The sequence below is a fragment of the Triticum aestivum genome, chromosome 2A (assembly GCF_018294505.1).
Source record: "Triticum aestivum cultivar Chinese Spring chromosome 2A, IWGSC CS RefSeq v2.1, whole genome shotgun sequence".
In the NCBI taxonomy this organism is placed as follows: Eukaryota; Viridiplantae; Streptophyta; class Magnoliopsida; order Poales; family Poaceae; genus Triticum; species Triticum aestivum.
The window spans coordinates 36726201-36798289 of NC_057797.1; the positions used below are offsets into that span (position 1 = coordinate 36726201).

The window sequence follows — 72089 nt, forward strand, 5'->3', positions numbered from 1 at the left end:
AATACAATTCTAGTATGAATAATAACTTTATCATGATATAAGAAAATATAAACAACAACTTTATTATTGACTCTAGGGCATATTTCCTTCTGTGTGATTGGGAGGGGGGGGGGGGATGGGGGGTCTAGATCGTTAAATATGTGGTCACATTTTATCTTGATTATTCACAATGAAAACCGTATATGATGTAAGCATGAGTGGTATATTCTAATATACCTTTTTTGCGGGTGTATGTTCTAATATACCACTCATGAAAAGTGTTGGCTCCATCAACATACTCCCTCCGTTCGGAATTACTTGTCTCGGAAATGAATGTATCTAGATGTATTTTAGTTCTAGATACATTCATTTCCGAGACAAGTAATTCCGAACGGAGGGAGTATGAACTATCTATTGAAAAGCGATTTGATTGTTTGTATCCTCAATGTCTGGACTAGTTCTTGATACCAAGTGGTTGCAGAAACCGAAACCGGGTGTACTTGATATTGTTATGATATTATCTTTGTCTGAAAAAATTACATTGTTGCAACTTCTTTTCATAGTTGAATTGAATAAAACCCAACTTTGTACATCATTATACAATCTTTGGCATATCACTGAATCACTCAGAAGGTGCAGAAATACAGAGGTGCTCTGTTTGCATGAACACAAAAGGAAAGCATTCCTGCATGCAGAAATGCAGAGGTCGTCTAACCGAGGTCCATTTACAATCTACGGCGACGACGACGGACGGCGAGTTTCATGGAGCTTCCACTACGTACTCCAAGTTTACAACTTCAGATCTGCTGAAATGTGGTGAGCTCTGCTAGGAAAGCGTCGGCGTGCTCCGGCCTGACACAGAGCGACATGACGCTGACCCCGTCCTTGCCACCGTCCTTGCCCGGCGGGCACAACACGCAGCCCGGCACCACCGTCTCCGCCCCGTGCCACGTCACCCTCGCCGGCCTCCCGCCGCCGAAGTCCGTCGCCTCGAACCCCAGGTTCCTCCAGCACGACAGCACCAGCGTGCTGTACGGTAGCGCCATCGCCCCCTGCTCCGCTGCTGTGCCGCCGCTGGGGGCTAGCAGATCCGGGATCCCCTCCTTGGCGCGCCGGATCATCCTCGCCACGTCCGCCACGGCGCCGTTCGCCACCTCGCCGCGTGTCGAGGTCACCGACTGCATCACCACGCAGTTGCCGTAGTACCCGGGCCTGGCGCCCACGAGCCGGCGCACGTTGGCCGCGAACGACAGCGCCACGGGGGCCTCGTCCGACACGGAGACGACGGCCGCGCGGGTCCGGCACTGCCACAGCACCGCCGCGACGGCCTCGAACACCGTGCAGGGCTGCTTCCCCTTCCCGTCGTCGAGGCCCGCGGCGTCGAACTCGGCTCTGACGCGGCCGATCAGGCCGGCGGGGACGGTGACGTCGAGGAGCACGAAGTCCCTGTTGAACGTGCAGCTGAGTGTCTGCTTCTGCGCCGCGACCATCGACTGCGGGAGGCGCGGGAGCGAGCCGTCGTCGGCCCGGAGCGGCCGCACGGACGGCGCCGGCGACGCCCCGTGCGCGAGCTCGCCGACGGCCCCCAGGAACTGCGCAATGCCCTCTCCGTCGGTCAGCACGTGGTTCCACGTCGCGGCCACGGCGAACCCGCCACAGGCGAACTCGGTGACCTGCACCAGGAGCAGCGGGTCGCCGTGGCGGCAGAGCCCGGCCGGGTACCACGGGGCGAGGCCGCCGAGCATCGGCTCCGCGACGTCCGCCAGCGCGCAGCGCGCCGACGCGGCGATAAAGGGCACGCCGGCCGCGCCCTCGATGCGCAGGAGCTCGCCATCGTCGGCGGCGAGGCGGCCGGCAACGGGACGGTAGTGGGCCAGCGCCTCGGAGAGCGCCGTCCTGATGGTCTCCGCCGGCTGGGGGATCGGCCGGTCGAAGAGGAGCAGGACCGTGACCCTGAAAGGCACGACGGACCTGTCCAAGGAGGAGGTGAGATGGACGACGGCGTCGTCCCCGCCGGGTGGGCCGACGACAAGCACCGGCGACGACTTGGTCACCACGGCGGCGCTCATCGTTGGATAGCGTAGAGTAGAGATGGGCCGATGGAACTGAACTGCCATTGCCGGCCGGCGACGGGGCTGTATATAACCTGGTCCTTCCTTATTGCATGTGGCGCCAAAGTGCAGCGCTAGCTTGTGAGAAAGAGAATCCTAGTGCAATGTCAACTTGTAAAGATTCGCCTGCCTCTACACGTCTACAACAGCTACTACATGCTTACTAAACTTGTCAACTTGGGCGCACCTAACGAGGCTAACATGTTCCTGGTGGAACTGGTCCAAATTCCTCCATGTATACGATCAATTTTTAGTTCACGGGCTTCTTTGGATTGCTGGAATTTGAAAATGTATAAGTTAGGAAAATGTAGAATTCAGCTTCCACGTATGATGACTGGAGACAAATTCAGCGTCATTCATTTCTTTTTCACGAATACAACAGGGTGCATATCTTTTCATTGATAGGTAGGGAGAGTACAAGTATAGGAGAGGGGGGGGGGGGGGGGGTGTCTCACTAGGAGATGAGCCCCTTGACCGCTTGCCGTCGGCTGCCTCCTCAAACGACCTCTTAATGGTGCCCGTGACCGCTTATAAAAGCTCGGCGCCCTCCCCTCTCTCCCTTATCCAGTACCCTCTTTGGCGCCATTACACAATCCCCTCCCCCCCCCCCCCACCCCCCTCCCGCCACCTGATGAGTAAATAGGCAATTTCTCAATTAAATTAATCCACGAGTAAATCACTAGCACGACATTGACACAAATAAACACATACTGATATTCAGTCAAGCTAGCACATACTACGCTAATTGCAGAAAGACCTACGTATAACGCTAGCATGGCTAAAACAGAAAACAGTAGGAGCGGGATAAACGAGTTATACCCTCCAGTAGGCCATGCAGAGGCCGCGGCTTTGGTGGCGGCATCGGCGTCCTCGGCGGCCTTCTTGTCGGCTTCAGCTTTCTCGGCGGCGGCACGTTCGGCGTCGGTGGACATGATGATGATGAAGGCGACGCGGACGTAGAGGAAGTAGACGATCGGAAGCGAGCAGTCGCGTAATCGCTGCCCAAAAACCTATTCGCCCCTCACCCCGTACAGGAACCAGAAGGGCGTGGTTTCGGAGACCTGCTCTCCCGTCGACCGTGTACGCGGCGGACGGGATGGAGTCACCGGCGGCAGCAGCAGCAAGGGGACGACGGTGGGCGTGCGCGTGGAGCAAATGTGATCTATTCGTGGCGGCTGGGGTTAGGAGACACCGCACACTTATATAGACGCAGCCGCGTGGAGAGACGTGGGCTCGACCCACGTCCGAGTCCGTGACAGCCCATGATCTGACGTCTCAGATCGTGACCCAGCTGTCAGAGAACTCTCCGTTAGTGTTTGGCAAAAATAAGCGCGTAGGTGTGAGCTCGGCTCGGCTCAATCCCGCGGCGCGGCACGGCGCGTCGTGACGAGGCGTGGCGTGGCGTGGCGAGGCGGGCGACGGAGGAGGAGTGCGCGAGGGCCTCTTCTCTTCTCAAGCTCCAATAGCATGTAGAAGAGAAACCCTTATAAACCACTCCAACTCTCCTTCCACTAGCGGGGTGGGACTAAACTTCCCACTACACCTAGTGCCATATAACCCACATGGGCCCTTAGAGATTTTTCAGAGATTGCTATATGGGCCTGGAGCTCATCTCAAATTTCAGCAATCCCCCACCAGATCTCGAGGGCCCATTGTGTCCTCCGTTCCAATTGCTGTTTCGATATACCACTGTGTCAGTGAAGACCTGTTAAGGTTGAACTTCACCTAGAGTAGGTAGCTACACTCCTTCACAACTGAACAACGGACTATGCCTTGAATTGTCAGTTTGGCGTAAAGAAGTTTCACTACATGTCGAAGGCTGACCCCTCGGGTGGAGCATATAAGTCACACTCCTGGCCTATTCATGAGCTTACTAGAGATCACCCCAATCTCATAGACTGTGACCAGCAGTCGGGCTCACATAGGTGTGTTCCTCCAAAGATCGCTCTGTAGGATAGCATCTTGCTTACATAAGCTTTGGAACACATTAAGACAATAGTCATCCTACCATACAGTATCGAGAGTATTGCATCTCTAACGGAGTGGGTTAGTATAGTTACTCTCCTCAGTTCACCACTGGCTTGTTTTTCCAGATCCTAATTCACGGGATCTCCGATCACATAGGTTGGGTTACTACCATGGCAATTCATGTGGGTCTCATACCCATCTCCCTCGATGCATTATCTATCACAACACGTGATAGCCCTTTCGTAAAGGGATCTGCCAGATTCTTAGCCATATGGACATAGTCCAACGCTATCATTCCGAAGTTTCTTAATTTTCTGACAGCTTTCAATCTCATTCTTATGTGTTTGGTGGACTTCATGTTGTCCTTTGAACTCTTCACCTTGGTGATGACAGTCTGATTGTCACAGTTCATAAGGATAGCCGGAACCGGTTTATCAACCAATGGCAAGTCCATCAAAAGATCTCGAAGCCATCTCGCTTCAACACCAGATGTGTCTAATGTTGTTAATTCTGCTTCCATTGTCGATCTCATTAAGATCGTTTGCTTGCAAGACTTCCAGGAAACAGCGCCACCTCCAAGAGTAAACATATACCCAGTTGTGGCCTTCATCTCATCAGCATCAGAGATCCAATTCGCATCACTATACCCTTCAAGTATCGACGGGTATCCGGTATAGTGCAGTCCATAGTTCATAGTACCTTTCAGATAGCGCATAACTCTCTCAACAGCATGCCAATGTACATCACCCAGTTTGGAAACAAACCGGCTCAGTTTGCTCACAGCAAACGCGATGTCAGGCCTCGTTGTGCTTGCTAGGTACATCAGTGAACCAATGATTTGAGAGTATCTCAATTGATCTTTAGCCATGCGTTTGGACTTCCGAATCAACACGCTAGGATCATATGGTGTTTGAGATGGCGTGCAGTCCGAATATCCAAAACGACTCAACACCTTCTCAACATAGTGGGATTGCAGAAGTGTAATTCCACCCTCATTATCTCTCAATAGCTTGATGTTCAAGATAACATCAGCCACACCAAGGTCTTTCATCTCAAAGTTCTAAGATAGAAACGATTTGACCTCCTCAATGACTTTGAGGTTTGTTCCGGATATCAGTATGTCATCAACATACAAGCACAATATAACTCCTTCGCCCCCACCATGGCGATAGTATACACATTTGTCAGCCTCATTAACAACAAAACCAACAGATGTCAGAGTTGTATTAAACTTATCATGCCATTGCTTAGGTGCTTGTTTCAGGCCATATAAAGATTTTATCAACCTACACACCTTTCTTTCCTGACCATCTATCACAAAGCCATCAGGCTGTTGCATGTAGATCTCCTCCTTTAGCTCTCCATTTAGAAAAGCCGTCTTAACATCCACTTACACCCCAGTGGTTTGCAACCATAGGGACGATCAGTGATCTCCCATGTCCCGTTAGCCATGATGGAATCCATCTCGCTACGGACCGCATCCTTCCAGTAGTCAGCTTCTGGAGAGGCATACGCTTCTGAAATAGAAGTGGGAGTATCATCCACGAGGTACACAAAGAAATCATCACCAAAGGTCTTTGCAGTCCTTTGTCTCTTGCCCCTACCAAGGGTTTCCTCGTCATCCTCCTCAGGATTTTCATAATGTGTTTGTTCATAATATTCCATAGGAATGGCAGGTTCAGGAGTCTCCTCAGATTCCTGTTTAGAAGTGCTTTGCATATCTCTCATAGGAAAAATATCCTCGAAGAATGTAGCATCCTTAGACTCCATAATTGTACCGACCTTCTGGTCAAGTACCTCAGATATCACTACTAGAAATCTATAGCCAACACTGTTCTTAGCGTAACCCAAATTAATGCAGTCCACAGTCTTTGACCCAAGCTTACACTTTTTGGGGATCGGCACATTGACTTTCGCCAAACAGCCCCAAGTACGCAAGTACGAGAATGTTGTCCTTCTCTTTTCCCATTTCTCATAGGGAGTGATCTCATTATCCTTTGTCGGAACTTTATTCAGGACATGACATGCCGTCAATATAGCCTCCCCCCACCATGCCTTGGATAAACCCGATGTATCTAACATCGCGTTAACCAAATCAGTTAGAGTACGATTTTTTCCGCTCGGCAACCCCGTTTGGCTGGGGTGAATAGGGAGGCGTCCTCTCATGAATAATGCCATGTTCCGCACAGAAAGAATCAAACTCACTCAAGAAGTACTCTCCACCACGATCTGACCGGACTCGTTTAATTTTCTTTTCGAGTTGTTTCTCAACTTCTGCCTTATAGATTTTAAACTAGTGTAGAGCCTCATCTTTAGTGTTTACCAGATACACATAGCAATATCTAGTGGAGTCATCTATCAATGTCATGAAGTATTTCTTTCCACCTTTAGTCAACACACCATTCATCTCACAAAGATCAGAATGTATGAGTTCTAATGGTGCCAAGTGTCTCTCCTCCGCGGCCTTGTGAGGCTTGCGAGGTTGCTTAGCTTGCACACATGAAAGGCACTTAGAACCTTTGGCTAAGGTGAAACTCGGGGTTAAATCCAACTTGGCTAGCCGCGTCATAACACCGAAACTAATGTGACAAAGACGTGAATGCCAAACTTCAGATTCATTAACATTCAAATGAATATGGTTCACGACTTTATTACAAAAATCTGCGAGGGAAAGGCGGAACATCCCTCTGCTCTCATAACCTTTTCCAACAAAGAGTCCATATTCGTAACAACTAATTTATTAGACTCGAAAACCAACTTAAACCCTTCTCTACATAGAAGGGAGCCACTAACGAGGTTCTTCTTGATGGCGGGGACATGCTGCACGATCCTTCCTGAAGTAAACTTCAGATCGACCATGCCAACACCATGAACAGAAGCACTCGCGCCACTCCCCATCAATACGGACCCGTGACCTGTGACCTGGTAAGAAGTGAACAATGAAATGTCAGCACACACATGAACACCTACACCTGTGTCCACCCACCAATCGTTGGGTTGAAACACTGAAAAACAGTAAATAAATTACCGTACCCAGATGCACCATTCTCATTGTTGCCCACAATCATGTTGACAGACTTGGAGTCTTGTCCTGACTTCTTGTACTTGTTTGGGCACTTATTGGCCCAATGTTCAACCGAACCACAAGTAAAGCAGCCCTCATCCTTCTTGTTCTTCTTGAAGGTCTTCTTACCCTTCTTCTTAAAGTCGGTATTCTGTTGGACACCGTTCTTTCCCTTGGGCTTGTGGGAGTTATGGTTCCTCTGGTTCACCATGTTGGCGACAGAAATCCCTTCGGTCCCTTTTCCATGCGAGTCTTTTGCCCTTGAATTATGCTCAACACTCAGATGGCCAATGACATCCTCCACAAAGAATTCACGCCTTTGATGTTTCAGAGTGGTGGCAAAGTTCCTCCAGGAATTAGGGAGCTTAGCGATTATGCAGCCCGCGACAAACTTGACCGGTAACTCGCACTTAAGAAGTTCAAGCTCCTTAACAATGCATATTATCTCATGAGCCTGCTCCAATACAGGACGGTTTTCAACCATCTTGTAATCATGGAACTGCTCTATAATATACATCTCGCTCCCTGCATCGGCGGCCTTGAATTTAGATTCGAGCGCCTCCCACAAGTCCTTGGCGACATGCACATGTAAATATGCATCGACCAGTTTATCTCCGATCACGCTACACTAGTAGAAAACAGGGCTTTGGTCCAGGCCGGCTCAGCCCATTAGTCCCGGTTCAGTCCAAAACCGGGACCAATGTGGGCATTGGTCCCGGTTCGTGAGCCCAGGGGGCCGGCCGGGCCACGTGGGCTATTGGTCCCGGTTCATCTGGACCTTTTGGTCCCGGTTGGTGGGATGAACCGGGACCAATGGGCCTCACTCCTGGCCCACCACCATTGGTCCCGGTTGGTGGCTTGAACCGGGACCAAAGGCTCCCCTTTAGTCCCGGCTCATGCCACCAACCGGGACCAATGAGGTGCCTATATATACCTCTCGCTCGCGAGCAGAGCACCCTAGTGCTTTGTTTTTCTCTGGCCGAGGGGGAGAGGGCTTGGTGGTGCTCTAGCTCACCTCCTATGCACACAAGGTGTTCGATGGAATGCCCGAGCCACACTACTTAAGCTTTCTCCTCTCCAAGCTCGATCTCCAAGCTCCATTTTCCATAATATTTGTCTAGGTTTAGCGGTCCGTCACGCCCCGTCCCCGTCTTCACCGTCGTCGATCACCCGCGCCGAGCTCATCGCTGGCACCACCGTGGTGAGCCTCTTGTTTTATCTTCTTTCTGAAAGGAAAAATATTCTTACTTGCATGTTTACATAGATACTTGTATTATTTTCTTACTTTTATTATTGCATCTTATATAGTGCGATGGTTTTGGTATCCGCCCCAGTCGGCCCTCGTCCTGTCTATGATTCGGATGTGGTATATATATTATCTTTATAACTATTGGTTCATTTATTGTTTATGAAAATTATGCCGAACAACATGACATAGATATTATTTATGTAGGATGTATGTGAATCGGAAATGCCAACCGACCCTATTGTCGAGAGGTTAAATTTAGTTGAAGAAGAAAACAATTTGTTGAAGGAAAAATAAAAAAATTGAGGAGGAGAAGATGATATTGGAGTTGCATGTTGCGGATGTCGTCGATGATCACAAGATCAAGATGGATGCAATGCGCTTGAGGATTAGAAAGATTAGAAAATATGCCATTGATATCGAGGCTTGGTATCATTATGCTGTTGGATCAATTGTTACCTTGGTTGCGATTATGATCGCATTTGTTTTCGCATTGAAATGTTTTACATAGTTTCAATGTATGGTTTAATTAATTAGATGCTCTGGAGAGCTATATGTTGTTAGATGAGAACTATGTATGCACTTTGGTTTTAATGTGATGATGAACTTCTATTAATTTGGACACTTAATTATATATAATGCACGCAGATGAACCGGCAATGGATGTACGGTGACAGACACACCCGCGAGTACATTAAGGGCGTGCATGAGTTTCTCGAAGCGGCTGAGGCAAACAAGCAGAATGGTTTTATGTGTTGTCCATGCACTGAATGTGGGAATACGAGGTCTTACTCTAACCGGAAAATCCTTCACTCCCACCTGCTTTACAAGGGTTTCATGCCACACTATAATGTTTGGACGAGGCACGGAGAAATAGGGGTTATGATGGAAGACGGCGAAGAAGAAGAGTACGATGACAACTATGTGCCCCCTGAATACGGTGATGCTGCAACGGGGGGAGCTGGTGAAGATCAAGAGGAACCAGACGATGTGCCCAATGATGCTGCAACGGGTGAAGCTGCTGAAGATCAAGAGGAACCAGACGATGTGCACGATGATTGTGATCTCCGTCGGGTCATTGTCGATGCAAGGATGCAATGCGAAAGTGAAAAGGAGAAGCTGAAGTTCGATCGCATGTTAGAGGATCACAAAAAAGGGTTGTACCCCAATTGCGAAGATGGCAACACAAAGCTCGGTACCGTACTGCAATTGCTGCAGTGGAAGGCAGAGAATGCTGTGGCTGACAAAGGATTTGAGAAGCTACTGAAAATATTGAAGAAGAAGCTTCCAAAGGATAACGAATTGCCCGGCAGTACATACGCAGCAAAGAAGGTCGTATGCCCTCTAGGATTGGAGGTGGAGAAGATACATGCATGCCCTAATGACTGCATCCTCTACCGCGGTGCATACAAGGATCTGAACGCATGACCGGTATGCGGTGCATTGCGGTATAAGATCAGACGAGATGACCCTGGTGATGTTGACGGCGAGCCCCCCAGGAAGAGGGTTCCTGCGAAGGTGATGTGGTATGCTCCTATAATACCACGGTTGAAACGTCTGTTCAGAAACGAAGAGCATGCCAAGTTGATGCGATTGCACATTGAGAACCGAAAGAAAGATGGGAAGTTGAGAGCACCCGCTGATGGGTCGCAGTGGAGAAAAATCGAGAGAAAGTACTGGGATGAGTTTGCAAAGGACCCAAGGAATGTATGGTTTGCTTTAAGCGCAGATGGCATTAATCCTTTCGGGGAGCAGAGCAGCAATCACATCACCTGGCCCGTGACTCTATGTATGTATAACCTTCCTCCTTGGATGTGCATGAAGCAGAAGTTCATTATGATGCCAGTTCTCATCCAAGGCCCTAAGCAACCCGGCAACGAAATTGATGTGTACCTAAGGCCATTAGTTGAAGAACTTTTACAGTTGTGGAATGGAAATGTTGTACGTACGTGGGATGAGCACAAACATGAGGAATTTAACCTTAAGGCGTTGCTGTTCATGACCATCAACGATTGGCCCGCTCTCAGTAACCTTTCAGGACAGACAAACAAAGGATACCACGCATGCACACACTGTTTAGATGACACTGAAAGTATATACCTGGACAAATGCAGGAAGAATGTGTACCTGGGCCATCGTCAATTTCTTCCGACCAACCATCAATGTCGAAAGAAAGGCAAGCATTTCAAAGGCGAGGCAGATCACCGGAAGAAGCCCGCCATGCGCACCGGTGATCACGTGCTTGTCAATGATTTACACTACGTAATCTTTGGAAAGGGTCCCGGTGGACTAGCTATTCCGAATGATGCTGAGGGACACGCACCCATGTGGAAGAAGAAATCTAAATTTTGGGACCTACCCTACTGGAAAGACCTAGAGGTCCGCTCCTCAATCGACGTGATGCACGTGACGAAGAACCTTTGCGTGAACCTGCTAGGCTTCTTGGGCATGTATGGGAAGACAAAAGATACACCTGAGGCACGGGAGGACCTGCAACGTTTGCACAAAAAAGACGGCATTGCCTCCGAAGCAGTATAAAGGTCCTGCCAGCTATGCTCTTACGAAAGAAGAGAAAGACATCTTCTTTGAATGCCTGCTCAGTATGAAGGTCACGACTGGCTTCTCGTCGAATATAATGGGAATAATAAATATGCCAGAGAAAAAGTTTCAGAACCTAAAGTCTCATGACTGCCACGTGATTATGAGGGTGCTTGGATACAAGGGACTATTTTTAGTCTGACTAAAAATAGTCTTTTTTAGAGGCTAAAGTTCCAAGCACCCTTGACTAAAGAGAGGCTAGGACTAGTCTTGAGGCTAAAATCTTTTAGTCATGAGAAACCTACTAAAATATGTATTAGCTCTCTCTCTCCTCATTTAATTCCTCTCCTTAGTTCTGGATTGGAGGGTTTGGAGGGTAATAAATGCTCAATAACTAGATTTTAGTCTCTTTAGCATTTGGATCCAAGCATGGGTGAGACTAGCAAGTTTTAGTCCCACTACTTTTAGTCATGGGACTAAAACGTATCCAAGCATGCTCTATGATGCAACTGCTTCCGGTTGCATTGAGGGGGCTTCTACCGGAAAACGTCCGATTAGCCATTGTGAAGCTATGTGCATTCCTCAATGCAATCTCTCAAAAGGTGATCGATCCAGAAATTGTACCAAGGCTAAGGAGTGATGTGGCGCAATGTCTTGTCAGTTTCGAGCTGGTGTTCCCACCATCCTTCTTCAATATCATGACGCGCGTCCTAGTTCATCTAGTCGACGAGATTGTCATCCTGGGGCCCGTATTTCTACACAATATGTTCCCCTTTGAGAGGTTCATGGGAGTCCTAAAGAAATATGTCTGTAACCGCGCTAGGCCAGAAGGAAGCATCTCCATGGGCCATCAAATAGAGGATGTTATCGGGTTTTGTGTTGACTTCATTCCTGGCCTTAAGAAGATAGGTCTCCCTAAATCGCGGTATGAGGGGAGACTGACTGGAAAAGGCACTCTTGGAAGAGACTCAATAATATGCAGGGACGGATATTCTTGGTCTCAAGCACACTGTCGGTGTCAAAACCGGCGGATCTCAGGTAGGGGGTCCCGAACTGTGCGTCTGGGCCGGATGGTAACAGGAGGCAGGGAACACGATGTTTTACCCAGGTTCGGGCCCTCTCGATGGAGGTAAAACACTACGTCCTGCTTGGTTAATATTGATGATATGGGTAGTACAAGAGTAGATCTACCACGAGATCGAGGAGGCTAAACCCTAGAAGCTAGCCTATGGTATGATTGTTATCTATGGAGTTGATGAAGTTGTCCTACGGACTAGAACCCTCCGATTTATATAGACACCAGATAGGGTTAGGGTTACATAGAGTCGGTTACAATGGTAGGAGATCTTGAATATCCGTATCGCCAAGCTTGCCTTCCACGCCAAGGGAAGTCCCATCCGGACACGGGACGAAATCTTCAATCTTGTATCTTCATAGTCCAGGAGTCCGGTTGAAGGTATAGTCCGGCTACCCGAACACCCCCTAATCCAGGACTCACTCAGTAGCCCCTGAACCAGGCTTCAATGACGACGAGTCTGGTGCGCAAATTGTCTTCGGCATTGCAAGGCGGGTTCCTCCTCCAAGTCCTTCATAGAAGATTGTAAACACCAAGAGTAGTGTCCGGCTCTGCAAAATAAGCTTCCACATATTGCCATAGAGAGAATAAATATTAACACAAATCAAATCTGCTGACATATTCCGCAGTGCGCCATCACACTACGGCCAAGTCTTTTACGAATCGTTTTTACTTTTTCACCTCAACGTGTTTTGCGAGGCGGTTTCCTTGGCACGTCTTGTCAAAGCAGAGATCGTGTATCCCCCTTTTACGGGATTGTCATCAATACGGACGTGGGTAACCCAATCATGCATGTTAGCATATTTTCTCAATTAAAGGCGAGTCCCAAACGGTTACGGGGAGGCCTCCTGGTATTCAACCTCTTATAAAGAGACCAGGGCCTTATCCTTTTCTCCAATCCCAAAACAAGTTCGCCCGTCGCCTCGAGTTCCAACACCCTAGGTTCCAGATTCCGGGCGCCTCGGACCTTCGACAATGTCCGGTTCCGACCTTCAAGGCCGATGGATGCCCTCCTCCGTCATGGAGGAGGACGTGCTAAAGTTGAGAGAGGCTAAGTTCCTGACCGGCGAAATTTCACACAGGTTGCCTGCTCAAAGGCAGGCTATCCCCAGTCCCCAGCCCGGTGAGAGCATAGTGTTCATGTCTCACTTCCTTCGGGGGTTAGGCTTCCCGATAGATCCCTTTGTGAGGGGACTGCTGTTTTACTATGGGCTGGAATTCCACGACTTAGCTCCGGAGTCCATCCTCCATATCTCCTCGTTTATCATGGTGTGCGAAGCATTCCTCCGTGTTACTCCTCACTTCGGACTATGGCTCAAGACCTTCAAAGTGGAGCCGAAGATGATCGAGGGACGGCACGCAGAGTGCGGAGGCGCTGTTATAAGCAAAAATGCTGATGTTCCATGGCTCGAGGGCTCTTTTCAAGAGTAGCTAGGCTTGTGGCAATGAGAGTGTGGTTTTAGAGCATCTCCAACAGACGCCCTACAAAGCCGCGCGCAAAAAAACTTTTACAGCGCCAAAATAGCGTTTTAGCGCGCCGGATAACTGGACATCTCCAACAGACGCCCAAAAATATACTGCCCAGCTACCTCTCCAACAGACGCCCAAAATTAATCTCTCGCGCCCGTACCCAGCTCACCGCCCGTGGCATGCTCACCGGCATGGTCATGGCCACGCGCCGCCCCCGTGGCCTGCTCGCCGCCGTGGGCGTGCCCTGCAGCCGCCGTGGCCGTGGCCCGCAGCCGCCATGGTCGTGGGCGTGCTCCTCCCCAGGTAGCCCTGCCGTGGCCGTGGCCTGCTCGCCCTGCCGCCGCCGTGGCCGTGGCCGCGCCCGCGCCCCGCCGCCCGTGGCCGCGGCCTGCTCACCGCGCCCGCACCCCGCCCCGCCGCCCGTGGCCGCGCCCTCACCCCGCCGCCCGGGACCGCGGCCTGCTCGCCGCGCCCGCGCCCCGCCCCGCCGCCCGTGGCCGCGCCCCGCCCCGCCGCCCGTGGCCGCGCCCCGCCCTGCCGCCCGGGACCGATGTACAAACTGTTCTTTGGATCACAAGAGATGTGTCCGGATTTAACCGAGGACACAGGCCTAAGCCGCAATCACCCGGATACTCAAGTAAGCAACCTTGTGCCCAGACCTTCTATCCATATGATTGTCATAAACTTGCCCCTAAAAGAGCCGTCCTTTTAAACAGGAGTGGATAGCGAAGGCAAAGCTGATCAGGTGTCCGGCTCCCCTTCCCGAAACCAGGCCGGATCCCGTGCTGGTCAGGATGCTGGAGATAATGCCTTTGGAGGGAAGCAAGGGGGAGGATAAGGAAACTATGGCCTCCTCGAAGGAGGCTGCTCCGAAGGGAGGAATCGACAGTTCCTTTCCTAAGGGGAAGAAGAGAGCCGCCTCTGACGACCCGGAAACCATGGCCGCGAAGCGAGGGAGAAAATCCTCGTCAGAGGGTCCGACGCCGGGGAGTTCCACGGCCGGACTACACCCTCAAGGGGATCAGCCCTCCAGCGAGCCGTAAGTAGAGAAAGATTTTCCTTTTAAGGGATGAGGGAAATCCTTGATTTATGTCTCAGAAGATTAACCAAACTTTTACCTTGTAGTTCGGACCTCAGCCCTTCTCAGCAGAGCTCGTCTCCGGGGGATCTCCTTCCGGAGATGATGGAGAGCAGGACGCCTTCCCCTGCCATGCCGCCTAGCGAGGCAGGCGACCCTGAGGTGTCGTCGCAGAGGGTTTCTTTGAATCCGGCAGGGGCGGAAGATAGCTATGTGGCCCCCCGAGGTTCTCCGCGTCCGGCCTTCGAAAGCGGCCATGGGACAAGTCCGGCACTGTCTGGTGCTCGGTCGGAGGAGCTAAAGATTCTGCTGGGGCGAGCTTGTATCTCAGAGGAGCACCGTGCATTGATGGGCACGGTGATTGAAAGGATTTCATCCGCAGAGAGCGGATTGCATGAGGCCGGTCAAGAGTTTACTGACGGGTTTCGAGGTACATTAGATAATGTACACTTTTGCGCATGAATAAGATGCGCCCTGTGTAGATAGTAGCCCCTGAGAATCTGCGCTTCGTCAAGAAAGGACGGCACACGGAGGATCATAATCCCAGGTCTAAGATGTCGCCTTTGAATGTAGGGGGCAGGGTGTTCGGAATCGAGCCGAACTGACGATTTTGCCGAACTGAAGCGGCAACTGGACGTGGCAGATGCCGACATCACGCTTGTCAACAAGCGGCTTGAGGAGGCTCAAGGTATGCAATTCCCTGGGCGGCATGAGGTAAGAACAATTTGATGCATGTGTCTTACAATGTGTGTGCTTGACGCAGATGGTGCGGCCGCCGTGGAGAGTCTTAGGGCAGAACTTGCCCGAGCTAAAGAACAAGCCAGAGAAAGTGATGCGGCCGCCAAGAAATCCCTTGAAGAGCTGAGAGCCGAACAGGCTGCTCATTGCCGGAGCAAGGAAGAGATGGCCGAAATGGCCGAAAAGTTAAAAAGTGCTACAGACCGTTGCAGACTTCTTGAAAAAGAAGATCAGACGAAACAGATGGACTTAGAGAAGGCCGTTGCCAATGCTAAGGACGTGTGCTCTGCGATGAGAGCTGCCAGGGAGGAGCTGCGTCAGGCCGAACAGATTGCGGCTGGAAAGCCCTTTATGCTGCGAAGGAAATTTTGCGATCCAAAGTTTGCTCCGTTGGACCGGATGTGGAGTGTGGAGGATACCTATCTGGATTTGGCAGCGAGTGCTGCTGATGCGACCGAACACTTTCGAGATCAGAAAGATCGCGAAGTGGAAAAGCTTTTCTGGTCGTAGTTTCACAATCCAGAGCGTCAACTGGCAGTGGACGGTCGTTTGGCTCAATGGGCCGAACTGAATAGGTTGTCCGGACTCGCCATGAAGTACGTCATGGGTCATCTGTGGCCGGGGAGATCGGAGCCGAAGAGTTATTTCAGCTTGGTGCAGCAATTCCTTGACGCGGTGCCGCGTATAAATGCAATGAAAAGGTCAGCATGCATAGAGGGTGCAAGGATGGCTCTTGCCCATGTTAAGACATACTGGGCAGAGATGGAGACCACCGTTGTTGCATCCCGAGATTCGGACAAAAGCCGAGTATCCTCCGAGCACTATTTTCAAGAAGTCCTTGAAGGCGCTCGTGTAATAGAGACGCAGTGCTCGAAAGATGCTATGTTATGATAGCATATGTAATTATAAAGTAATATTTTGATAAACTGTAGTGGCCTTTTTATACGTGTGCCTTCAAGTATTGGGAACACCTCCTGTGCGGCCGTTTTAATATATGTATAAAATCTGAAAGATGGCAGTCGTTGGCTTCAGCCCCCATGCACATAGTGCGGGGGTGCTCGCAGAAGACGCATTTTCACACTTAACCCAACGTCTTGGTCCTACAAAGGAGGTGATAGCACAGCGGGCCAGGCAACTGGACTATAATGCTTTAACACTTTCACTTAGCCATAGGAGCTTGACAATGAGACTATTTAGGTAGCTCCTTGGTGGCGACTGCACTCATCCGAGTTCGGGGCGCGTATGTGCCTGACCGGGAAGCGGCCCTTCGTTAAAGCGGAGGAATCCGATAGATTCTGATAGGTCATCGAGTGGCTGACCAGTCTCACGCTACATCATGACAGTCAGTTTTCGGCTTTCTCTACTGAGGTGCTCGCCCGGCCGAACCGGGGCACAATCGCAGTAGTTCTCCTGGTGCTACCTTAGCCGATAGAGCGGAACGTAAGGTAGCCGAACTCAGGAGCCGGGCAACCCAACATTTGACCAAAGACATGATTCGGAGCTGATGCATATAATGCCAAAACTCGCGACGCCGAACACTCCCTAAGGTGTTCAGTCTTTATGAGTGCGGGCGAAACAACACTCTTTATTAAAAAAGCCCCTAGTGTCCAGGTACGTGCAAAAATTCTGACGTGGCCACATGCCAAGACGCCAGCCTCCTCCTTGGTTATATCAGAAAAAACCAGGGGATGTGTAGCAACAAGAGACAGTAAAAAAGGTTTACGCAGGGTCTTAATCTAAAAAGAATCCTTTAGGACGGGTCCCTACTGCAGGTCTGCGCCTGTGTCTCCGTTGTGCCGTATCCTGGACGGGCGCCGCACGATGTTCATCTGTAAAAGAGAGGAACTGAGTTGAAAACGGGTCGTGCCAAAAAAGTTAAAAATAAACAAAGTATAAAGTAAAATATATAAGATTGAGCTTTATTGTCTCTTATTGTATATGCATGGAGCCCCTAGTGCGGGGGTATATGGCCACTAAGCCTGCATCAATGATGATTTTGTACCGAACTCGTCTATCCGCGTTCGTGGTCTTTAATGACCTATTTCGAAGTTTTTTGGCCGGTGAGGCCATTTTCTGTGGGGCTGTCAAAGCGGCCGCACAGTCCTCCGCTTGGGGAGGCGCACTTTAGTGCTTCCCCTTCAAAGAGATGATGCCTCGTGGACCGGGCATCTTAAGCGTAAGAGATGCATAATGCGGTATTGCGTTAAAGCGAGCGAAAGCTTCGCGTCCCAGTAGTGCTTGATAGCGACTTGAGAACGAGACGATATGGAAGGTCAGCTTTTCGCGGCGGAAGTTATCGGCAGAGCCGAATATGACTTCGAGCCGGAGAAAACCCATACAACGGGTGTCCGGACCAGGTATTACCCCTTGAAAGGAGGTTTTGCTGCGGCGGATTCTTGCTGGGTTTATCCCCATGTGTGGATTGTATCCTGATATATCAGGTTTAGTCCACTGCCGCCGTCCATAAGGACATTTGAAAACTGGAGTCCGCCAATTATTGGATCTAGTATCAAGGCAGTCCAGCCTGCATTCTTGATATTTCTAGAATAATCTAGCTGATCGAAGATGATCGGTTTTGACAACCAGTGGCCGGACCCTTTGGGGATGGGTCGTGTGGTGCGTACCTTTACAGGCGCCGCACGTTTTGTTATGTGAAGTGAGTTCACTGTTTTTACTTCTTGTGGGAAGTTCTTTTGTTTCCTGGTATTCTGCTTTTGGGGTTCGTCCTCGTCTTCGCTTGGTGTGTCGAGCCCCTTGTGTTCGGCATTGAGTCTGCCGGATTGTTTGAAAACCCAACAGTCTCTGTGGGTATGGTTAGCAGGCTTCCCGGGAGTATTGTGTATCTGACATATCATGTCCAGGATTTTATTTAGGTTGGATGGATCGTCCCTGTTATCCTGGGGGGGCGATTTTGCTGATTTTGTCATGAGCCTTTGAATCCGGCATTGACTGCCGTGCTCTTCGGACTTTTGTCCTTAGTCCGGCGATGGTCCTTGTTGTGTCGCGGTTTTCCGTTTCCATCCCTAGTTTCGGATGTACTTGGGTCGCTGGGGCTGCACCTTGCCAACCAGCTGTCCTCCCCTGCACAAAAGCGAGTCATGAGGATTGTTAGTGCGGCCATTGTTCTTGGATTTTCTTGGCCGAGGTGTCTGGCGAGCCATTCGTCTCGGACGTTATGCCTGAAAGCTGCTAAGGCTTCGGCGTCCGGACAGTCGACTATCTGATTCTTTTTAGTGAGGAATCTATTCCAGAACTGCCGAGCTGATTCTCTGGGTTGTTGAGTTATGTGACTAAGATCGTCTGCATCCGGAGGGCGGACATAGGTCCCTTGAAAGTTTGCTCGGAAAGCATCCTCGAGCTCTTCCCAGCTTCCAATTGTGTTTTCGGGAAGGCTTTTAAGCCAATGCCGGGCTGGCCCTTTAAGCTTAAGGGGTAAATATTTTATGGCGTGGAGATCATCTCCTCTAGCCATGTGTATGTGGAGGATATAATCCTCTATCCAGACTCCAGGGTCTGTTGTTCCATCGTATGCCTTTATGTTTACGGGTTTGAATCCCTCTGGAAATTCATGGTCCAGGACCTCATCGGTGAAACATAAAGGGTGTGCGGCGCCCCTGTATTTGGGTGTGCCGGATTCTGATGATGGCTTCATAGCATTGCTTATGAGAGCTTGCTTTCTTGGCCCATAAATGGACCTGACTGGGCCATGATGCGAATCCTTTAAGTGGGTCGCATGCCGATTTGAGTGCGGCGCCGCTTGCCGCTTTATGGGGTCATCTATCCGACCGTGTGGCTTTCTCATTTTTTGAATGGGAGGGCTCTAGGGCCTCTTCGTCGAATTCAGGCAGTAGCTTTCTTTGGATAGCTTTTAGTGCGGCGACTGTCGCCGTATTTATCTGCGGTATTGATTACTTTGCTCCATCTAATCCGGAGTGCATCTTCCGCTGTTTTTAGCTTTCGCTTCTGCTTTTTTAGGTTGCGTGCAGTTGCAACAAGCCTCTCGTGGAGATTCTTCTGCTCCATAGGTTTATCCGGCGTGAGGTCGTCCGGAATGCCATTTTCGCCAGAGGAGGGATGTTCGGTTTCTCCATCCGCGTTGCCATGTTCGGACAGTTGCTCTAAGGCCAGCTCGTCCTGCTCTATGGCTGGGGTTTTATCGAGGCGGGGCTTGGGTTGGCGTTTACACCGACGCTTTGATTGCTTTTCGGGGGGTCTATCTCCCGTTCCTTCCCCTTTTTCCTCGTTGTCGCTTCCTTTAGGGGTATCCACCATGTACACATCATGAGATGAGGTGGCTGTCCAATGCCCTATGGGCGTTGGTTCGTCGGTATCTCCTGCATCGTCATCCATGCTGTCGATGTCTCTGGAGTCGAAGTTGAGCACGTCGTTTAAATTGTCGATAGTGGCTACCGAGTGGGTGGTGGGTGGGCTTTGAATTTCTTCATCGTCCGTATCCCATCCTCGCTGACCGTAATTCGGCCAGGGCTCTCCTGATAAAGAGAGAGACTTAAGAGAATTCAGGATGACGCTGAAAGGCGAGTGCTGAAAGATGTCTGCGGCGGTGAACTCCATTATCGGTGCCCGATCGGATTCGATTGGCAGGGGCGCGGGGGGTTCGGAGTCCGGGGAGGAGTCCGGATCCTCGGAGTCACGGGTCGTGTAGAGTGTGGGGCTAGCGTTTGGCTCGATGGCCTTTGAGATCGCAGCCCCCGAGGTGACGTCCAACCGCTCGTCCTCGATTGGTGCAATAGGCTCCGAGTTAGGGGTCGGAACCGATGCGTGTGCGGCCTCCAGGACACTACCCGGAGGCAGAGCTAGATCATGCCCCTCGAGATAGTGTGGCGCTTGGCCGTGGCTCGAACCCGTCGAAGATCAAGTCTCCGCGGATGTCAGCCGTATAGTTTAAGCTTCCAAACCTGACCTGATGGCCAGGGGCGTAGCTTTCGATCTGCTCCAAGTGGCCAAGAGAATTGGCCCGCAGAGCGAAGCCGCCGAAGACGAAGATCTGTTCGGGTAGAAAAGTCTCACCCTGGACCGCATCGTTGTTGATGATCAAAGGAGCCATCGGTCCTAAAGGCGACGACACAGAGGAACTCTCAACGAAAGCACCAATGTCGGTGTCAAAACCGGCGGATCTTGGGTAGGGGGTCCCGAACTGTGGGTCTGGGCCGGATGGTAACAGGAGGCAGGGAACACGATGTTTTACCCAGGTTCGGGCCCTCTCGATGGAGGTAAAACCCTACGTCCTGCTTGATTAATATTGATGATATGGGTAGTACAAGAGTAGATCTACCACGAGATCGAGGGGGATAAACCCTAGAAGCTAGCCTATGGTATGATTGTTATCTATGGAGTTGATGAAGTTGTCCTACGGACTAGAACCCTCCGGTTTATATAGACACCGGATAGGGTTAGGGTTACATAGAGTCGGTTACAATGGTAGGAGATCTTGAATATCCGTATTGCCAAGCTTGCCTTCCACGCCAAGGAAAGTCCCATCCGGACACGGGACGAAATCTTCAATCTTGTATCTTCATAGTCCAGGAGTCCGGCTGAAGGTATAGTCCAGCTACCCGAACACCCCCTAATCCAGGACTCCCTCACACACTACACAGTTCTACAGAACTCTACCTTGGTGACCCCGTATGTCGATGAACACAAGAACAGTCTGCGCTCCAAACACCCAGAGCAGTGCGACGACTAGATTACATGTGAACACATCAGGACTTTCAGCTGTTGGTTGGAAACACGTCTCAGAGATGACAACACTATTTGTGATGAGTTGTACTTGTTGTCCAGGGGACCATCTTTGACTGTATTGACTTACAAAGGATACGAGATAAATGGGAATACATTTTACACGACCGCCCAAGATCAAAAGAGCACCAACCAAAACAGCGGTGTCCGCTTTGATGCAGCAACCGAGAGCGGAAAGGACACATATTATGGTTACATAGTGGACATATGGGAACTTGACTACGGACCTGATTTTAAGGTCCTTTTGTTTAAGTGCAAATGGGTCAATCTGTTAGGCGGCGGGGTACAGGTAGACCCACAGTACGGAATGACAACAGTGGGTCTGAAAAATCTTGGGTACACTGACGAACCGTTCGTCCTAGCCAATGATGTGGCACAGGTTATCTATGTGAAGGACATGTCTACCAAACCGAGAAAAAGAAAAGATAAGGAAGCGAATACATCATACGATGAGCCAAAGCGCCACATAGTTCTTTCAGGAAAAAGGGACATCCTGGGAGTGGACGGCAAGACAGACATGTCTGAAGATTATGAAAAGTTTCATGAAATTCCTCCCTTCAATGTCAAGGCTGACCCAAGCATCCTGATAAACAATGAAGATTATCCATGGTTACGGCGCAATAAGCAAATGACACAAGCGAAGAAAAAGTAAAGACTTTCTCCTGCAACTTTGTAACACATGAACATGCTACCATTGTCCGTTTTGTACATGCACATGCTATGTGGGTGAAATTATGATACCATCCCAACTTTCAACTTTTTCAGAGTTCATTTGAAATGTTTTCATGTCTTATGGTTCGGCCCTCGTAATACCATGACCATTAGTCCCTGGCCCATGCCAACTTTCAACTTTCAACTTTATAAAATTAATGGCACTAACAGAAAGTTTATAAGTTTGCTCCTCGCCCCTGGCCCATGACCATTAGTCCCGGTTTGTGCCACAAACCGGGACTAAAGGGTTGGTCCTCATTGCGGGCAGAGTTTAGTCCCACCTCGCCAACCGAAGGGGGCTCACACCGGTTTATAAGCCCTTCCCTCTATGCCTTGTTGAGCTCCTCTCAAAGTGAAAATAGATGCCCTAATAGAGAAAAGTTTAACCTAAATTCATAGTGAATTTCTCTGAAATTCATACAAATTTACTAGGAATTTAGGTTGAATTTTCTCCATAAGCGCATCTATTCTCATTTTTTTAGTAAGTTAATCACAAACTTGTGATTCAAACAATTTTCAAAGAATTCAAATTTTAACTATTCAAATTTGAAAACTAATGGCACTAACAGAAAGTTTATAATTTTTCTAAAACTAATGGCACTAACAGAAAGTTTATAATTTTGCTAACCTAAAAGCAAACAGAATTAAAAATTAAAGCAAAAAACAAAAGAAAATAAATAATGCAAAAAACAAATAAAAAAACAGGAAAAAACTATTTTTATAGTAAAGTTAATCAGAAAATAAAATAAATAAAGCAACAAAGAAAACAAAATAACTAAAAAAGCGTTTTCAAATTTGAAAACTAATGGCACTAACAGAAAGTTTATAATTTTTCTAAAACTAATGGCACTAACAGAAAGTTTATAATTTTGCTAACCTAAAAGCAAACAGAATTAAAAATTAAAGCAAAAAACAAAAGAAAATAAATAATGCAAAAAACAAATCAAAAAAACAGGAAAAAACTATTTTTATAGTAAGTTAATCACAAAATAAAATAAATAAAGCAACAAAGAAAACTAAAAAACTAAAAAAGTGTTTTCAAATTTGAAAACTAATGGCATTAACAAAAAGTTTATAATTTTTCTAAAACTAAAAGCATAAAGAATTAAAAAATAAAGCAAAAAACAAAAGAAAATAAATAAAGCAACAAAAAAACAAAAAATGCCACCTACTGGGCCACCACGGCCTGAATACGACTAGAAACCCTACCATGGGCCAGGATTCAGGCCCGCAGCAGGCCCAGTAGGCCCACATGCATTGCAGTGACAGATTAGGCCCGAAAGCCTGCAGTTGAGAGGAGCTCGGGAGGGTGGGCGCAGCAGCGCTTATAAACCACTCCCGAGCCCTCTCAACTAGCGAGGTGGGACTAAACTTTTGGGCGCGGGGCAGCACAAGGCCATTGGTCCCGGTTGGTGGCACCAACCGGGACTAAAGGGGGCATTGGTCACGGTTTGTGGAACCAACCATGACCAATGCCCCCCTTTAGTCCCGGTTGGTGCCATCCACCAACCGGGACTAAAGGGGGCATTGGTCATGGTTCGTGGAACCAACCGTGACCAATGCCCCCCTTTAGTCCCGGTTGGTGCCACCAACCGGGACCATAGGCCTCTCCTTCCCGCCCTTTCGGCTGCTGAAAAGAGACCTATGGTCCCGGTTGGTGGCACCAACCGGGACCAAAGGGGGGCATTGGTCACGGTTCGTGCCACGAACCGGGACCATTGCTCTGGTATATAAGGTAGCACTTGTGAAAATTTCGCCAACCGCTCCCATTCGCCCCCGACGCTCCCAGGTCGTTCGTCATCGTCGTCGCCGCCCCGAGCCCGTCGTCGCCCCGATCCCGTCGTCGCCCGCTCCCCGTCGCCGTCGCCCCGCACCGCCGCAGGCCTTGTCCCTGTCGCTGCTTGCGCCGTCGCCGGCCTCCTCCTCGTCGTTGCGTGCGCCATCTCCGGCCCCCTCCCCGTCGCCCCGCGCCATCGCCGGCCTCCTCCCCATCCCCGGCCTCCTCCCCGTCCCCGGCCTCCTCCCCGTCGCACCCCCAGTGAGCTTCCCCCTTCCCATCGATCCCTGTCGCTCTGACCATCGCCGCCGCCGCCGCTGCTCTCTGTGTGTGATAAAAAATTTCATATGTGTATGTATATGCTCATATGTATTTGGATTTGGCTATGTATGTATGTATATGCTCATATGTATGTATGTATGTATGTATATGCTCTCTGTATATGGATCTGGCTATGTATATGCTCTCTGTATATGCTCATATGTATGTATGTTCGTATAGCATTTTTTCTATATATGAATTATTTTTTTGTTCATGGATATATGCTAAAGAAAACGAGGGGGTGATAGATGATGATGAGGGGTCGACAGTGGGACGAGAGGTCGAGAGGTGTCGAGGGGAGAAAAAAAATGTTATCAGGGACGAGGGTCGTCGAGGGGTCGAGAGAGGGACGAGGGGTCGAGAGGGGTACGAACCGGGACCAATACTCTATGTATATAAGCAGGACTTAGAAAGAAGAAGAGGAGAGGAAGAAGAGGAGAAATAAATAAGAAGAAGAAAAAAGAAGAAAAAGAAGAGGAGAAGAAGAAAGGAATAGTGGAGAAGAAGAGAAAATAGAATATATTCTATTTTTTCTTCTTCTCCACTATTCCTTTCTTCTTCTCCTCTTTTTTCTTCTTCTTTTTTTTCTTCGATCTTCTCCTCTAGCTATTCCTTTCTTCTTCTCCTCTTTTTTCTTCTTCTTCTTCTTCTTAATTTTTATCGGGAACGAGGGTGTCGAGGATCGCCGAGGGGTCGAGGGTCGGGAACTAGGGTAGAGGGTCGAGGGTCGTTAAGGGGTCAAGGGTCGAGGGTTTCAGGGTCGAGGGTTCGAGGGTTCTATAGGGTCGAGGGTCAAGGGTTCCAGGATCGTCTAGGGGTCGAGGGTTCCAGGGTCGTCGAGGGTTCGAGGGGTCGAGGATCGCCGAGGGGTCGAGAGAGGTTTCCTAGTGTCAAAGTATTGAAGAAATCCATGGCTTCATCATTAGCTGGAAGTAACCAGGGCATGACGAAGTCCTCCAAAATTATTTTGGAATGGTGTCCCGGATAGGATAATTTGCCTTTTTGTATGAATTTCAGCAAAGGCCTTCCAAATAATGATATTTGGAAGGTTCTTGCTGAACTTTGTACCAAAAAGTAAATTATCCTATCTAGGACTCCGTTCCAAAATAACTTTGGAGAGCTTCGTACCATCATGCACATGTTACTTTCGCCTAATGATGAAGACATGGTTTTGTTGAATCCTTTGACACTACGCAACCTCCCGACCCCTCGGCGATCCTCTCGAACATGAGAGGAAGAAGAGGATCGCCGAGGGGTCGAGGGTTCCAGGGTCATCGAGGGTTCGAGGGGTCGAGGATCGCCGAGGGGTCGAGAGAGGTTTCCTAGTGTTAAAGTATTGAAGAAAGCCATGGCTTCATCATTAGCTAGAAGTAACCAGGGCATGACGAAGTCCTCCAAAATTATTTTGGAATGGTGTCCCGGATAGGATAATTTGCCTTCTTGTATGAATTTCATCAAAGGCCTTCCAAATAACGATATTTGGAAGGTTCTTGCTGAACTTTGTACCAAAAAGCAAATTATCCTATCTAGGACTCTGTTCCAAAATAACTTTGGAGAGCTTCGTACCATCATGCACATGTTACTTTCGCCTAATGATGAAGACATGGTTTTGTTGAACCTTTGACACTAGGCAACCTCCCGACCCCCCGGCGATGCTCTCGAACATGAGAGGAAGAAGAGGATAAAAAAAGAAGAGGAAGAAGAAAAAAAAAGAGGAGAAGAAAGAATAGAGGAGTTCTTCTCCTCTATTCTTTCTTCTCCTTCTTCTCCTCTATTCTTTCTTCTCCTCTTTTTTTTCTTCTTCTTCCTCTTTTTTTATCGGGAACGAGGGTCGTCGAGGGACATAGATGTAGTGTCATCGTTGTCGATATATACCCCCTCCCGATAGCTTCAACACGTGGGGGGGGGTCGATATTACCCCCTCCTTGAAGCGTTCTCGAGGCCACCCCAAACCCTTGAAGCGTTGTCGAGGCCACCCCAAACCCTAGAGAAGCAGCATCGAGGCCACTAATTAATATATATGATTCCTTACTATGATTAGGTAGCTAGTTCTACGTTTGCCACTAATATATCCATCTGTCATGTTTGAATAATAATTGCCATGCTGTAAATATTTGTAGAAACTATGGACACCGCCCGAGACGAAGCTAAAGAAGCGTTGTTGAGGGACATAATCACAGAAGGAAGTGATGCCGTCTCGTTGTTTCTCAAGGACACCGATGGTCTGGAAGGAGAGGGTGAAGAAGCTGGCTACGGTGACCTAATGCCGGTGCAAGAAGAAGAACATGAGGACGGCTCCGATGACCCAATGCCGGTGCAAGAAGGAGACCGTGGTGACGGCTCCGGTGACCGAACCGAGTCCGACCAGGTATATATATTAGTTAAGCCTGTGCTGACTAGCTGATTGATGCATTCATTGTTTTGGTATGTACACATATTAATTAAGTCTTTGTTCTTTTTTCTAGCCCTCCGGATCGAGCACAACTTCGGTAAAGAGACGAGGCCCGAAGAAAAAGTTGAGCTCGGATGAAAGGTTTGAGATCATAGCAATCGCGCCCGACGGCCAACGGATTGAACCCATCTGAACAAAGAACGCATTTGTTGCTCAATGCGGGGTTCTGGTTAGGGACAAGATCCCGATAAGCATCCAGCAATGGTTTAAGCCGGGTACAGAAGACCCTGAGGTGTCTTATGTCAATGATATGCAAAAAAATGATCTTTGGACTGAGCTGAAGTCAAATTTCACCCTACCGCCAGAGGATAATCCAGAGAACCCAGTTAAAGAGCAATTAATCAAGTCTTTTGCTCTTAAGAGGGTGGCAGAGCTATTCAGGAGGTGGAAGAAAGAGCTGAATAAGTTTGTCGAAAATAATGAGACACCAGAATTCAAGGGCAGATATGAGAAGATCAGAGATCACTGGCCCGCATTTGTGGCCCACAAGACATCGGAAAAGAGTAAGAAGATGTCGGCGACAAACAAGCAAAATGCTGCGAAGAAGAAGCTTCACCATCGCACGGGGTCAGGTAGCTACCTCGTAGCCCGTCCTAAGTGGACCAAGACTGAGAATGATCTGGTTGATAAAGGGATCGAACCAGAGACAATTAACTGGCCAGACCATTGCCGGACTTGGTTCTTCGGGGCTGGCGGAACCTTGGACCCTGTAACAGGGAAGTGCATTTGGACGAACGATCAAATGGACATACCAGTCAGGAAGCTTAAGCAGTATATCGAAGCAGCGCAGGAAGGGACGTTCTTTCCAGACAGAGAGAACGACGAGCTCACAATGGCCCTCGGGAATCCTGAGCACCCTGGACGGACACGAGGCACGCCAGGCTCCATTCCGTGGAAGGTTGGGTTTCCGGACGCAGGCGGTTACAAATCCCATAAGAGGAGGAAAAAAGTGCAGCAGACCCAAATGCAGGTGCTGCAAGCAAGGGTAGACGCAATAGAGGAACGAGAAGCAAATCGCAGCAAATGTACTGCCGAAGCTTCCCCCGAAGCTACCCCGCCATCTCAGCACAGAAGCAGCGTGGCTTCCACCGAGCTGCTTCAGCCGGAGCATGCCTTGACGGCTCCTGCCAACTATCCCGTGGATGCTATCACGAAGTCTCAAAATTGCCACCTTATGACGCAATGGATAAATTTGAAGGTCAAGGCGGCTGTTGGCTCTGTTTATCCTACTGAACCCGGCGCAACTTTTCACTGCCGACCGATTCCAGAAGGATATGCTAGGGTGATGGTGGATGAAATAACGGAGGGATTTGAGGACCTCCAGCTTGACCACCCTACCGGTGAAGGGGAGACTCGGCTGGGGTCTGCTCTGAAGACTCCATGCCTATGGCGAAAGGAGCTTATCAACCTTCCGAACTGGACGCCTCCGCCTCCTCCTCCTCCTCCGGCGAGTCAGGGCACTCCGCCTCCTCCTCCGACGAGTGACGATGAGGGCCCTCGGCCGGCTCCTTCTCCGGCGCGTGGCGGCACTCCGCCTCCTTCTCCGCCTGCTCCGGCGCGTCATAGTCCTTCTCCTCCGCCTCATAAGCAAGTAAAGAAGACAACCGCTCCGTCTGCTCGGCCGGCGTCTAGCAGTACAACCAGAGGCGGGAGGACATACAGATTCGGTCCTTCTCTAAAGAGTCCACAGAAGTTACCATACGAGAGGACCCCGAAGGAGAACGCGAAGATCGCGCGAACCGAAGTGGATGACTGGTTTAAAGGGTTGAAAGCAAAGAGACATCCACCTCCGGAGGAGAAGATAGATCCGGTGAAAAATGAAGCGCACTCTGGCTGCCCTGGCAAAACCACCCAAGTCTCCGCCGAAAGGCAACTATGAGCGCATTATTGCAAAGACATGGGCCGAAGCGGAGCGGTCGGGAAGTACAGTCAGTGATCAAAGGCTGAAAGAACGACGAGCAGCTGGGAAACAAATTGCCCAGCTTGGCGAACAAGCGAAGCAATCGTGCCCCCCGCTCAAGGTGCCTAGCGACATCGTCGATCCGAGGATGGTGCCCGGTTATTGCAATGTTGACGATTACCTGCCCGACGATGTACATTATGATCCCATGGAGGTGCAGATACACAGATACGAGTACGGGAAGCCTCTCGTCAAAGATGAAAAATCTTTAACAACGATGATGCGAAGATTACATGATTGGTACTTGAAAATCTGCAGAGAGTCTGGGGGAAGGAGTACTTTGTATGCGAGAGTTAAACCGAAGCATGACCTCGTTGGAATTGAACTGTTGCCTATTCCATTTGAGGAGTTCTATCAGTTTTTCAATCAATTGGTCCTCGATAAAACAACGGTCACCTGCTACTGTCTGTAAGTACTACTACTTCTGTCATTAAGTCTCTATATAGCTCATCTCTTTCATTGCATGTATTTATAATTATCCTCACTATATTATGCAGAATGAAGATCGCCGAATTGAAGAAAAGACAAATCGGTGATATTGGGTTCGTTAACACATATCTCATAGATGCAACTGAGGTTGAACATCGTTCCGAAGATACCGAGGCCAACTTTCTATTATCATTCAAAAAAAATGAAAACAAAGATATAATACTCTTTCCTTACAACTTCAAGTGAGTGTTACTGTCTTGTGCATATCCGGTTTCCCTTATATATAAGTCCAGGTTATAGTAATGTAATTGATGAGTTATGCATGCGTGCGCAGGTACCACTATATTCTCCTAGAGATTAGGCTTGAGCGGGGAGTAGTAACTGTCTTGGACTCTAAACGGAAAGATCCCCAGGAGTATGCGGACATGACTGAAATCCTCAAGAAGTGAGTTAAATCGATCATTATCCACCATATCAGCAACTTTGTTCATTTCCTGATATCAAGTAATTGTTTTCTTTGTCCGGCAGGGTTTGGAGAAAATTCACCAGAAAAGTTCCGGGACTGCCGAAGGAGCTGGAATTTAGACACCCGAAAGTAAGTACTATAGTAGCATGTTCCGCGCATCTCCTAGTGATTCAAGCGCTAGTTTCATCAATACCATTTAGCATTCTTGCTTATCAGTTTGATTGACCTCTATTTCTTGTAAAGTGGCTGTGGCAGGAACAAGGGAATGATTTCTGTGGATACTACGTCTGCGAGTCCATCCGCCACACGACCTGTGAGCGGGGCGGGTACTCTGACGAACAATATGAAGTACGTAAATAACAAAATTCACAATTTTATTTTATTACCATCATCTGTGTTGAGTTTCATTCATTCATATATATATGTATTGACCCCCTTCTTCAAATTAGATGTTTCGAAAGCGGGATGAACTCCTAGCACCAGCTCGCATGCGAGCAATTCAAGAGGAATTGGCGGCATTCTTTCTTGACCACGTGATCGCTAAAGACGGAGAATACTATGTGGACCATGAGTCCGTATGATTATATTTGTAAGAGATAATTTTTGTATATATGTAGCCGGTAGTGTCGGATAGATATACGAGAACTTGTTGTTCGACCAATCTCTTGGAGAAGGAGAGGTGGTCGATATCACTTCTCTCTGTATGCATATATGTTCATGACGATCTTCTGTTTCCTTCGTTTGCTTACTAGCTAGCTAGCGTGTCTAGTCCTCTCTATACGTATGTATAGTACGTAGCGTCGACCAAGCACATATATAAGAGAGGACACTTCTCTCTATTAATTATAGCTACCTAACACAATATATGAAACACCTAAATTAACCCCCAAAACCCCCAAACCCCCCCCCCCTTCAAAAAAACAAAAACCCCAGCCACAGAAATGCTGACACGTGGATGCCTATTGGTCCCGGTTGGTGCCACCAACCGGGACCAAAGGGTCTCCTGCCTGGGCTCCGCGCACAGGCCACGTGGAGGCCCATCTGTCCCGGTTCTGGATTGAACCGGGACTAAAGGGACAGGGCATTAGTACCGACCCTTTAGTCCCGGTTCCAGAACCTGGACAAAAGGCCCTTACGAACCGGGACTACAGACCCTTTTTCTACCAGTGCTAAGAACTGCTTCGAGAAACACAACAGTGGCCTCCTTGAACGCCTTCTCCTGTTCAGGAGCAATCGTTCCCGTGGAGACACCGGTGACCCAGAACACGTTCATAGTCGTGAGCCATAACGTGGTCTTAGTCTGCCAACGCTTAAAGTATGTACCGGTAAACTTATCCGGTTTCAGTGCAGCGGCAAAGCCACTTGCCGAAAAATTCCTACACATAATAGGTTTTTGGATTGATGAGTAAATAGCAATTTCTCGATTAAATTAATCCACGAGTAAATCACTAGCACGGCATTGACACAAATAAACACATACTGATATTCAGTCAAGCTAGCACATACTACCTAATTGCAGAAAGACCTACATATAACGCTAGCATGGCTAAAACAGAAAACAGTAGGAGCGGGATAAACGAGTTATACCCTCCAGTAGGCCATGCAGAGGCCGCGCTTTGGTGGCGGCATCAGCGTCCTCGGCGGCCTTCTTGTCGGCTTCAGCTTTCTCGGCGGCGGCACGTTCGGCGTCGGTGGACATGGTGATGATGAAGGCGACGCGGACGTAGAGGAAGTAGACGATCGGAAGCGAGCAGTCGCGTAATCGCTGCCCAAAAACATATTCGCCCCTCACCCCGTACAAGAACCAGAAGGGCGTGGTTTCGGAGACCTGCTCTCCCGTCGACCGTGTACGCGGCGGACGGGATGGAGTCACCGGCGACAGCAGCAACAAGGGAACGACGGTGGGCGTGCGCGTGGAGCAGATGTGATCTGTTCGTAGCGGCTAGGGTTAGGAGACACCGCACACTTATATAGACGCAGCCGCGTGGAGAGACGTGGGCTCGACCCACGTCCGAGTCCATGACAGCCCATGATCCGCTGTCAGAGAACTCTCAGTTAGTGTCTGGCAAAAATAAGCGCGTAGGTGTGAGCTCGGCTCGGCTCAATCCCGCAACCCACGGCGCGGCGTGGCGAGGCGGGCGGCGAGGAGGAGTGCACGAGGGTCTCTTCTCTTCTCAAGCTCCAATAGCATGTAGAAGAGAAACCCTTATAAACCACTCCAACTCTCCTTCCACTAGCGAGATGGGACTAAACTTCCCACTACACCTAGCGCCATATAACCCACATGGGTCAGATTTTTCAGAAATTGCTATATGGGCCTAGAGCCCATCTCAAATTTCAGCACCACCTCCAGTTCACCTCTTTGTCTCCAATGGCGCGGTGGGAGGAGCTCCTCCTTGTCTTCAGTTTTGGAGATGAGATGGGGGCACGCAAGCGCCGGCTGAGCCTAGGTCCGCGAAACAATGTCGAATTGAGGCGGAGGTAGGCTTTATGTGTGGTAAGCACTTTCTATTTGCAACTGGTCTATGATGCTTTAGGTCGTTACATCTAGATAATAGACAATAAAAAAATATTTTAGCTCCAGTTCGTTCATTCACATTTGGTTCGTTTATATAGTTGCCATATGTATTCCCGGTTATGTTAATGATCTTTGAGGGCTGGTTTACAGAATGAGCATCTCTTAACACATGCTGCCTATAGTTTTGCTTAACTTATTGGTTATAGTTTCAAATGCTTTGCTTAACTTTCAAACTACAATCGGTCCTTGCATACGACTCAATAAAATTATTCTTTATAAGATGTGTTGTTCATAGGTTACTGTTCGCTCCTATGTATATGTCGTTGGTAAATATACGAAGTAGATACAAACGCGTTATGAGCATAATCACTTGCAGACCATTCACAAGAAACACCTTTAAAATAATTCACTTAAATTCCTATTTATGTTTCAAATAGAGTAGTTTGCTTAGCTTCTTGGCCGCAGTTGATCTCTGCGTCAATTGGCGCAATAGGTCGTCTAGTTGACAACTATATTAGGTGTGTTGGGGATCAAGAGACTTATTGTATATTACTACAGGGTTGCTCCAGGGAGACTACATTCATTCTACACTTCTCGTGGGTTGTTCAGCCTTAGGTCATCGACTTGAGAGCAAAATTGATATTATCCTACAATTCTCTGCGCTTGGAAGCCCAATAAAGTCTACAAGAATAAAAGCGCGTAGTAGACATCAAGCTTTTTTCTGATGTCGTTGCTGGATAGGTAAGTGCTTGAAGGTGCCTCCTTTAGATATTACAATTGTATCTTTCCGTTTCTTGTTCACTAATTTGGTTTATGCAAGAAAACAACAACAAACTGAGTGTGCTTGACAATCTTTACCTTGAGAGCCTTGAATCAAAACCTGGTTATGAAGTATTCAAAGAAAAACTTACAAAGGTTACTGAATGTTCTGAGCATTAATCATGGTTGCAATAAAAAAACTAGCAGTAGCAACTAGCAAGTACGTATCATGACGAGAGAGAGAGAGAGAAAGCATGTGATGGTGTAGCCTCGGTAAAGGTGCACAAGCTAAAACAGATTAAAAAAGTGGCAAACAGTGAAAATGTAATATATGTACATTTAAATAGCTTTTACTTTCTCATATAAATTTATTTTACAAATATTTATTACCCTTGTTTTCTTAGTTTTTATCAACAATTCTGTGAAAAAACTCTGATCTGCAAAACAGATAGAATTAATGTTTAAATTATTATTTTATTTCTAATGATAAATAACTTGCAAACAGTACTCTCTCCATTGCTCAATCTAATATTTCCTCTGAAACCATAGTAAGTATCGTAGTTTTGAACTGAAGTTAAACTTAAACTTTATTAAGACAAATTTTAGGACGAACCTAGTATCCTTTTTCTTATGGTATTCTATATTGTGTAAATTCGGTATTACACAAATATATTTATTAAATCATGCAAAGTTTTATAATTAATAATTAATTAGTTCAAATCATGATACTACTTAACTTCTTTTGTGAAATATGATACTACTTAAAATTACCCACATGTATGTGTGTTAATAACTATCTCTACACGTGCATGGCACGTGCCATGTAGTAGTGATCTATATATATCAGTTTTCGTCCGGTTTTCCGTTAATTAACTGGACAATTCTCTTCTTCTTAATTAATCGATAAGGCAAATCTATTGTCTCCATTTCAAAAAAAGAGAGTACAAATGGACAAGAAAAGTCTCCCACCCAGTTTCTTTAATCTTATTTTTATTTAATTTCTATAACATCATGTCGTGTCAACCATAACCAAATCTACTAAGGAAGGCTGCATAAAGGATCTTGTGCGATCCACGGAAGAACACCATGAGGGGTGGTGTGATGCACACGGCGAATGGCGTGACGCACCTACGGATCTACTAGTTACGAAAGGTTACGTGAATGGACTTTATAAGATTTGGCTTGGTGTGCCTCGAGGGTAAATCCAAGACTTGGTGCTCTCGGAGTAGACACAAAAATGTTTAAAATGGGGCAATATTTTCCTTGAAAACATTGTAACCTTAAGTGAGATTTTTGGTTTCTTATAATTGCCTAAAGAATATGTTAAGGACCATATAACTTGATAATTGACCTTGGTTGAAGAAATTTGAACATGCTCCATTAGGAATAACCTCCTCTCGCCGTTGGAATTGGTCTTGTTAATTGCACCCAATGTGACAAGTCTAGCAAGAAAGCACCTATTGGTTAGGGGCACGATTTCTCTCGTCTCTCTTTCCTAACCGTTGGATTGAAGTCCAATGGTTATTGCTCTTTTTCTCCTCCTCCTTCTCCTCCCCAGGTCTGATTTATTCTTTCTCTAGGCACCTTGACCCCTTTCCCCTTCCTCGTGGACCGGCCCATAGTCTCTTCTTCAATGGCGCCGCCACAATGTCTCCGCCTAAGGTCCCGTGAGCCCTCATCACCGAGGTTGCGGTCAGTCTAGAGCAATAAAAAAAATCAAAAAGACCCCATCTGCACCTCCGAGTACATTTCTAGTGCTCCTGGAGCACATATGCTTCCGCGCTTCTAGAGCGCCTGGATCGTTGGATTGGAGATCCAATGGCCACGATCAGAGCCCTCGCAACTTTGCAGAAAAACACCCCTAGTAGTTTTGAAATTACACGGACGATGTTGTAGGTGCTCCTGGAGCATGGGAGCATATGGGAATATGAGCTCTGAGAGCATCATATATTTTTCTCCCTACGCACTCTCGCCCTCGCCTACACCGACGACGCCAGGCGGCTCCCTACCCGTTTTCGACGAGATCTTGGCTCGGCCTCGCGGAGGGCAAAGCGGCCGACTGCGTCGCCCCGTCTCAGGGCTTGTTCGGCAGTTCTTCGCGGAGCGGAGCGCCCTTTTAGCAGCTCCGCAAATTGTAACCGGAAGCCTCTCGGGGCTACACCGTTGCTCCTCCACACGGAATCGACCGACACGAGATAAATTCACAGACAACGGAGAAATGACGAATCCGGTTTAGTAAACATGGAGTAGTAGTTGCAAACGTGTAAAGGAAGGCAAATATTACTACAATTTACAAGTGATGTGTAAGTTTTCACAAGATAGTGTTGCGCTTTGGCGCGGCGTGTAACAAGGAAGTAGTAGGAGCACTTATACATACAGCCCCGTCGCCGGTCCACAACCGCAACTGTGGCGGTCCATCTTCACGAACCAACGATGAGCGCCGGGGTAGTGACCAAGTCGGCGCCGGTGCTCGTCGTCGGCCCGCCCGGCGGCGACGACGCCGTGGTCCACCTCACCTCCTCCTTCGACCGGATCGTCCCTCCTATCGGGGTCACCGCGCTGCTCCTCTTCGACCGGCCGATCCCCGAGCCGGCGGAGACCATCAGGACGGCGCTCTCGAGGGCGCTGGCCCACTACCGCCCCGTCGCCGGCCGCCTCGCCGACCATGCCGACGGCGATGGCAAGCTCATCCTGCGCATCGAGGGCGCGGCCGGCGTGCCGTTCGTCGCCGCGTCGGCGTCCTGCGCGCTGGCGGACGTCACGGCGCCGCTGCTCGGCGGCCTCGCGTTGCGGTACCCCGGAAGGCTCTGCCGCCACGGCGACCCCCTGCTGCTTTTGCAGGTCACCGAGTTCGCCTGCGGCGGGTTCGCCGTGGCCGCGACGTGGAACCACGTGCTGACGGACGGCGAGGGCATGGCGCAGTTCCTGGGCGCCGTCGGGGAGCTCGCGCGCGGGGCGTCCCCGGCGCCGTCCGTCCTGCCACTCCGCGCCGACGACGGCTCGCTCCTGGGCCTCCCGCCGTCCACGGTCGCCGCGCAGAAGCAGGGGGGCAGCCCCATGCTCAAAATGAACCTCGCGCTCCTCGACGTCACCGTCCCCGCCGGCCTGATCGGCCGCGTCAGGGCCGAGTTCGACGCAGCAGGCCTCGGCGACCCGTGCACGGCGTTCGAGGCCGTCGCGGCGGTGCTGTGGCAGTGCCGGACCCGCGCGGCCGTCGTCTCCGTCTCCGACGAGGCCCCCGTGACCCTCTTGTTCGCGGCGAACCTGCGCCGGCTCGTCGGCGCCAGGCCCGGGTACTACGGCAATTGCGCGGTGCTGCAGCAGCTGACCTCGACGCGCGGCGCGGTGGCGAACGGCGCGGCCGCGGACGTGGCGAGGATGATCCGGCGCGCGAAGGAGAGGATCCCCGGCCTGCTCGGCCCCGGCGGCACGACGACGGAGCAGGGGGCGGTGGCGCTGACGTACAGCACGCTGGTGGTGTCGAGCTGGAGGAACCTGGGGTTCGAGGCGGCGGACTTCGGCGGCGGGAGGCCGGCGCGGGTGACATGGCACTGGTACGGGGAGACGACGGTGCCGAGCTGCGTCGTGTGCCCGCCGGGCACGGACGGCGACAACGGCGAGGTCAGCGTGACATCGCTCTTCGTCAGGCCAGAGCACGCCGACGCCTTCCTAGCCGAGCTCGCCGCCATGTCGCCTGCATCCATGAATCTGTGAACTTGTACAGCTCTGACAGTGGAAGTTGTAATAATTCAAGTATGAAAAATAAAGTTTCAAATGATAAATTTTTTACTCTATGGTTGAACAGAGGATCAGCTCCTCATTTCAAACAAATTCTTGCAAGATTTCTCCTTCGAATTCAAGATAAACCACTAGACGAAATATACAGCTGCTGGCTTTGTGACTGGGGACACATGAACAAAATTGGAAGGGGGCACAACAGACACCCATTCCATCCCCACTCACAAAGGTCTGAACCTTGAGCCATCTTCCCTACATACTACTGCTACTACTACCAAGGGCCTGAAGCTACTACTACTACTACTATACAAAATCCTGGAGTCCATGGCAGCAAAGGAGCTCCATCATTTGAAGAGCATCTTGAGCTCCTCGATGCGCGAGCTGCGGACCTCCTCGTCCGTCAGCGCGCCGGCGATCATCCGCTGCTTGCGCGCCTGCACCTGCTGCATCCGCTCCTCCACCGTGTCCTTGACGATGAACCGCCTCACCTGGACCGCCCTCTTCTGCCCGATGCGGTGGATCCGCATGATGGCCTGCTCCTCCACCGCAGGGTTCCACCATGGATCCTGTATCAACACACAACAGAACTTGGTTATTGTCACAGATTTTACTACCACAGGGGATGTATCACCAAGCAAAAGTAGTTCACTGGGTTCACTGGAGTGACACACAGGGTAGCAAGGTGGAATTACCATGAGGAAGACATTGGAAGCAGCAGTCAGGTTCAGGCCCACACCTCCAGCTTTGAGTGACATGAGCAGCACCTAATGAATTTCCAGGGATAAAAGATCAGCAAGTGAAAATGCTTCAAGAATTACTGAACAAGTAAATGAGCATACATACCAGCTTGTCCTTGCTTTGACTGAACTCATTGAGGACCTTCTCCCTGTGCTTCTGGGTCACCTTCCCATCAAACCTCAAGAACTTGATCCCCTTCTGGTTCAAGGGGATCTCGAGGAGATCAAAGAAAGAAGTGAACTGGCTGAACACGATGCTCTTCTCCCCCTTCTTCCCGAGGCCCTCCAGGGTCGCGAGGAGCCTCACCACCTTGCATGAATCCTTCCAGTTGTTCTTGGCGTCAACCTCGTAGCGGCACTGGACGGGCAGCATGATCAGATCGGCCTTGGTGATGGGGCTTCGGCAGATAGGGCAGGGGCCCCCGGCAGGCGTGCTCCAGCTGGAGAGGAGGCACTCACGGCACATGCGGTGCGCGCAAGGGGTGATCACGGGGTCATCGGAGGTCGACTCAAGGCAGATAGGGCACTCCGCGGCCGTGCCCTGGCGGATTTCCTCAACAACATCCTCTACAAATGCTCGTGAGGGTACAATGGCACGGCATCCAGAATCACTCCGTGCCCCTTTAAGGAACCGTTCCGCTAGCTCGTCAAGGTCGGTGTACTTTTTGGTATCAGCTTTGCTGCATATTGAAAGTTCAGCAAAGGAATTAGAAAATGAGCCAACTTCAGCAAAGGAATTAGAAGATGATGAGCAGATGAAATGCAAGGCAATGGTTTTGTTGCACTTAGTGGCTAACCTGATGACCAGGAAAGGGTGATCACAGCACTGCCTTAGACGAAGAAGTAGCTCAAGAATGTTAGCATAGTTGTTAAGAACATTGCCTTGTGCCACAAACTTATCGAACTGAACCTGTTGGAATGGAAAGACCATTTTGAGTTAGAAATGAAAAGAAACTCGTCCATGAACTATTAGATTCTCGCCAAGATGAACAAGAGATATAAAACTTCCTTCCTTTCAGTAACTAATCAACAAAATTTGGCCCATAAACTCTTACAAGCATATACCTTTGATCTCCTGAAAAGCGCTTCATAGAAATCACGTTCCTCGATAGACTGTTCGCATTCAACAACCTCAACGTTAGCTGGTGGGAGGACCAATATGGGCCTGAAACAAGCATCAGAGTCATGTGGTCAACAATAGTTCCAAGATGGAAGGCACTTATTTATGCAACTAAGAGTTTCAAAGAAATACAAAATAAGAAGTGCATACTTTCCCATCTTGTCTTTTGTTTCCTTGGTTCTCCTCAGCATGAGAGGCCTAAGAATAGCTTTGACAAGCTTTAATCCCCTCTCATCACCATTCTCATAAGGTCTCTGAATCAGCTTCTGCCACCTGGAGGGGAATCAAAACGGCTTGTGAATCAGGTTATAAATTTTCAACCACAAGTATTTGAAGTGAAAGTCTGATAGAGCCATACCAATTTGAATTACACCATGGCTCCACACGTAAGAAGCAAAGAAGACTGTAAAGGTCCTCCAAATTATTCTGCAGCAAATGTGATCATTATAAGCTAGTGTTTCCAAAAAACAACAGGCTGGATAAGAATTTCCACAAAATTCGGTACTTGGAATTATCACATCTAAACATGTGATGTAATACAAATACAAATGCAATGGCTGAAAACACACCTGCAACGGTGTACCAGTTAGGCACCATCTGCATTGTGAGCTTAACATATAAGCTGCTTGGGCAGCTTTAGTTCTGGGAGACTTGATTGTATGTGCTTCATCAAGCACAATTCTATACCAATCTATCCTGTGAAAGGCACTGCTGCCATCCTGTGAAGGGACCACATTCATTAGCTAAATGAGGACACTGTAGAAAAGCTATTACCTTCAAAACTGGACATAAAAGACCATTGACAAACTTACAGCTTTATGAGCTGACTGAAGGACACCATAGGTCGTCAAGACAACAGTATGTTCAGCCATCAATTTGAGGTCACCAGTTCTATCACCACCATAGTATACAAACACAGAAATTGCTCCCGGTGTTGAATGTGCTTCCAGTTCATCCTACAAGCAGGAATAAGGAGGACAGTGCTCACATTATTTATTTGTGTAGTGATTCTTACGGACAAACAAGTTGATTAAACATGCAAGGAAAAACATTATAAACTGCAATCTAGCACTGCAGTTTCAGCTATTCTGATGTTGATTGCAGACTCTAGCAGTTCATTTGACAGAAAATGCTTCTACTAAATAACTGTAACACCAGAGATTTAACATTTTTATATGAATCACTTCTGTAGATATGCTTACCTTCCATTGACCCAATAATGCCATGGGACACATAATAAGGGTACCTCCTCTTATATTGGGGGTCAAAGTGCGTGTTCTGGTATCACAACCTCTTACAGGCCTTATTATGTCTCTTTCTATGTAGTTGGACTGCTCCCCCCTTGGGTTCGACAGTATCAGGGCAATAGTCATGACAGTTTTGCCAAGACCCATTGCATCTGCCAGTATCTACAAAGGCAAAGATAACACATAAATACTTCTCCTAATAGTACCACATAACTATGATCCGGTGAGGCAAATGAAAGCATTGCAAGTACATAAGCAAATATAGAAACAAATTTCAAATCATATCTTAGGCTTAAAGTCTATCAACTAATATCAGTGTGGTAAACGTAGTGTCACCAAACATGCACAAACAGGATTTCAGAATCCTCAACAAAAGGCAATCATAAGTATTCATTTGCTATTGGAATAGTTAATGAACAATTCAAAACAGTATTAGCAAATCAATTAACAAACAACAAGATGCAAGGCAAAATGATAAGCCCTACATTTTCCAATATAATGTAAACCAGGCACATACATGAGGAACCATCATAAAGGACTTACCCCTCCTCGTGTCGTCTTGCTTAAACTTGGAAACTTGGTTGTCGCTTCACCAGAGAAAACATTAATGTACACAGCAGGAGCCCTCCTGAGAAGATAAACAATTCGGTGATTAGCACTGACCATTATCAAACTTCTTTTAAAATTATACAAATAACACGGAAAAGCACACACTTGTCAGCAATAGTGTAGGCACTAAAGCAGGGATCAATAGCATTTTTTGATTCATCGTCATCAATGCATCCCTTCTCCAATTCTGACATCCAAAAGAGAGCTTCTTTCTGATACGGTTTGAGAACAGAAACAAGAGTATGTGGTGGCTCTGCTTCCTGTTTTAAATGTTGTAAATCAATATTCAAAACGGTACATTAGTTCCCATGCAAATAGAGTAGTATGAGCAAGAGTGAAACAGAAATGCACTTTGTTGTTACCTTCAAGTCATATATTTCAGCTGTGCCAATAATTTTGTTCAAGGCAGCTTCCGAAATGGCCTGCTCATCAGCAGCTTGCTCCGGAAAAGTTTGCCCAGCTGTGCGGCGGGTTTCAAGTCCAACAATAGGAGTTGATTCGTCGTCTCCATTGGCATCACCCTAATTTATGTACCAGAAATTTCAATAAGCTAGCATCAAAGAAAGATACAGAAACCAAACTGGTTTACAAATGTGGAACAGCAACAGAAAAAAGAGGATTTAATTATCATGGTATACTTGCTTTGCTATAGATGCTAAACACACAAACTGAATAATTTGGGACAGTAACAGATAACAAGAGGATTTTTTAGCTCACCCTCAGATTCCACGGTCGCTTTCTCGTGAGCTCATCAAGAGTGAAATCAGCCTGCAAAACAAACATGTATACTGAATCAGCCATTCATCATGAACACCACAAGACCAGCCTAGTTGAATAAATTGGCTTCAGTGGTACCTTGATAGATGCCCTTAGCTTGAGTAATTTGAACAGGGCATGGAGAGGGTTGTCTGAATAATCAACATTTGCTGGAGCAAGCTGGCTCAAGGATGAGTTGTCGCCTTCGGTGAACACTGACTTGTGGATGTAGAAGCTGTAGGAGCAACATTTAGCAATGGTCAGACTTGCAGGCAAAATTGTGCAATGTACAGAAAACTAACAAAATCAATCACACAGCAAAGCACATTGTATCGTCATCAGTCATTACCTGACATAGAGCAAGATGTCCTGCATCAGCCTCAGTTCCATTGTCGGAAACACGATCTTCCCCTGGATCTTGACTTTGGAAGAGTTCACCAGTGGGACGAGGCACTTTGTCCACTCCGGAGACAGTTTTCCAATCTGCAATAACCATCAGAAGTTGCACAAGATTAAGATGATTCTGCACAGAAGGATGTCAATTCCAATCATGTGTTCACAATGCATCAGGAACTTAATGGAGAGCAGCTCACCTCTCCGGCGCGCTTGGTCGAGAAGCGCACAATCTGTAACAGCGACGCCGCCTTCTTGGCCGACATCTTGATGCCGCAGTTGACCCGGTCGTAGGACGGGAAGCCGAAATGGACGATCTCGCCGGCGTCCAGCATCCGCCTCCCGCTGTGCGTGGACAGCCCGGCGACGTAGGACTTGTCGACGAGGAACCAGTCGGGCTCCGGCGGGAAGTCCCCGAGCTCCGCCTCCGGCGCCGCCACGACCATCTTCCAATCGCTCTTCGGCGGGGCCGCGGTGGCCCTTGCCGGCTGCGGCCGCTGCCGCTGCGGCGGGTTCTGCGTCCTGGCGGGCTCCCGCGGCGGAACGGCCCGGATCGGCTGCGGGTCGTACATCTGCGCGGCCTCCTCCGGCGGAATCGCCCGGATGGGCCGCGGGTTGAGGTACGGCAGCGGGTGCGTCGCCGTGAGGTCGACCACGCCCTCCTCTTCCCGGACCCTCTTCTTCGGCCTCGGCGCGGCGTCGGTGACCTCCGCCTCGCCGTCGCCGCAGTCCATCTTCACCGGCCGCGGCACGAGGCTTATGCCGCAGCCGCCGGCGCGGGGGCGGGGGCGGCCGCTGGTAACCTCCTCCTCCTCCTTGACACGGCGCGGCGGCGGCGAAGGGGCCACTTTGGCGGGAGGGGGGCAGAGAGGCCGCTCCTTCTTGGGGACGTCGACGGCCTCGGCCTTCACCCTGGCCGCCGGCGTCGGGGCAGCGGCAGCGTCGTGCTCCGCCTTGACGCGGACCTTCTCGGCGTCGAGGAGCGCGTCGATGGCGCGCTCGGCGGCGTCGTCGGCGTCCGCGCCGACGCCGTCGTCGAGGAGCGCGTTGATGGCGCGCTCCGGGTTGCCGCCGCAGCGGGAGAGCGCGGCGAGGACGCGGGCCTCCGGGAGCGCGGCGCCGAGCACGGCGCGGACGGCGGCGACCTCGGCGGCGAAGAGCTCGGCCTGGCTGGGGGACTCCTGCCAGACGCCGTCGCCCGTCATGGCGGCGGCCGGCGGGTCGGCGGGGATGGTGCTGGCCTCTTCCGGCGGCGGTGGATGGAGGGGGCGGGCGCGAACGGAGATTTGGAGCGCGGGAGGCGCGGCGGACGGGGGGAGTGGGGAATGGATTGAGGGGAAACAGGCGGGGTTTTATGGGGATTTATCTTTTTGGCGCGAGAGGAGAGAAATGGTTTTTGGCGGGGGAGGGAAAGTGAAAAGATTAGAATTGTGGCGGTGAGGTGAAAATTACAGTGCGTTTTAGGGGCCACGTGGGCCTTCCCAACTTGGTATGGACACTGCCATAGTTTACCAGCCATCTAAATAAAGACCCCTAAATTTTTTTGTTCTGTTGTGTAAGATGTTATATCGACTAGCCCGGACCCCGGTTTATATAATACTAGCACATACAGTATGTCTGTACGTTGCAACAGAAAAAATTGATATTTTGTGCAAGCATAATGTCCCACGGCACGAGATTTACTATAAACAACATGCTGCAACGCAACATCCTTCTACAAAATAAACATAAAAATATAGATGCAATTTAGCCTTGTTCATATTTTCTTTGCCGGGCATAATCTCCCACTCATTCTATTTATTAAGTATAATCATTTCTTTAGTTACCATGACGTCCTCATCCATTTTAGTCGGGAATCAAATTCCTTCATTTTCTAATTTATTAGTAACCCCAACACATTAAAGCCTCATCTATTTGAATATTCTATTTATTAAGACCGCAATATTTCTTTTAGTTATTCCACTTGTTTACCCATAATCTTTCCTTTTAATTAGCCGCATATGTTTAAATATTCTACTTAAGCCCATAATCCAACTTTAACTAGCTCATTCGTTTTATTAGTGAGTCCTAAACATAAGTACCGCCATTCGTACATTTAAAGCGAGTTGGAATTAGTAAATGTGAAAGGTGCTTAGGAATATCAATGACCTGGAGATATAGAAAAAGTTTGATTATTCAAAAATGAAGAAAACTTCTGTCAAACTTGGAGGACATGTGGTGTGTCCGCTTAAAAGTGTCCAAGGTAGGCATCCCGTTACCATGCATGCGAGATTAGGGCGTGGGGGCAGCAGGAAGGAAATACATAAACAATACTTGCAAGGATGAATATTTGAGAAATTACTCTTTAAAATATCTCTTTTTTCCCTCCATGAGATATATCAGTACTATATATAAAGAACTGAGACTCTGTTGTTTCCAACAACCATGAGATATGAGATAGGTCAGTTGGACCATGTAATTTTATCCAAACGCAGGTTGCGAGTTCGATTCTTGCTGCCGCATCTTTATTTTGGCAGCAACTTAGTCCTCGAACGACGGCCCAACTTGGCCCATATGCGTGAGATGTGAAAAGAAGAGGCCTGAATTACTTGATTTCGTGGACAGGTCAAGGTGGGCCGGACGCACGAGACGGGAGGATGCTCGATCAGGCGACGCACGAAGCTCAAAATTTAGTACCACCTCGAATATATTTTAAATTCAAACTAAAAGCATAAAATTTCAGGACCTCTTTTTTTGTGCTTCTTACACACTTCCATTTATCCAGATTTTGATAGCCTCTTCGGTATATTGCATTGCCCACTCTCACATCGAGACATGGTGCATCCTTCGCCGGTACATCTAAACCCTGTGGGAGACTTGCTCTTGCCCTTCCAGACATAAAACGTCTTTCTCCTCAAAACAACCACCACACCTCTATGTATTATGACATTTTCATAGCCATTCTGAGATACATTGACATGCAACTTCCATTGTTTCTCTTCATTACATGACCTATGTTTTCATTGTCATTTTGCTTTGCATGATCACATAGAGCTGACATGATAGTTGTGGCAAGGCCATTATTCGTCATTATTTTACATGTTATGCTAGATCATTGCACACCCTGGCACACTGCTAGAGGCATTCATTTGTAGTCATTATTTTCATTTTAGGGTTGTAAGTAAATAAAAGTGTGATGTCCATTATAGTGTGCCTCTACTGTGGGATAAAGAAAAGAGGTCAAAGCACCCAACAAAAGAAGCCAAAAAAGAGTCTGTTAGAATTATTGGGATTTAGACCATCTGTTATATCCAATAATTTATAGGAAAGTCCCATAGGCCCATGTGGCACGTTCATGCATGACAAGAAATAAGCTAAAAAATTGCGCTAGTGGAAAATGAAACTGAATGGTGACGAATGATGACATTCATCTCCTCATTGATGGCATCAATACTTTCGTTTTAGTTTCATTTCTTCATTAGTACATTGGTTTCTTCATTCTGTGCGGGCTAGCATATTGTGTCGTGCAAGAACTTGAAATGATTTGCCTACTAATGGAAGACAAGACTTACCACTTAATAGGATTTTTAGTGCGCATGTTTCTCCTCTCCTTAATGAGAATTAGTGCGTCCATTTCAGTTTTATCTCGTTACTCCTATAAGAGGTCACTCTTTTTGCCGATGAGACACAACTCCTCGCGTTGTTCCAAAGCATTGCATCGCCTACCTCTTTCCCACCCCGCTTCCCGACGTGCACCGGAGAGTGAGACAACATGCCTCCAAAACCTCGCCTCTTGCGATCCGGTACGGGAGAGGGGCAATCAGGTTTTTGGGAAGCGTCCTTGCGCGACTGCTGGATTCTTGTTCATCATGGTTGCGAACGGCGACATCACTGACGACGAGTTCCCCAACAACAACTTCTACCCCGACGTCAGCGACATGATCTGCACCTTCTGCTACTGCGTCGTATGCCATCTTATCCTCACTGTTAGGGCTAGCATTTTGGTTTATTGTTAGTAGCGATTGACATGGATATGATGCATTTTGCTTATGATTTTGATTGCACGACCAGTCTCAACAATTGTTGCTAGTTTCTAGTTTCAACACTATATTGCTATTCATGTTTTATCTACTATTTGGATTAAACTAAATAGGAAAATGCCTAATTATTTAACAGAGCCCACAAAAATGAGAGGAAAGGAGAAAGGAGCACACTACTATCCTCTATACACACTTGTGCTTTAAAGTAGCACCTTGTACTTTATGTATAGAGTTTGCATATTCCTCTTTTTTCTTATGCTAGTGGGATTTTTACATTATGAGCACTTGACTTGCATATTCTGATGATGAGCTTTCTCAAATGCTCGAGGATGTGAGTGAGAAAGTTGGATGCACACCCACTTAGTTGCATCATGAGATTTTTCATACACTTAGCTCTGGTGCATCCGTTGTTTGGCAATCCCTACTTCTTGCATCAGTATGTATTGTAAGGCCTCTTCATTGTCTAACGATCAAATGCATTGATGTGAGACTTTATAATTTTTTGTCTTCTTATAAAGTCCCCACCATTATTCTATTTTCCATCCAAAGTGTGAAGACCAAGGTTTGTGAATTGAACAGTAAGCAAAGTGCTAAGTAATTGAAAAGGACTCGTCATGGATTCAGTTACTTGATTGAAGCTCTAGGTGTGCTATGATAAGATGTTTGAATATGATAAAGCCTTAAATGATTGAGAACATGAATATGATATACATACGAGTATTGCTTGGTATTACATGAAAATATTAGTCCATGAAAACAATAGTAATTTTTTACACATATTAATGTTACTTGCTTGTTATCAATTGTAGACTATTGCTTTGAAGCACTTTTGTCTTGAGTTCAGACCATTTCACATCATTTGATCAAGATTATGTTGAGTAGCATTCAACATCAAAAAATACATTTCTCTATCATTTACCTACTCAAGGATGAGCATAAATTAAGTATCAGGTACACTAGTTTTCAATGAACAAAAGCATCAAATGTACCTGAACAAAACTGCACATCAGATAAATCTTTTAGCATGCATGAGCAATTGATGAAATTCTCAATATAAACCACCACCAAAATGAACTGGCAAAAACGAAATAAAGCTTGTTGAAGTCCATGAATACCTCGAGCATCATTGGTGGCATGTCGAGGAGAAATGAGTGCTTAAGAGCTAGTGGTCAAGAAGATGGAGACATCGAAATCAAGGGAGTTGGACCATCAACATACCTTAGCCTGAACGAGGCCGCCCACCACCTTAGAATTGACAGTAAATATTTCAAAAAGGGATGATAAATTCGTGAAAGTGAAGTTACCAAGCAATTATATTGCACAACTGGCCATTACAAAACCATTATATTGAATACCAATAAAACACCCTGATTTAAAGGTTGAAGAAGACTATCATCCAAAAAGCTGTTGGGGAACGTAGTAATTTCAAAAATTTCATACGCACACACAAGATCATGGTGATGCATAGCAACGAGAGAGGAGAGTGTTGTTTACGTACCCTCGTAGACCGAAAGCGGAAGCGTTAGCACAACGCGGTTTATGTAGTCGTACGTCTTCACGGCCCGACCGATCAAGCACCGAAACTACGGCACCTCCGAGTTCTAGCACATGTTCAGCTCGATGACGATCCCCGGACTCCGATCCAGCAGAATGTCGGGGAAGAGTTCCGTTAGCACGACAGCATGGTGACGATCTTGATGTTCTACCGTCGCAGGGCTTTGCCTAAGCACCGCTACAATATTATCGAGGATTATGGTGGAAGGGGGCACCGCACACGGCTAAGAGATCAATGATCAATTGTTGTGTCTTTGGGGTGCCCCCTGCACCCGTATATAAAAGGAGCAAGGGAGGAGGAGGCCGGCCCTAGGAGGGGGTGCGCCAAGTGTGGAGTCCTACTAGGACTCCCTAGTCCTAGTAGGATTCCACCTCCCATATGGAATAGGAAAAGAGGAAGGGAAAAGGAGAAGGAAGGAAGGGGGCGCCCCCCTTCCCTAGTCCAATTCGGACCAGACCAAGGGGAGGGGTGCGGCCACCCTTGAGGCCCTTTTCCTTCTTTCCCGTGTGGCCCAATAAGGCCCAATAAGTATTCCCGTAACTCTCCGGTACTCCGAAAAATACCCGAATCACTCGGAACCTTTCCGATGTCTGAATATAGTCGTCCAATATATCAATCTTTACGTCTCGACCATTTCGAGACTCCTCGTCATGTCCCCGATCTCATCCGGGACTCTGAACTCCTTCGGTACATCAAAACTCATAATATAACTGTCATCGAAACCTTAAGCGTGCGGACCCTACGGGTTCGAGAACAATGTAGACATGACCGAGACACGTCTCCGGTCAATAACCAATAGCGGAACCTGGATGCTCATATTGGCTCCCACATATTCTACGAAGATCTTTATCGGTCAGACCGCATAACAACATACGTTGTTCCCTTTGTCATCGGTATGTTACTTGCCCGAGATTCGATCGTGGGTATCTCAATACCTAGTTCAATCTCGTTACCGGCAAGTCTCTTTACTCGTTCCGTAATACATCATCCTGCAACTAACTCATTAGTTGCAATGCTTGCAAGGCTTAAGTGATGTGCATTACCGAGAGGGCCCAGAGATACCTCTTCGACAATCGGAGTGACAAATCCTAATCTCGAAATACGCCAACCCAACAAGTACCTTCGGAGACACCTGTAGAGCACCTTTATAATCACTCAGTTACATTGTGACGTTTGGTGGCACACAAAGTGTTCCTCCGGTAAATGGGAGTTGCATAATCTCATAGTCATAGGAACATGTATTAGTCATGAAGAAAGCAATAACAACAAACTAAACGATCAAGTGCTATGCTAACGGAATGGGTCAATTCAATCACATCATTGTCCTAATGATGTGATCCTGTTAATCAAATGACAACTCATGTCTATGGTTAGGAAACATAACCATCTTTGATCAACGAGCTAGTCAAGTAGAGGCATACTAGTGACACTCTGTTTGTCTATGTATTCACACATGTATTATGTTTCCGGTTAATACAATTCTAGCATAAATAATAAACATTTATCGTGATATAAGGAAATAAATAATAACTTTATTATTGCCTCTAGGGCATATTTCCTTCAAAAGCATATAGTCATATGAAAGGTAGGTTAGCAACAAAGTATTTGGCGTGAAAAAAAAGGAGAAGTATATACAAAGAGGGAAAAACAACATCTCCATGATTTTGAAATTTAAAATGGGCTGGTTTTCCGGTTCTTGCAAGTTCACAACAGAGAGACAAACATGTATGTAGTGATGGGACCATCACATTACTGCACTCTATATGAGAAGGTCTATCACCCATCTCTAGAAATATTCACCAATTTGAATGAATAAATGTCTTATTAGTATTCACTGTTTTAGGAGACAAGACTCCTGTGTGATCTATAGATTTCACTTTAGAACTTGAACATCAAAAAGGGAAACATCCGACAGAATACGTTTCCAAACCACCATATTCAAGTTAATTTTTTTCTTTCATCATTTTTTTTACATTTTCGAAAAAGGATCGGAAAATTCAAAAAATATTTAATTTTTTAAAATGTCAAGAGTTCAATTTTTACCATAAATTCATAAAATGTTCGATTTCAAATATTCATCAGGATTTAAAAAAATGTTCCGGTTATTCTAAATTTGTTTGGAATGTTTTGGTTCAATTTTTTCACAACTTTTCAGAAAATGTTCGGAATTTCAAAAAAAATTCTGTTTTCGAAAATTATTTCCTTGTTTTCATCTGTCAGGAGTTTTAGAAAATGTTCCTGTTCCAAGAATTGTACACAATTTTTCTAGATGTCCGTGGTTTCTAAATTTTGTTCAAATTTTCAGAAAATTGTCTAGAATGTTTTTCTTCAAAAATTTCAAAACTTTTCAGAAAATCACCATTTGCAAAAGAAATTCATAAATTTTAGAAAATGTTCATGTTTCCATTTTTTCATGGGTTTCAGAAAATGTCCCCACTTCCAAAATTGCTCGCAAAAAAATAATATGAGATTTCCACCACCACACTGGCACAGCTCCCTGTCGCCTCCCAAGTCTCCTCCCGCGCACCTCACCCAGGGCTTTCGGACACCTACTTGGCCAGTGCGGCATTCATGGCGAACTCCCTCCAGCTACCATGCCCTTGAATCGGCAACACACGCAAAGTGTTTGACAAAATGGACAAAAAGAAAATTCTAGTGTTGAAAGTGTGCAAATTTAGCAAAACGTAACAACAATTTATACTCCCGTCATTAAGAAATATATAAGAGTGAGGTAGCTGGATCACTACTTTAGTGATTTAAACACTCTCATATTTCTTTACGGAGGGAGTACTATATAATAGTGAGGTGGGGACAAGGATCGATGATTGGATGTTAATCCAAAGACTTCAAGAAGCAGAGTAATTTCAGGCAAGGCAACCCCATAAACAGAAGATGTCTTCATTTCCGAAAAAAAGAAAGAAAGAGAGACTACTTTTTTATATGCTAAAACAGGTTTACTTTGGGAAACAGTCTATTAATTATAAGTTCTGTTACCATGCACTGTTAAAATTGGAGCATGGAGCAATTGCAATTTTTTTGCATGATACTGCTACAAAAGAATGTGCACTGTGATTCTGCAATAGAATTCAAGCAGCTGAAACAAATTCACACCACAAACAACCTCACACACATGAAAGGTTCTGGGTATATCTACACAGCACACCTATCACTATAATACATGACAATGCAAAAGAACGATACTGCTGAAATCATCTCAATGTAAATCATCTAGGAGTAAGTTATTTTATCCTGTTGCTGTTGGCATTGCAATACTTTGCTCCTGCTCTTCCTTAAGCCATTTAATCTTCCTGCTTTGGATGAACTCCTCAAACTTCCTGTTGAGTTCGTCCATCTCTAGCTTCTCTAGCTCCTCAGCTACTCCACCGCAGGTTTGCTCCTTCTCCAAGGTGACGATGTTCGCTTCGTCTCCGTCCAGCCTAGCTGATTCCGGTGGCGACGACCCCTCCGGCACCTCTTCTCGTTTGATCCCTTGCTCTGCCGCCGATGCACTCTTGGTGTTGCTATAGCAGTAGTAAAGGTTCCCCGAATAAGAAGCACATGGACATGGTCGAGCTTGAGCGGCACATGGCGGCAATTCAGAAGCCGTGACATCATCGTCACTCGTGGATGGGGTGGCCATGCCGCAGACGCCGGAGAAGAAGCAGCGGCAGTCGGCGGCGAGGAAGAGGAAGATGGCATTGGAGAGGACGAACAGCGCCTTCTTGGTCGTGACGAAGCCGCACAGCGCCGCAAGAAGCTGCCGAGCAGATAGGGTGGCACCGGAAGGGAGAGAGGAGGAAGAATCCCCGATAGCGGCCCCAAGGAGGACGACGAGAACATGGAGAGGAAAGCAACGGTAGCGAGCACGAAGGCGACCTGCGAGACACTGGCACTGGCACTGCTGCGCGTGGCAGTAGTAGCCACCGCGGCGTCTCTTTGGTTGCCGCATTCGAATTGTTGGTGCTGGTCTGGATGCATCATGCGATCCATGCTCGCTTCTTTTCTTGCTCTGAGAGCGGGATCACTCACACGGGAAGAGGAAGGGTTGTGTGTGTGAGGGTGCCGATGCTCCTGAGGGGAATCAGGTGTACGTATGGTATTTTATACTAGCTCGCACCGTAGTGGATCGGTCGGAGGACTATTATTGTGTTGACACTCAAAATTGGCACAGTCATAAAATTAGCATAGGTTATATCAAGACCAATTCAAACTTATGATTGGAAGTCACCTTGGAATGTCTCTCTTCAAGAAGATCAAGATGGATATGAAGATGTCCAAAACGGAGTTCGGACTCAAAAGTTATGACAAGTTCAGAGATGCTTATGTTGACACCAGAGTAAAGAAATGCATAAAACTCAATCAATATGGCCTCTAATGGAAACTGTTTCAACATGAAAGTTGTGCGTCTCGTCGAAACGATATATTTTAATATAAAAATCATCTTAATCCGAGTTCGTATGCAACCTGTGAAGACAAAACAAGGTCAGAAACAGAAGCTGCAGAGTCATTTCGGATCAACCGAGTTGATTGACTCGGTGAGACCGAGTTGATCCGAAAAATTATAGAAAGTTACAGAAAGTTTGCAACGTTCACTCGGTGGGACCGAAAAAAACTAATCGGTGAGACCGAGATTGATCCGGAAATTGCCAAAGATTCCTGTCCGAGTTAGGTTAGGGTTTTTGATGTTTTGGACGGAATTTTTAGTCTTTTTCTTGTACGGGAAGTCCAGCCGCCTCTTATATATGTTGGGGGTGACGGCCGATTGAAACAACACACAATCGAACAAATCTATCTACATCTTTTACCTTTACTTTTCCTTCTCCCTTGTTCTTTTTCTTCCTCGTTCTTCGTTCGTTCTTCTTCATTGTAGGGCGGCGAACCTCGAGGCCCTAGGGGCGATCAGGTCGACCTAGGGCAGCCCATAGCCGCTACGCGCCCTGACGGGGTCCCTCCCGGGCGTGTGGGGTTTCGGGTCCTCAAAAGCGCCCGCCGGATTGTCTTGCGTACCGCGCTTCCGGCAGGTCTCCTTCGACGTGAGCTGCTGTGCATCACCCCCGGCGTCGAGGGTACACGGTGACGTGTTCGTGTGTGAACACACTTTTTGGCGACTCCGCTGGGGACGAAGCTTTGAACGGTCTCCAGCCCGTTCTTGCTACGAAGAGATCGTCATCAAGTTGCTGCAATCTACAAAGGTAATATGAATACCCAATTCCCCTTTGTAGATGCAAATAATCCATATGTTGTTGCTGAATCACCTAATGAGCATAATGTATCGGCTAGCCCTAGTTTTATCAATCATGCATCTAATTATGCGCAAGGGCCGATGCAAAGCAATCTTCATGCTTCAAATTCTTATGATTTTAGCAACGTACAACATATGTATCCAAACTCTCATGCATCGGCAACCCCACAATTCCATATGCCGATGAACAACATGATGGGTTTGGTTAATCAATTTGAAACACCTCATGTTAAAATTTCCAATAGCATACAAGAAAGTGTTTCACCTTTTTATTTATCGGCAACTAATTTGCAATATGTGAATACAACCTTGCCGATGGATGGGAGAATTGGCCATGCTACTGCTAGCTATTCGGCCAGTTACTCTCAACCGTCATATGCTACACCTCATGTTAGTAATTTTTCGGCACCATACACAACTGTAGATGCTCAAAATTTGGCTTCACACCTTTCAGGTCATAGCCGAATAAATGTAAATTTTACAGGAGCGGTTGTGCCAAATATTGTAGAAGATGAGGTAGTGGTGGCTGCATTGAAGAGTTTAGCCCAGAACAAGAGGATTAATGCTATTTGCCTTGAACAACATGAAAAAGGGCTATTTCCTAATTGTGCCGCAATAAAAGTTAGAGTTTTGCAAGAAGATGAATCTTTGCCAATTGATAAAATTGGCGAGCAAAAATATGGTTTTACAACAATGCATATGCCTTCACCTAGTACTACATCATATTATACACCCTCTACACTACTGCAAAATTTCGGCAACACCCGTGTGTCATTGCCAAAAGAATCTAAAAACATCGGGGGGCAATCGTATCCGGAGTGGGCTGAAATTGAGAAAAAGCTTAAAGCCAACTTTGCCGCTCGCCTCCAGAAATAAATAGAAAAAGAATTGGCTCAGATAAAAGAAGCATTGCCAATGGGTAGTATCAATGAAAAGAAGGATGATTCGGAACTTGAAAGTGCTTCGGTTGAAAAAGCCGAATCAAGTAGTATATATTCCAAATCCATCAAATCCAAAGAGGCAAGTATTATTGAGAAAGGGCGTGGCAAGCATAGCAAAACAACCATGCTTGATTTTTCTGAAGTTAATGGAACCTACTTCCTGCCCTATGAATTTCGTGCCATAGAAATTAACAAGCTTCAAGGGCAAGAACAAGTAGCCGAACAAAGTTCGATTGACAAAGATCTTCAAATTTATGATGCACGAAATCAAGAAGAAAATTGTGACATGGTGTTGGGAAGTCATCCAGAAGCAAATCACAATATTATTCATCATATTCAATCATCATGCTCTCCCAACATATTTGAAGAGGTATGTCTAGCAAGTAATTTACCTATTTTCAGATTTGGTCACAACTTTATTGTTGATGCATCTATTAGAAAAATTCTAGTAAGTAATTTTCAAAGACCAATGAAGAAGGGAAATTTACTTGTTAGCAATAAAATTGTTACTAAGCATATCGGCCAATATATTGCACCATTCAGAAAGACCGATAGTGAAAAATTATTGCAGCCAAGGCTTTTCCCATTGCTTTATCTAAAGCTCATATCTAATTGGGTAGCTTTGCTTATTTCGTACTTGGCTTGCACTTGGTCTCAACTGAGACATGTATATTCTAAATATCTTCGTTTTAGAAATTTAAGGCCAAGGTTAAATTCTATTGCGAAAACCGATGCTAATATAATATCTTATCCAAAGGCATCGGAGATAGAGTGGAAAACACAATGCATAGCCAAATGGGAAGATTCTGAATCTGAACCATTCGTTTGCTTACCTCCAAAGCCGTTCACACAACAAGATCGGCTAGAAAACAAGAAGTATACCTTCAATTCAAGCATGTGTGATCAAATATTTGTTTTGTTGCTGAAAAATAATTACATTACAATCCTTGATCACCATGTTAAGCCATCAATCCAAGGACGAATGTATTGTAAGTTGCATGATTCATTCAAGCATAATTTTGAGGATTGCAACATGTTTCATCAAATAGTTAAATCGGCCATTAAAAAAGGACGATTGAAGTTTATTGAAACACCAGGAGATGACCGGTCTATTCCGAATGGTCCCGATGGCAAAAAGTTTTTGCATCGGCTACTTCAAGCTGATCCATCTAAAGAGAAGGTAAAAACTGCAGGTGATGGGATCAAGCTTTCAAGTAAAGAAGTAGTTGAAGATCACAATGAACATGAACTTGAGGGTGAGAATTCCATCGAAGCTACAATGAAGACGCTAAGGACTGGGGGGCAACAAGGAAATCCAATGATCGATGAAAGCAAACCAAACGAAAACAAAGGCCGAAATAAGCGCAAGTGTAAGAGATCAAAAATCACCTTCGCTGAACTATTGGATAAATATCAAAAGAAGAGTGAAGAGAAGAATGCTTATCGGCCAAATCATGCAAAGAAACCAAGATCACCCCCAAGGCGCAAATATGAGGATCGGTATTGGCAAAGTGAGCATTTTAATGCAACATATTCATATCCTTATTTTGGGCCCCCAATACCAATGCCGTGGATGCCTCCCTATGCTCATGTAGATCCATATCCATCATGGGACAGGTATGATACAAGGACACATTCTCCATCTTATTTTAGACCATCTCATCAATATTATGCAGCTCCGAGAAGATCAACACTTGAACAATCACATGTTAAAGACCGTTTCAATCGTAAGGAATCGGTCCGGAGCTCAAAGAAGAAGAAAGAGGTGGTCAAACAAGTGTACCGTGTTAGAAGAGATGGTCGTAAGAGTGCAACTTCAGATTTGATCTCAAATGAAAAAGAGCCAATTAATGTGTTGACATTGGCTACTAAAGGCAATGAGACGAAGCAACCAATTATCAAGAGTCAAAGTGCCAAATCTGAAGAAAAGAAGTTGACAGTGCACAAGGTAAAACAAGAATTGCCATTGCTTCAAACAAAATCACAGCCGGGGTGCCCACTCGGTTTATCGTATTGGCGAAAGAAGGAATTACAAAAACTTAGTGCACAAGAGCTGAAAAAGAAGAACATGGCATGGGTTCCCAAGAGGAGCAATCAAAATAAAAATGATGTGCAACCTTCCATTGTAACAAGTGTTATAAAAGTGAAGAAAGAGAAGGATGGAAACAACAAACAATTAAGCCGAAGGCGTGCATCACAACACCAGAATCTTCAGTTAGCACATCATTCATTTTCTTCAACCATACCATTGATGCGTTTGACATGGAATTCATCCCTAGGTATGATCAATTACCCTCCATGGATTTATTTTGATCCATGGATGCAACATAATTTTCTATATCATGAGAGGGTATTACCAAATCACTATACATTTGGGTAGTTGCAATTTTGTTGCTAATACAAAGGGGCCGAAATATTTTATTGCTATTTCATTTGTTTATTTCGGCTATACATACTTTGGTGGGTGAATGCTATATGGACCTCATTGTAATGGCCGGTATTTATCTATCGCCCTAAGAATATATCTAAGAATGGCCGGTGTGGTATTCTAACATCGTCCTTAGTTTGAGTAGAGATTGAGATAAGTGCTTGCAAAGGAATTTGTCAAATTGATGCCATTGAAGATATTATGCATAGACCAATTCACCGAAATTGCAAAGTGAACTTATGTTTTGATTGGGTGTGCTTTGGCTTATTAGTATTCAGAATTTCCGTAAGGCCAAATCATGTTTGATTTTATTATTGAGCATCATATTGACATCATGCATAATATTTATTTTAGCTTGATCTCTCTAGTACCATGGAGATTATATATTGATGGTTAAATTTGTAGCAATGGCCAAGGTGTTGGTGTTGTTTATATATCTCCTTATGGTGCTATTTTGTGAAGCCTCATGCTGCTTAAAATATTTATGCACAAATGATCAAAGCCGAATATGCATTGTTATTCGGATTGGAGCTTTTACTCGCTATAGGTGCTATACATACTGAGACTTTCGGTGATTCGTTATGAGTAGTGCAAAAAATATCCAAGGGTTATCAATGTTTTGACGAATCACTTAATGTTTATGTTGATAAATGTCTAGATATAATCTCTACTTTGGATTGTTTTAGCATTGCACATATATCTAGACATAACAACTGGAAAGCAAATGAGTTGGCACGACAAGCATCTGGATACCATGTTGATCATGGCATGTTTCATATTTCTAAAAATCCGGTGTCTTGTCTTACCAGTATAGAAGAGGCCAAACCAGAACCCACTGATTCGGTCATTAACAAAAAATCTAGTGCAGGTGACAATTCCGACTGGAGGAAGCCCATTGTTGCTTACTTGCGTAATCCGAGTGAAAGGGTGGACAGGGCTGTTCATCGTATGGCTTTTAAATATACTATGAGGGATGATGATCTTTATCGCCGAACAGTTGATGATGTTCTTTTAAAGTGCTTGGATGAGGACCAAGCAAGAGTTGCTATGGGAGAGGTACATGAAGGCATTTGTGGTACTCACCAGTCGGCTCCCAAGATGAAATGGTTATTACGACGTGCTGGGTTTTATTGGCCGACCATGATTAATGATTGCTTCAGATATTATAAAGGGTGCGAAGCTTGTCAAAAATTTGGTGATATTCAATTGGCTCCCGCTGCTATGTTGCATCCTATTATCAAGCCGTGGCCTTTCAGAGGATGGGGTTTAGAATTTATTGGGCAAATCCATCCGTCTTCTTCAAAGGAGCATCGGTTCGTATTGGTGGCAATTGATTATTTCACTAAGTGGTCTGAAGCAGTACCTCTCAAGAACATGACGCATAAGGAGGTAATTAAATTCATAACCGAGCACGTTATTCATAGATTCGGTATTCCTCAAACATTAACTACAGATCAAGGTTCATCTTTTATGTTACACCAAGTCAGAGAGTTTGCCGAATCTTATAACATAAAGTTGCTCAATTCCTCCCCATATTATGCCCAAGCTAATGGACAAGCTGAGTCTAGCAATAAAATTTTAATCAAGCTCATCAAGAAGAAGATTGAGGATAATCCAAGGAGATGACATGACTTGTTGTCTGAGGCATTATGGGCACATAGAATCTCAAGGCATGGTGCTACGAAAGTGACTCCATATGAGCTAGTATATGGTCAGGAGGCTGTTTTACCAGTGGAAGTAAATTTGAATGCTTTGAGAATAGCCAAACAAAATGATTTGTCGGCAATAGACTTCTATAACTTGATGATGGACAACATTGATGAGGTTGCTGATAAACGTTTGGCTGCTTTGAATGCCATACAGAGAGATGAGTTGAGGGTGGCAAGGGCTTACAATAAGAAAGTCAAGTTGAAGAATTTTCAAGTTGGTGATCTCGTCTGGAAAGTGATTCTACCGATTGGTTCAAGAGATAGAAAATTCGGGAAGTGGTCTCCAAGTTGGGAAGGTCCTTTTAGGATTACAAGAGTTGTTCCCGGAAAGTCATATTTGGTGGAATCAAAACAGGGGGCATTGTTACCTCGAGCTCTTAATGGCAAATATTTGAAGAAGTACCACCCTAGTGTGTGGCAGGAAGCCTAAGTAGGCAACGGCCGATATACGATTATCGCCCTTAGCACAAACATGGCCGATAAATAATTATCGCCCTGAGAAAAATAATTGGCCGATGGAGTGTTGGCATCGTCCTTAGAACGAACACCATGCATATTATTTTTCAGCGTGCAAGCTTTGCCGAAAAACAGGGGGGCATGTGTTGACGCTCAAAATTGGCACAATCATAAAATTAGCATAGGTTATATCAAGACCAATTCAAACTTATGATTGGAAGTCACCTTGGAATGTCTCTCTTCGAGAAGATCAAGATGGATATGAAGATGGTCCAAAATGGAGTTCGGACTCAAAAGTTATGACAAGTTCAGAGATGCTTATGTTGACACCAGACTAAAGAAATGCATAAAACTCAATCAATATGGCCTCTGATGGAAACTGTTTCAACATGAAAGTTGTGCGTCTCGTCGAAACGATAGATTTTTATATAAAAATCATCTTAATCCGAGTTCGTATGCAACCTGTGAAGACAAAACAAGGTCAGAAACAGAAGCTGCAGAGTCATTTCGGACCAACCGAGTTGATTGACTCGGTGAGACCGAGTTGATCCGAAAAATTACAGAAAGTTACAGAAAGTTTGCAACATTCACTCGGTGGGACCGAAAAAAACTAATCGGTGAGACCGAGATTGATCCGGAAATTGCCAAAGATTCCTGTCCGAGTTAGGTTAGGGTTTTTGATGTTTTGGACGGAATTTTTAGTCTTTTTCTTGTACGGGAAGTCCAGCCGCCTCTTATATATGTTGGGGGTGACGGCCGATTGAAACAACACACAATCGAACAAATCTATCTACATCTTTTACTTTTACTTTTCCTTCTCCCTTGTTCTTCTTCTTCCTCGTTCTTCGTTCGTTCTTCTTCATTGTAGGGCGGCGAACCTCGAGGCCCTAGGGGCGATCAGGTCGACCTAGGGCAGCCCATAGCCGCTACGCGCCCTGACGGGGTCCCTCCCGGGCGTGTGGGGTTTCGGGTCCTCAAAAGCGCCCACCGGATTGTCTTGCGTACCGCGCTTCCGGCAGGTCTCCTTCGACGTGAGCTGCGGTGCATCACCCCCGGCGTCGAGGGTACACGGTGACGTGTTCGTGTGCGAACATATTGGTACAAGTCGTTAGCTGGTTTCCTTTTTTTTGAAGCCACCAGCAATTGCTAGCCATTATATTATAGGGGTAGGGAGCAATATTTACACAGCCGCTGACGCGGTTTGAGAAGAGAAAAAGAAGAGAAATGAAACGAGGGCCATGCCCCTAAAACCAAACTTGGATGATCTCTCACGTTGGGTCCCCAAAAGGGGGCTGCAAATGTTTCGCTCCCGCCAGTCTCCATGCCTCCAGGGATCCTTTCACTGCCTGGATGATAGCCCAGGGCGCAGCAATCTTCTTGTGAAAAACTCTGCGGTTTCGCTCGAGCCAAATTTCCCATGTGATGAGCATGGTGAGCGACCTGATTCCCTTCTGATGCTCGGTGTGTGTGTTGTCGACGATATGTGCCCAAAACATCTCCGATCTGTCGCCTTCTGGCCAAGTGGTTGGATCAAGAGCAGCGCAGCCGTGCCATCTTGCCGCTGCAGTCCAGATCATCCTTGCCACCGGACAGCGCCGGAGCAGGTACACTGATGATTCAAGGTTTCGGACGCACAGCGGGCAGAAATATTCATTTGGCCATCTGCGCCTTTGCAGCCTATCAGCGCACTACAGCCTGTCTAGCATTAGCAGCCAGGTGAAAAACTTGCAGCGTGAAGGAGCCCAGGCCATCCAAAACATGTTTACGAAGTCTGATCCTATCCGTCCAGCGAATTGAAGCTTCTAAGCGGCCGCTGCACTGTAAGTGCCGGAGGGGCTTGTCTTCTAGGTGATACTGTCCGGGACATTAGGCTGCAGTGAAACCTAGGCCTCGTTGATCATATTCCATAGCCTCCTAAATTCAAATATGTTGGCATCCGAAAGGGGTGGGCGGTGGATGTCGTAACTCCATTTTTGGCCTTGCAGCGCCTCCTTGATAGTGTGATTCTTGCACCTGCATCGGGCAAAGAGAGAGGGTGCAATCGTCTTTGGTGGCAATGGCCCCAACCAGGTGGATTCCCAGAAGAGTGCGCGCTCGCCGTTGCCAACGGAGACGCTTGTTGTAGCAGCAAAGAGCTGGCGGTCCTGGTCGTCGCACGGCAGAGGAAAGCCATTCCATGGCCGATTAGCCTCATCCCACGACAGCCAGAGCCATCTCAGCCGCAGCGCCCTAGCAAATTTAGCACTATCTAAAACTCCAAGTCCGCCAAGGGCGATCGGGGAGCAAACCGTCTGCCAGTTTACTTTGCATTTGCTGCCGGATAGCTTCTCCTCCTGAGCCCAAAGAAAGCGCCTGCAAATCTTGTCAATGTCCTTCAAGACTCCGGCCGAGGCTTTGATTGCGGTGAGTGCATATGTAGGGATGGCTAATAGCACAGAGCGGACCAGCGCTCGCTGTCCCACACAGTTCATCAACCTCCCCTTCCATCCTGCTAGCTTGGCTTTGATGTGATCAAGGATGAACTGGAGGTGCACCTTCTTCAGTCTTCCTAGGGATATTGGCAGGCCTAGATATGTGATCGGGAAGCTTGTTCGCCTTCCAGGAAAACCTTGCAGTATATTGTCTAGATCCAAGGACTGGCATTGGATAGGGGTGACAGTGGATTTTGAAGGGTTTACTCACAGACCCGTTGCCTCCCCGAACTTGTCCAGGATAGAAAGCAAGCAGGAGACCTCCTCATTGCATGGGTTGGAGAAGATGATTGCGTCGTCCGCGTAGAGGCTGATGCGCAGCTTGACATCGCGCCCGGGGAGTGGCGCCAGGTATCCAAGGGCGGCAGCACGATCTAGAATCCGCTGCAACATGTCAATGGCAAGGATAAAGAGAAAAGGGGAGAGCGGGTCGCCTTGACGTAAACCTCTGTGGTGGTCAATCAGCTCGCCCTCCACACCATTCAGGAGGACTGCAAAGGAGGATGACTACAGGAGCAGAGCAATCCAATCGCGCCATCGTGCAGAGAAACCTAGCTTCTGGAGTAGTTCAGAAGATATTCCCACGAGATTGAGTCGAACGCCTTCGCTATATCCATTTTGAAAAGTAGTGGAGATTTCTTTCTACGATGCAGGCTGTGTGCGGCATTTCTGACGAACAGAAAGGTATCATGGATGCACCTAGTCTTGAGGAAAGCACTCTGCGCCGGAGATATGAGACTGCCAAGTTTTGGCGCTAGACGCAGGGAGAGGATCTTGGCGATGAGCTTAGCAAAGGAATGTACTAGGCTAATCGGTCAAAACTGACCGATGTCAGAGGGATCCGGAGCTTTTGGAATTAGCACCACCGTTGCTGCATTGAGGTCTTTGAAACTGTGACCACCGTTGAGATCATGGAATTGCTGTAGAGCTCGCATGAGATCAGCTTTTATGATGTGCCAGCACTGCCTATAGAAGACGCCGAAGAAGCCGTCTGGACCTGGGGCACGGTCAGCCGGCGATTGTTTGATGGCGTTCCAAACAGCTTCAGAGAAAGGGAGATCTAGTCCCGAAGTGTCTAGGTGGGGCAGCTGAATTTCATTCCAGTTTAAAGTACACGCACGACATTGCTGGGTGCCTAACAATCTGGTGAAGTGTTCCTTGACCACATCCACTTTTTCAGAATGACTTGTCACCGGCACACCATCCTTGTTCAGGGATAGGATGAAGTTTTTCCGTTTCCTAGCGTTGATCTTGGCATGGAAAAAAGCCGTACTAGCATCTCCAGCCCGCAGCCAGTTTATCCTGGAGCATTGCCTCTTCCTCGCCCTATCAATGGCTGCTAAGCCCAGAAGGCGGAGTTTTAGCTTTTTCCTAAATTCTAGTTCAGCGGGTGTAAGAAGGCGCTTTTCCTGAGCTGTGTCGAGGCGTAGGACAAGTTCCTGGGCCATGTGGAACTGCATTTTGGCGTTGGAGAACATGCTCCTACTCCAGATCTTCAGGGCTTTTGCAGTGCGTTGCAGCTTTGTGTGCAAGGTCCGGACAACACAACTAGAGCTAACTGGTTTGGACCATGCAGATAGGACTGTATCATGGAAGCCAGGAAATTTTGGCCAAAAAGATTCGAATCTAAACCTCGGTCTGCAAATGGGCGGCTTAGCACTGGTGAGGACAAGGGGGCTGTGGTCCGAGACAGACGTAGATGCTGCGTGGAGCAGCATAGAGGGGAATAGGGCATCCCAAGCAGGGTTGCAGAAAACACGGTCCCGGGCAACCATGGTGGGGGGCTGCTGCTCGTTGCTCCAAGTGAATTTTCTGTTTTTTGCATCTAATCTCAAAAAGTTCAGCATAGTTAATGGCATTTCGGAATTTACTCATGAGCCTACGATTGAGGTTGAGGTTGTTTTTGTCCCTGGCTTCATATATTTGGTTGAAATCTCCGAGCACAATCCATGGGTGGCCTAGTGGTGGTGCAGAGCCGCACATCTCAGCTAAGAAACTGTCCTTGAGGCTATCATCTACTGGTCCATAGACCGTGGTCAAGCAGAAATGCGAGTTGGAGGCCAGCAATCTAATGTTTCCAGTAAGGTTGAAATGCATGGCTGTCAGGTCAGATGCGTGCACAAGAGCGCTGTTCCAGAAGAGGCTAATGCCGCCCCTGGTGCCCGCAGCAGGTATGTGGAAGGCTTGATCAAGCAAGGATCCACCGATATCTCTGGTGGTGGCAGGGTCCCAGGTGCTGATCTTGGTCTCCTGCAAGCATACGATTACAGGTTTCCAGACTGCGATAGCTTCGTGGACAGCAAGGCGTTTCGCCGGCATGTTGAGACCTCTAACATTCCATGAGACAATTGAGCAGCGGTCTTCACTCATGGTAAACTAAATAAGCCAGCAGAGGGATAACATTGCTACTGAGTACACAGTCCTGACTAGCAAGCCACACCACCGACGACCACCACCAGTAGCACTCTACGATCGTCGGCAGACTACAGCTCCTACCCCGCACCAGAAGGGACGCAACGCTGAACACCATCCTAACTAGCAAGCAGGCGCGGCGAGGGGCACCACCAGCAGCACCAAACCCCTGGCGCCGGCGAACTGCAACCACTAACCCTAAACAAAGAAGAAAGGGCCCTAAACCGGCCGGCGACATGCCGCCGGCCTCTACTGGAAACTGCATTGGCTTACTAACATGATCAAACTAGTCGGCACCTATGGCCGAGCTGCTTGGGCCCTCCAACCCCGCCGCGACACGGAGTGCCACGCCGTCTAGGCCGGTGAGAGCCGCGAATGCGTCGATCTCCTTCTGGCTGATTGGCTCATCGAAACGCTTGATGAAGCTTTGAGCGGCCTCCTTCGTCATCGCCTCCTCCGGGCCAAGATCACCCAGTGCCTGAACTAGACGCATGGTCGCACGGTTGGCAACCGGGACATCGCATTTTGCTTCTGCCTGGCGTGTGCTCCGCCTGGTAGGAGTAGTCACCGGCTTGGCTTGCTTCTGATGAACAGGCTTTGGGGTGATGGAGATCAGCGGCTGCGGGATGATGGAGAAGAGGGTGCGAGCCACCGGCGGCTTGTTCTATCCCAGTTCCAGCTCCCCCACCATGGAAGCCAGGTCTTCAGCAGTAGCGGTTGGCAGGCTCTTCTTGGGGGCAGAGGTGGGCCGCGCCTTGAGAGGGCTGCGGCTGCCGGCGCGGGCTGGGGTGCGCGTCGTCCCCTGCACCTTGTTAGCGGCAGGGGAGAAGGATAGTGGCTTGGCGAGGGCGGCTTCAGCAACAGCGTTGATCTCGAAAAGCATGCTGTCTGTCCAACGGGGAGGGGTGAGGGCGGTGATGAAGCTATGTACCTAGGGTAGGGTCATGGACCTGTCCTAACTACTCTACCCAAGGACATCTCTAGAAGAAATCACCTTTCAATCGACTTGGAGGTGTTCCACTCGACAGACTCGAAGACACTCAACCAAGAAGCAATCACTCGACCAAGATCCAACCACTCGACAGCCAGGAGACCTAAAGTCACTCCGCACGCTAACGGTCGGTCATTAAGTAGCTTTTATGGTCATCATAGCACTTTATTACTAGTGTTACCAGTAACGCCCTGCCTTAATGTACATTGAACCCTTCGTAACATGGGCTGGCGGGGGTCCTGGCGCACTCTATATAAGCCAGCCCCCTCCTCTGAGACAAGGGTTCGCACCTCTATAATTCATACTCGCATAATCCAGTCGACCGCCTCCGGGCTTCGAGACGTAGGGCTATTACTTCCTCCGAGAAGGGCCTGAACTCGTAAACCTTGCGTGCTTACAACTTCTCCATAGCTAAGATCTTGCCTCTCCATACTTACCCCCCTACACTACTGTCAGACTTAGAATCACGACAGTTGGAGCCCACCGTGGGGCAGGTGTTTTAGCGTTTTGTTGGAGGAGTTGCGATCTTTTTCGACCCGAATCATCATGGTTTTTGGTGGAGTTTTGGTGGATGGCCGCGAGATCCGTCTCGGCGCGCTCACGTTCATCGCCGACGACTCCGCGTGGCTTCAGGAGGCCCCGCTCAACGTGGACGCACTCCCTGTCCGCGGGGCAACACACTTTAGCGTGTGCGTCCGTGGCGTTCTCCTGCGGCAACCGTCGACCCCCTATCAGTCGGCTCCTGTGTTTTCCTCCCTCCCTGTTTCCCGCCGGCGCAAGCGCTCCGGTCGGTCGAGACTTCAGCGGTGGGTGAGACACGCAGTGGCATGCCAGTCGGCCACCCCTCAAGTCGCGGCGATCGAGCCCGACGAATCCCTCTACGGCCTGTTCGACCTGTCGACTGACTCCGCAGAGACCGCATTTGAGTGCGACAGCAGCGATCCGGCAGCGGAGGTTCTGATGGTCGATGGACCGCCCAGTCCTCCCGGTCTTACCCGCACCGACGAAGGCGCGGGTGGAGGCGACCCGTCGCGTCCCCATGAGGAGTATCTTCCCGAGCCTCTCACGTCGCTGCAGAGAGAAGAACTTCGCCACTGGAACATGGATGCACTGCACACTCCTATCGTTGGAGAAACCCCTGAGGCTCGTGCCTTGGAAGATGCGCGCCTGGCAAACTTGGACGAGCGCACTCGACTGGAGAACCTCCAGGGAGCACTCGACGAGCGTGAGCGACAACGGGTTCCCGAATCCAGTCGACGTCAGCCCTTCCCGCCCCCGCAGGTATATCAAACTCTGATTCAGAATTTAGTAGCTGCAGCCCGCATAGCGGAGTCGATTCAGCCTTCCCAGTCGGAGGCTGGCAGAGGCTTGCTGCAGATCAGAGCGTTACTCCGGGCAGCAGGAGACCAGAATTCCGTTGTTTCTCAGTCGCGGAACAGGATTCATAGCAGATCCGTTGCTGCAGACACAGTCCAGCTGGCCCATAGCCCGAGATCGCCCCCGGGGCGTGAAGGACGTGGAGACCGACGTAATCCATATGGGAACCGTGAGCAGTATGATCACCGATTGGATCGTGATGATCGACGTCGAGTGCCCACCCTCCCCCAAGGAGCGGGTCGTATGCGCCTCGACGGCAAGATGACAGGCGCCCTCATAGTGTTGGGCCAAGGATTCCAGTCGACTCCAGGAAACCAGGCTTTGATGCGAGATCCATTCTCGTTCAAGGTTTGGTCGACAGGAACAGGGCTCACCGAGAAGGTCACGACAGAGATGCACCTACCAGCGGCAGAGTACACGTTTCAGGGCCAGAGTGCGTTAGCAGAGCCATCAGGGCCGCTGTGATTCCTCCCAACTTCAGGTTGGCGACTGGAGTCAGTAAGTTCACTGGTGAGTCCAAACCCGATACTTGGCTTGAAGACTACCGAGTGGCCGTCCAGATTGGCGGCGGCAATGATGAAGCCATGAAGCATCTGCTGAAGGAAATATGCCCTAGAGGCAATAATAAAGTTATTATTTATTTCCTTATTTCATGATAAATGTTTATTATTCATGCTAGAATTGTATTAACCGGAAACATAATACATGTGTGAATACATAGACAAACAGAGTGTCACTAGTATGCCTCTACTTGACTAGCTCGTTAATCAAAGATGGTTATGTTTCCTAACCATGGACAAAGAGTTGTTATTTGATTAACGGGATCACATCATTAGGTGAATGATCTGATTGACATGACCCATTCCATTAGCTTAGCACCCGATCGTTTAGTATGTTGCTATTGCTTTCTTCATGACTTATACATGTTCCTATGACTACGAGATTATGCAACTCCCGTTTGCCGGAGGAACACTTTGTGTGCTACCAAACGTCACAACATAACTGGGTGATTATAAAGGTGCTCTACAGGTGTCTCCAAAGGTACATGTTGAGTTGGCGTATTTCGAGATTAGGATTTGTCACTCCGATTGTCGGAGAGGTATCTCTGGGCCCTCTCGGTAATACACATCACATAAGCCTTGCAAGCATTGCAACTAATGAGTTAGTTGCGAGATGATGTATTACGGAACGAGTAAAGAGACTTGCCGGTAACGAGATTGAACTAGGTATTGAGATACCGACGATCGAATCTCGGGCAAGTAACATACCGATGACAAAGGGAACAACGTATGTTGTTATGCGGTCTGACCGATAAAGGTCTTCGTAGAATATGTGGGAACCAATATGAGCATCCAGGTTCCGCTATTGGTTATTGACCGGAGACGTGTCTCGGTCATGTCTACATTGTTCTCGAACCCGTAGGGTCCGCACGCTTAAGGTTTCGATGACAGTTATATTATGAGTTTATGAGTTTGATGTACCGAAGGAGTTCGAAGTCCCAGATGAGATCGGGGACATGATGAGGAGTCTCGAAATGGTCGAGACATAAAGATCGATATATTGGACGACTATATTCGGACATTGGAAAGGTTCCGAGTGGTTCGGGTATTTTTCGGAGTACCGGCGAGTTACGGGAATACGGGAGAAGAAGTATATGGGCCTTATTGGGCTTTAGGGGAGAGGGAGAGGCAGGCCGCGCGCCCCCCAAGGCCTAGTCCGAATTGGACTAGGGGAGGGGCTGCGCCCCCGCCTTCCTTCTCTTTCCTCTTCCCCTTCCTTGTCTCCTGCTCCTAATACTTGGAAGGACTCCTAGTTGGACTAGGAAAGGGGGAATCCTACTCCCGGTGGGAGTAGGACTCCCCTAGGGCGCGCCATAGAGAGGGCCGGCCCTCCCCTCCTCCACTCCTTTATATACGGGGGAAGGGGGGCACCCCATATACACACAAGTTGATCTTCGTGATCATTCTCTTAGCCGTGTGCGGTGCCCCCTTCCACCATAATCCTCGATAATGTTGTAGCGGTGCTTAGGCGAAGCCCTGTGACGGTAGAACATCAAGATCATCACCACGCCGTCGTGCTGAAGGAACTCTTCCCCGACACTTTGCTGGATCGGAGTCCGGGGATCTTCATCGAGCTGAACGTGTGCTAGAACTCGGAGGTGCCGTAGTTTCGGTGCTTGGATCGGTCGGATCGTGAAGACGTACGACTACATCAACCGCATTGATATAACGCTTCTGCTTTTGGTCTACGAGGGTACGTGGACAACACTTTCCTCTCTCGTTGCTATGCATCACCATGATCTTGCGTGTGCGTAGGAAATTTTTTGAAATTACTACGTTCCCCAACAGTGGCATCCGAGCCTAGGTTTTATGTGTTGATGTTATATGCACGAGTAGAACACAAGTGACTTGTGGGCGATATAAGTCATACTGCTTACCAGCATGTCATACTTTGGTTTGCGGTATTGTTGGATAAAGCGGCCCGGACCGACATTACGCGTACGCTTACGCGAGACTGGTTTTACCGCCGTGCTATGCACACAGGTGACTAGCGGGTGTCAGTTTCTCCAACTTTAGTTGAACCGGGTGTGGCTACGCCCGGTCCTTGCGAAGGTTAAAACAGCACCAACTTGACAAACTATCGTTGTGGTTTTGATGCGTAGGTAAGATTGGTTCTTGCTTAAGCCTGTAGCAGCCACGTAAAACTTGCAACAAACAAAGTAGAGGACGTCTAACTTGTTTTTGCAGGGCATGTTGTGATGTGATATGGTCAAGACGTGATGAGATATAAGTTGTTGTATGAGATGATCATGTTTTGTGGAAGTTATCGGCAACTGGCAAACGCCTTATGGTCGTCGCTCTATTGCATAAGATGCAAGCGCCAAACAATTGCTTTACTTTATCGCTATGCGATAGCAATAGTTGCAAGAGCAATAGTTGGCGAGACGTCCACGTGACGAAACATTGATATAGATCAAGATGATGGAGATCATGGTGTCATGCCGGTGACGATAGAGATCATGACGGTACTTTGGAGATGGAGATCAAATGCACAAGATGATCATGGCCATATCATGTCACATATTTTGATTGCATGTGATGTTTATCTTGTATACATCTTATTTTGCTTATTTCGACGGTAGCTTTATAAGATGATCTCTCACTAAATTTCAAGATAAAAGTGTTCTCCCTGAGTATGCACCATTGCCAAAGTTTGTCGTGCCCAGACACCACGTGATGATCGGGTGTGATAAGCTCTACGTCCATCTACAACGGGTGCAAGACAGTTTTGCACACGCGGAATACTCAGGTTAAACTTGATGAGCCTAGCATATGCAGATATGGCCTCGGAACACTAGAGACCGAAAGGTCGAGCGTGAATCATATAGTAGATATGATCAACATAGTGATGTTCACCATTGAAAACTACTCCATCTCACGTGATGATCGGACATGGTTTAGTTGATTTGGATCACGTGATCACTTAGATGATTAGAGGGATGTCTATCTAAGTGGGAGTTCTTAAGTAATATGATTACTTGAGCTTATATTTATCATGAACTTAGTCCTGGTAGTATTAGCATATCTATGTTGTAGATCAATAGCTCGCGTTGTTGCTTCCCTATTTTTGTTTTGATATGTTCCTAGAGAAAAACTATGTTGAAAGATGTTAGTAGCAATGATGCGGATTGGATCCGTGATATGAGGTTTATCCTCATTGCTGCATAGAAAAATTATATCCTTGATGCACCGCTAGGTGACAGACCTATTGCAGGAGCAGATGCAGACGCTATGAACATTTGGCTAGCTCAATATGATGACTACTTGATAGTTTAGTGCACCATGCTTAACGGCTTAGAATCGGGACTTCAAAGACGTTTTGAACGTCATGGACCATATGAGATGTTCCAGGAGTTGAAGTTAATATTTCAAGCAAATACCCGAGCTGAGAGATATGAAGTCTCCAACAAGTTCTATAGCTACAAGATGGAGGAGAATCGCTCAAGCAGTGAGCATGTACTCAGATTGTCTGGGTACTACAATCGCTTGAATCAAGTGGGAGTTAATCTTCTAGATAAGATAGTGATTGACAGAATTCTCTAGTCACCATCACCAAGTTAGTAGAACTTCGTGATGAACTATAGTATGCAAGGGATAACGGAAACGATTCCCAAGCTCTTCGTGATGCTAAAATCGACGAAGGTAGAAATCAAGAAAACATCAAGTGTTGATGGTAGACAAGACCACTAGTTTCAAGAAAAGGGCAAAAGTAAGAAGGGGAACTTCAAGAAGAACGGCAAGCAAGTTGCTGCGCAAGTGAAGAAACCCAAGTCTGGTCCTAAGCCTGAGACAAAGTGCTTCTACTGCAAAGGGATTGGTCACTGGAAGCGGAACTACCCCAAGTATTTGGTGGATAAGAAAAGGATGGCAAAGTAAACAAAGGTATATTTGATATACATGTTATTGATGTGTACTTTACTAGTGTTCATAGCAACCCCTCAGTATTTGGTACTAGTTCAGTTGCTAAGATTAGTAACTCGAAACGGGAGTTGCAGAATAAACAGAGACTAGTTAAGGGTGAAGTGACGATGTGTATTGGAAGTGGTTCCAAGATTGATATGATCATCATCGCACACTCCCTATACTTTCGGGATTAATGTTGAACCTAAATAAGTGTTATTTGGTGTTTGCGTTGAGCATAAATATGATTTGATCATGTTTATTGCAATACGGTTCTTCATTTAAGTTAGAGAACAATTGTTGTTCTGTTTACATGAATAAAACCTTCTATGGTCATACACACCAACGAAAATGGTTTGTTGGATCTTGATTGTAATGATACACATATTCATAATATTGAAGCCAAAAGATGCAAAGTTAATAATGATAGTGCAACTTGTTTGTGGCACTGCCGTTTAGGTCATGTTGGTGTAAAGCGCATGAAGAAACTCCATGCTGATGGGATTTTGGAATCACTTGATTATGAATCACTTGATGCTTGCGAACCATGTCTCTTGGGCAAGATGACTAAAACGCCGTTCTCCGGAACAATGGAGCAAGCAACATATTTGTTGTAAATCATACATACTGATGTATGTGGTCCGATGAATATCAAGGCTTGCAGCGGGTATCATTATTTTCTGACCTTCACAGATGATTTGAGCAGATATGGGTATATCTACTTGATGAAACATAAGTCTGAAACATTTGAAAAGTTCAAAGAATTTCAGAGTGAAGTGGAAAATCATCATGACAAGAAAATAAGGTTTCTACGATCTGATCGCGGAGACAAATATTTGAGTTACGAGTTTGGTCTTCAATTAAAACAATGTGGAATAGTTTCACAAATTCGTGCCACCTGGAACACCACAGCATAATGGTGAGTCCGAACGTTATAGCCGTACTTTATTAGATATAGTGCAAATCTATGATGTTTCTTACCGATTTACCACTATCATTTTTGAGGTTATGCATTAAAGACAGCTGCATTCACGTTAAAAAGGGGCACCATCTAAGTCCGTTGAGACGACACAATCTGAACTGTGGTTTGGCAAGAAACCAAAGTTGTCGTTTCTTAAAGTTTGGGGTTGTGATGCTTATATGAAAAAGTTTCATCCTGATAAGCTCAAACCCAAATCGGAGAAATATGTCTTCATAGGATACCCAAAGGAGACTGTTGGGTACACCTTCTATCACAGGTCCGAAGGCAAGACATTCGTTGCTGAGAATGGATACTTTCTAGAGAAGGAGTTTCTCTCGAAAGAAGTGAGTGGGAGGAAAGTAGAAAACTTGATAAGGTAATTGTACCATCTCCCTTATTGGAAAGTAGTTCATCACAAAAATCTGTTCTTGTGACTACTACACCAATTAGTGAGGAAGCTAATGATGATGATCATGTAACTTCAGATCAAGTTACTACCGAATCTCGTAGGTAAACCAAAGTGAGATCCGCACCAGAGTGGTACGGTAATCCTGTTCTGGACACGTCATGTTACTAGACCATGACGAACTTGCGAACTACGAGGAAGCGATGATGAGCCCAGATTCCGCAAAATGGCTTGAGGCCATGAAATCTGAGATGGGATCCATGTATGAGAACAAAGTGTAGACTTTGGTTGACTTGCCCGATAATCGGCAAGCCATAGAAAATAAATGGATCTTCAAGAGGAAGACGGACGCTGATAGTAGGGTTACTATCTATAAAGCTAGAATTGTCGCAAAAAAAATTCGACAAGTTTAAAGTTGTTGACAACGATGAGAGTTTCTCACTCGTATCTATGCTTAAGTCTGTCCGAATCATGTTAGCAATTGCCGCATTTTATGAAATCTGGCAAATGGATAAACAAAACTGCATTCCTTAATGAATTTATTAAAGAAGAGTTGTATATGATGCAACCAGAAGGTTTTGTCAATCCTAAAGGTGCTAACAAAATATGCAAGCTCCAGCGATTCATCTATGGACTGGTGCAAGCATCTTGGAGTTGGAATACACGCTTTGATAAGTTGATCAAAGCATATAGTTTTATACAGACTTGCGGTGAAACCTGTATTTACAAGAAAGTGAGTGGGAGCACTACAGCATTTCTGATAAGTATATGTGAATGACATATTGTTGATTGGAAATAATGTAGAATTATTCTGCAAAGCATAAAGGAGTATTTGAAAGGAGTTTTTTCAAAGAAAGACCTCGGTGAAGCTACTTACATATTGAGCATCAAGATCTATAGAGATAGATCAAAATGCTTGATAAGTTTATTCAATGAGTACATACCTTGACAAGATTTTGAAGTAGTTCAAAATGGAACAGTCAAAGAAAGAGTTCTTGCCTGTGTTACAAGGTGTGAAATTTAGTAAGACTCAAAACACGACCACGACAGAAGATAGAAAGAGAATGAAAGTCATTCCCTATGCCTTGGCCATAGGTTCTATAAAGTACGCCATGCTGTGTATCAGATCTATTGTATACCCTACACTGATTTTGGCAAGGGAGTACAATAGTGATCTAGGAGTAGATCACTGGACAGCGGTCAAAATTATCCTTAGTGGAATAAGGATATATTTCTCAATTATGGACGTGACAAAAAAGGGTTCGTCGTAAAGGGTTACGTCGATGCAAATTTTGACACTGATCTAGATGACTCTAAGTCTCAATCTGGATACATATTGAAAGTGGGAGCAATTAGCTAAGAGTAGCTCCGTGCAGAGCATTGTTGACATAGAAAATTTGCAAAATACATACGGATCTGAATATGGCAGACCCGTTGACTAAACTTCTCTCACAAGCAAAACATGATCACACCTTAGTACTCTTTGGGTGTTAATCACATAAGCGATGTGAACTAGATTACTGAATCTAGTAAACCCTTTGGGTGTTGGTCACATGGCGATGTGAACTATGGGTGTTAATCACATGATGATGTGAACTATCGATGTTAATCACATGGTGATGTGATCTAGATTATTGACTCTAG

At 47.2% G+C, this 72089-nt stretch overlaps 3 protein-coding genes across 3 annotated transcripts; 1 reads left to right on the top strand and 2 right to left on the bottom strand.

Annotated features, from left to right (window-relative positions):
• Positions 1 to 601: 601 nt before the first annotated feature.
• On the bottom strand, positions 602 to 2117 carry LOC123184525 (acyl transferase 15-like). Its single transcript, XM_044596623.1, has one exon. It carries the CDS (start codon positions 2094 to 2096, stop codon positions 777 to 779), a length of 1320 nt encoding a protein of 439 aa, XP_044452558.1. The 5' UTR covers positions 2097 to 2117; the 3' UTR covers positions 602 to 776.
• A 32613-nt stretch (positions 2118 to 34730) lies between these two features.
• Positions 34731 to 36148, top strand: LOC123187268 (acyl transferase 15-like). The gene has a single exon (XM_044599081.1). The coding sequence runs from the start codon at positions 34851 to 34853 to the stop codon at positions 36129 to 36131; it is 1281 nt and encodes a 426-aa protein (XP_044455016.1). The 5' UTR covers positions 34731 to 34850; the 3' UTR covers positions 36132 to 36148.
• A 32-nt stretch (positions 36149 to 36180) lies between these two features.
• Positions 36181 to 42347, bottom strand: LOC123187267 (DNA repair protein RAD5B). Its single transcript, XM_044599080.1, has 17 exons — positions 41218 to 42347; positions 40974 to 41107; positions 40724 to 40859; positions 40586 to 40636; positions 40231 to 40389; positions 39974 to 40128; positions 39803 to 39887; positions 39215 to 39421; positions 38825 to 38968; positions 38582 to 38731; positions 38371 to 38438; positions 38163 to 38285; positions 37958 to 38057; positions 37690 to 37802; positions 36999 to 37572; positions 36848 to 36919; positions 36181 to 36721 (listed from the first exon to the last, which is right to left on the bottom strand). Exons 1-17 carry the CDS (start codon positions 42220 to 42222, stop codon positions 36500 to 36502), a joined length of 3498 nt encoding a protein of 1165 aa, XP_044455015.1. The 5' UTR covers positions 42223 to 42347; the 3' UTR covers positions 36181 to 36499.
• Between the last annotated feature and the right edge of the window lie 29742 nt (positions 42348 to 72089).

Coding starts and splice junctions, on each gene's coding strand:
- LOC123184525 (XM_044596623.1), bottom strand. CDS start 2,096: ATGGCAGTTCAGTTCCATCGGCCCATCTCTACTCTACGCTATCCAACG.
- LOC123187268 (XM_044599081.1), top strand. CDS start 34,851: ATGAGCGCCGGGGTAGTGACCAAGTCGGCGCCGGTGCTCGTCGTCGGC.
- LOC123187267 (XM_044599080.1), bottom strand. CDS start 42,222: ATGACGGGCGACGGCGTCTGGCAGGAGTCCCCCAGCCAGGCCGAGCTC. Junction 40,129..40,230: donor CTGAAATATATGACTTGAAG/GTAACAACAAAG, acceptor CATTTAAAACAG/GAAGCAGAGCCACCACATAC. Junction 38,732..38,824: donor TTCAGTCAGCTCATAAAGCT/GTAAGTTTGTCA, acceptor GTCCCTTCACAG/GATGGCAGCAGTGCCTTTCA.